Below are 72089 nucleotides of genomic sequence, written 5' to 3' on the forward strand. Positions count from 1 at the left end.
AGCACGGGCCATTTATCTACAATCATACATAAACAAGCAAGATACTATCAGGTACTAAGTTCATGATAAATTTAGGTTCAATTAATCATATTACTTAAAGAGCTCCCACTTAGATAGACATCCCTCTAATCCTCTAAGTGATTATGTGATCCAAATCAACTAAACCATGTCCGATCATCACGTGAGATGGAGTAGTTTCATTGGTGAATATCACTATGTTGATCATATCTACTATATGATTCACGCTCGACCTTTCGGTCTCCGTGTTCCGAGGCCATATCTGTATATGCTTGGCTCGTCAAGTATAACCTGAGTATTCCGCGTGTGCAACTGTTTTGCACCCGTTGTATTTGAACGTAGAGCCTAGCACACCCGATCATCACGTGGTGTCTCAGCACGAAGAACTTTCGCAACGGTGCATACTCAGGGAGAACACTCCTTGATAATTTAGTGAGAGATCATCTTATAATGCTACCGTCAATCAAAGCAAGATAAGATGCATAAAAGATAAACATCACATGTAATCAATATAAGTGATGTGATATGGCCATCATCATCTTGTGCCTGTGATCTCCATCTCCGAAGCACCGTCATGATCACCATCGTCACCGGCGCGACACCTTGATCTCCATCGTAGCATCGTTGTCGTCTCGCCAATCTTATGCTTCCACGACTATCGCTACCGCTTAGTGATAAAGTAAAGCATTACATCGCGATTGCATTGCATACAATAAAGCGACAACCATATGGCTCCTGCCAGTTGCCAATAACTCGGTTACAAAACATGATCATCTCATACAATAAAATTTAGCATCATGCCTTGACCATATCACATCACAACATGCCCTGCAAAAACAAGTTAGACGTCCTCTGCTTTGTTGTTGCAAGTTTTACGTGGCTGCTACGGGCTTAAGCAAGAACCAATCTTACCTACGCATCAAAACCACAACGATAGTTTGTCAAGTTGGTGCTGCTTTAACCTTCGCAAGGACCGGGCGTAGCCACACTCGGTTCAACTAAAGTTGGAGAAACTGTCACCCGCAAGCCACCTATGTGCAAAGCACGTCGGGAGAACCGGTCTCGCGTAAGCGTACGCGTAATGTCGGTCCGGGCCGCGTCGTCCAACAATACCGCCGGACCAAAGTATGACATGCTGGTAAGCAGTATGACTTATATCGCCCACAACTCACTTGTGTTCTACTCGTGCATATAACATCAACATATAAAACCTAGGCTTGGATGCCACTGTTGGGGAACGTAGTAATTTCGAAAAAATTTCCTACGCGCACGCAAGATCATGGTAATGCATAGCAACGAGGGGGGAGAGTGTGATCTACGTACCCTTGTAGATCGACAACGGAAGCGTTAACTTGGGTTGATGTAGTCGTACGTCTCCACGGCCCGACCGATCAAGCACCGAAACTACGGCACCTCCGAGTTCTAGCACACGTTCAGCTCGATGACGATCCCCGGACTCTGATCCAGCAAAGTGTCGGGGAAGAGTTCCGTCAGCACGACGGCGTGGTGACGATCTTGATGTACTACTGTCGCGGGGCTTCGCCCAAGCACCGCTACAATATTATCGAGGACTATGGTGGAAGGGGGCACCGCACACGGCTAAGAATATGATCACGTGGATCAACTTGTGTCTCTAGGGGGTGCCCCTGCCTCCGTATATAAAGGCTCAAGGGAGGGGGGCCGGCCGGCCAGGATAGGCGCGCCAGGAGGAGTCCTACTCCTTCTGGGAGTAGGACTCCCCCCTTTCCTAATTGGAAAAGGATTCGCGGAGGGGGGAAAAGAGGAGAGAGAGGAGGAAGGGGGGCCGGCCCCCTCTCCTTGTCCTATTCGGACCAAGGGGGGAGGGGCGTGCGGCCCATCTATGGCCACCTCTCCTCTCTTCCACTAAGGCCCACTAAGGCCCATATACCTCCCGGGGGGTTCCGGTAACCTCCCGGTACTCTGGTAAAATCCCGATTTCACTCGGAACACTTCTGATATCCAAACATAGGCTTCCAATATATCAATCTTTATGTCTCGATCATTTCGAGACTCCTTGTCATGTCCGTGATCACATCCGGGACTCCGAACAACCTTCGGTACATCAAAATGCATAAACTCATAATATAACTGTCATCATAACCTTAAGCGTGCGGACCCTACGGGTTCGAGAACAATGTAGACATGACCGAGACACGTCTCTGGTCAATAACCAATAGCGGAACCTGGATGCTCATATTGGCTCCTACATATTCTACGAAGATCTTTTATCGGTCAGACCGCATAACAACATACGTTGTTCCCTTTGTCATCGGTATGTTACTTGCCCGAGATTCGATCGTCGGTATCCTATACCTAGTTCAATCTCGTTACCGGCAAGTCTCTTTACTCGTTCTGTAATACATCATCCCGCAACTAACTCATTAGTTGCAATGCTTGCAAGGCTTAAGTGATGTGCATTACCGAGAGGGCCCAGAGATACCTCTCCGACAATCGGAGTGACAAATCCTAATCTCGAAATACGCCAACCCAACATGTACCTTTGGAGACACCTCTAGTACTCCTTTATAATCACCCAGTTACGTTGTGACGTTTGGTAGCACACAAAGTGTTCCTCTGGCAAACGGGAGTTGCATAATCTCATAGTCATAGGAACATGTATAAGTCATGAAGAAAGCAATAGCAACATACTAAACGATCGGGTGCTAAGCTAATGGAATGGGTCATGTCAATCAGATCATTCAACTAATGATGTGATCCCGTTAATCAAATAACAACTCTTTGTCCATGGTTAGGAAACATAACCATCTTTGATTAACGAGCTAGTTAAGTAGAGGCATACTAGTGACACTCTGTTTGTCTATGTATTCACACATGTATTATGTTTCCGGTTACAATTCTAGCATGAATAATAAACTTTTATCATGATATAAGGAAATAAATAATAACTTTATTATTGCCTCTAGGGCATATTTCCTTCAGCTATCGCACGATGGTTTCCGGTTCTTGGAGGGCCTCTTTGAAGGACTCGAGGGCTACGCTGTAGGCCGGATGACTAAGAGTCATCGCGGCAAGCTCTACATCGACGACGCAGGCTGGGGCCCCGAGGCCGGCTCAATTGAGTACGGGTACCGGATCCCCTTTGGTAGCATTCACGTTTTCATTGGCAAGATCGGTGAACCGGGCCCTGAGCCGGACATCTGCACCGACCTCGTCGAGACGGCTCAGCGTGCGCGATCCGCCCGGGTTAAACCGGCCATGAAGCGTGCCTTCGTGGGAGTCATCCATGGAGGAAGTTATGAGGATGGATCGGAATCTCGCGGCGATGCCGTCGTTTGTTCCGACGACGAGTCATCGACCGGAGAAACCGAATCTCTTTATCAGCTACAAGACGGCCGGATTGGGGGCTGTTCCGATGGCGATAGTATTCCGGACCCCTCTGATCTGCCCAACCGGGTTGGAATATTCATGACTGGCACACAAGCAGCGCTTCATTCTTCGACCGCTGCGGCAACGGCTACCGGGGCAGGAGGCCCTGTGCGCCCGCCGCCTCAGGTTCTATCAGAACTATTTGATGCGTTGGTTGTGCTTATGGCGGAGGTCAATCCGCCGGATCAGGACGCTCACAACGCGGAGATTGCAAAGGTAAAGGAACAGATCACCCAGGCCAAGGCGGATCTGGCAGCTGAGGACACCAGGATGGCCGCAGAGCGGGCCGCTTTAGACGCACAGGCCTACAAGCTTATGTTGGACCAGAGCGCGTCGCATGAAGTCATGAGGAGGAAGCACCGATCCCGCTTACCTCCGGTTTTCAAGGCCAGAGACCTTTTCAACACTCCAGGACCAAGAGCTGGCAATCCGCTGGAGGGGAACCGGGCAGAAGCCCCTGGGACCGGTGCACCGGTTCAGCCTCGTCAGATGGACCCGCCTCGTCAAAACATCGTTATGCCTCAGGATGCTTTAACACCTCCGGGTCACTACTCCAACCCAATGGACAATCTTGTTGCCGCTACTGCACGGCTGAAGGCCATTCCAATTGAAGGTGACTCGCCGCAGGCAGTAGAGACGCGACGGGTCAAGGAACTTCTGAGGACAGCTTTGGCCCAACAGGAAGCGTACTCGTACAGCCGTGACCGGATCCACTCGACCCCCCGTCCAAGCCGGAGCTATAGCAGACATATGGATGAACCAGCAGTGTCGATTAATGAACGACGTGGAGCACCCCGTGGCAACAACCCGACGGGTGGTGCTGATGACGCTTAGGAAGTGGTGAACCGGGCCCGAGCGCGCAGGGAGGCCGAGTTAGCCGCACAGCATCAGGCTCGGCAGCTCACACCAGTTCGTCCAACCATCTCGATCGAACCTGGTGTTACTTCTAGTTCTTTGGGGGTGCCTTGCCTTATCCCCGCTTTACGCAACGTGCGCCTGCCCAAGGATTTCAAAGGCCCGCGCAAGGTACCAAATTACACGGCGGACCAACCTCCAGAGACATGGGTGGAGAGCTATGAGATGCCATGGAGATGCTTGATGTGGATGACGCGGCGTGTGCGAAATACTTCACCATGATGCTTGAAGGAACGGCCCGTACTTGGTTAAAAAGCTTGTCGGCTAATTCTATCAGTTCATGGGCCCAATTACGAGCCCGGTTTATCAGCAATTTCAAGGATACATGTAAACAGCCTATGTCGATAGTGGACTTAGCTGCATGCGTCCAGGAGGAAGGAGAATCAACGACGCATTGGGTGCGCCGGGTTTCACAAGTGTTGCACTCCTCAGACCGCATCAACGCTGACACCGCAGTATTAACCCTAGAAGGCAACTGCCGGTTTGGGCCCCTGAAGCTGAAGTTGGGACGGATGAAGCGTCATTGCACTAACATGGGGACCCTCATGGCCTCTTTGGTAAAATATGTTGATTCTGATAGTACCAAGGATCCCGAATCTGATGATGACAAGACAGGGAAAGGGAAGAAGAACAGCAGCTCCAAAGGTCAGCATCATCACTGGGCAGGCAATGGTGGTGGAGGCAAGCGTAAAGCGGATGGTAACATGGACTTTGTGGCTAATACCAACGCACAGGATGATGGCCAGTGACACAAGGGTAGACCGAAAAATCGTAATGGAGCACCCAACCCTAACCCAAACCGCCTGAACTATCTGCTAAGCCAGCCCTGTCCAAGACATGGGACGAAGGTGGCGCCAGCAAACCACCTTTGGAAGGATTGCTTTATAATGCAGGAGTTCAAGAATTCTAATAATTTCCGGTATGATCACGAATCTGGCGGTGGCTCAGGATCCGGGCCGGGTTACGGTGGAGGAAGTTCCGGTTCAGGATTCAATGGTAATCCGGGCAGACATAATGGTCAAAATAGTCAGAACAACCAGGGTGGTTACAACCAACAGCAGCAACAGTCGGGTTACCAGAGCAACCCAAAGCAGTTGAGTAGTGGGCAGTACCATGTCTTCACCACTAGCTTGGACAAGCGAGACCGGAAGGTTCAGAGGCGGGCAGTCAACTCTGTTGAACCGGCCATACCTGAAGGAAATATGCCCTAGAGGCAATAATAAAGATATTATTTATTTCCTTATATCATGATAAATGTTTATTATTCATGCTAGAATTGTATTAACTGGAAACATAATACATGTGTGAATACATAGACAAACAGAGTGTCACTAGTATGCCTCTACTTGACTAGCTCATTAATCAAAGATGGTTATGTTTCCTAACCATAGACAAAATAGTTGTTATTTGATTAATGGGATCAAATCATTAGTTGAATGATCTGATTGACATGACCCATTCCATTAGCTTAGCACCCGATCGTTTAGTATGTTGCTATTGCTTTCTTCATGACTTATACATGTTCCTATGACTATGAGATTATGCAACTCCCGTTTACCGGAGGAACACTTTGGGTGCTACCAAACGTCACAACGTAACTGGGTGATTATAAAGGAGTACTAGAGGTGTCTCCAAAGGTAGATGTTGGGTTGGCGTATTTCGAGATTAGGATTTGTCACTCCGATTGTCAGAGAGGTATCTCTGGGCCCTCTCGGTAATGCACATCACATAAGCCTTGCAAGCATTACAACTAATATGTTAGTTGTGAGATGATGTATTACGGAACGAGTAAAGAGACTTGCCGGTAACGAGATTGAACTAGGTATTGGATACCGACGATCGAATCTCGGGCAAGTAACATACCGATGACAAAGGGAACAACGTATGTTGTTATGCGGTCTGACCGATAAAGATCTTCGTAGAATATGTAGGAGCCAATATGGGCATCCAGGTCCCGCTATTGCTTATTGACCGGAGATGTGTCTCGATCATGTCTACATTGTTCTCGAACCGTAGGGTCCGCACGCTTAAAGTTACGATGACAGTTATTATGAGTTTATGCATTTTTGATGTACCGAAGTCTGTTCAGAGTCCCGGATGTGATCACGGACATGACGAGGAGTCTCGAAATGGTCGAGACGTAAAGATTGATATATTGGAAGCCTATATTTGGACATCGGAATCGTTCCGGGTGAAATCGGCATTTTTCCGGAGTACCGGGGGGTTACCGGAACCCCCCGGGGGTTTATTGGGCCTACATGGGCCTTGAGGGAGAAGAGAGAAGGAGGCAAGAGGTGGCCGCGCCCCCCTCCCCTTCCTAGTACGAATAGGACAAGGGAAGGGGGGCGGCGCCCCCCCTTTCCTTCCTCTCTTCCACCTCTTTCCCCTCTCTCCTTGTTCAACTAGGAGTCCTACTCCCGGTGGGAGTAGGACTCCCCCTTGGCGCGCCCACCTTGGCCGGCCGCCCCCTCTCCCTGGCTCCTTTATATACTGAGGCAAGGGGCACCCTAGAACACACAAGTTGATCCTCGTGATCGTTCCTTAGCCGTGTGCGGTGCCCCCTGCCACCATATTCCACCTCGGTCATATTGTTGTAGTGCTTAGGCAAAGCCCTGCGTCGGTAGAACATCATCATCGTCACCACGCCGTTGTGCTGACGGAACTCATCCCCGAAGCTTTGCTGGATCGGAGCCCGGGGAGCGTCATCGAGCTGTACGTGTGCTAAGAACTCGGAGGTGCCGGAGTAACGGTGCTTGGATCGGTCGGATAGGGAAGAAGACGTACGACTACTTCCTCTACGTTGTGTCAACGCTTCCGTTGCGATCTACAAGGGTACGTAGATCATACTCTCCCCTCTCGTTGCTATGCATCACCATGATCTTGCGTGTGCGTAGGAAAATTTTGAAATTACTACGTTCCCCAACAGTGGCATCAGAGCCTAGGTTTTATGGTTTGATGTTATATGCACGAGTAGAACACAAGTGAGTTGTGGGCGATATAAGTCATACTGCTTACCAGCATGTCATACTTTGGTCCGGCGGTATTGTTGGACGACGCGGCCCGGACCGACATTACGCGTACGCTTACGCGAGACCGGTTCTCCCGACGTGCTTTGCACATAGGTGGCTTGCGGGTGACAGTTTCTCCAACTTTAGTTGAACCGAGTGTGGCTACGCCCGGTCCTTGCGAAGGTTAAAGCAGCACCAACTTGACAAACTATCGTTGTGGTTTTGATGCGTAGGTAAGATTGGTTCTTGCTTAAGCCCGTAGCAGCCACGTAAAACTTGCAACAACAAAGTAGAGGACGTCTAACTTGTTTTTGCAGGGCATGTTGTGATGTGATATGGTCAAGGCATGATGCTAAATTTTATTGTATGAGATGATCATGTTTTGTAACCGAGTTATCGGCAACTGGCAGGAGCCATATGGTTGTCGCTTTATTGTATGCAATGCAATCGCGATGTAATGCTTTACTTTATCACTAAGCGGTAGCGATAGTCGTGGAAGCATAAGATTGGCGAGACGACAACGATGCTACGATGGAGATCAAGGTGTCGTGCCGGTGATGATGGTGATCATGACGGTGCTTCGGAGATGGAGATCACAGGCACAAGATGATGATGGCCATATCATATCACTTATATTGATTGCATGTGATGTTTATCTTTTATGCATCTTATCTTGCTTTGATTGACGGTAGCATTATAAGATGATCTCTCATTAAATTATCAAGAAGTGTTCTCCCTGAGTATGCACCGTTGCCAAAGTTCGTCGTGCCCAGACACCACATGATGATCGGGTGTGATAAGCTCTACGTCCATCTACAACGGGTGCAAGCCAGTTTTGCACACGCAGAATACTCGGGTTATACTTGACAAGCCTAGCATATGCAGATATGGCCTCGGAACACGGAGACCGAAAGGTCGAGCGTGAATCATATAGTAGATATGATCAACATAGCGATGTTCACCAATGAAACTACTCCATCTCACGTGATGATCGGACATGGTTTAGTTGATTTGGATCACGTGATCACTTAGAGGATTAGAGGGATGTCTATCTAAGTGTAAGTTCTTAAGTAATATGATTAATTGAACTTAAATTTATCATGAACTTAGTCCCTGATAGTATCTTGCTTGTTTATGTTGATTGTAGATAGATGGCTCATGCTGTTGTTCCGTTGAATTTTAATGCGTTCCTTGAGAAAGCAAAGTTGAAAGATGATGGTAGCAATTACACGGACTGGGTCCGTAACTTGAGGATTATCCTCATTGCTGCACAGAAGAATTACGTCCTGGAAGCACCGCTGGGTGCCAGGCCTGCTGCTGGAGCAACACCAGATGTTATGAACGTCTGGCAGAGCAAAGCTGATGACTACTCGATAGTTCTGTGTGCCATGCTTTACGGCTTAGAATCGGGACTTCAATGACGTTTTGAACGTCATGGAGCATATGAGATGTTCTAGGAGTTGAAGTTAATATTTCAAGCAAATGCCCGGATTGAGAGATATGAAGTCTCCAATAAGTTCTACAGCTGCAAGATGGAGGAGAACAGTTCTGTTAGTGAGCATATACTCAAAATGTCTGGGTATAATAATCACTTGATTCAATTGGGAGTTAATCTTCCAGATGATTGCGTCATTGACAGAATTCTCCAATCACTACCACCAAGCTACAAGAGCTTTGTGATGAACTATAATATGCAAGGGATGAATAAGACTATTCTCGAGCTCTTCGCAATGCTGAAAGCTGCGGAGGTAGAAATCAAAAAGGAGCATCAAGTGTTGATGGTCAACAAGACCACTAGTTTCAAGAAAAAGGGAAAAGGGAAGAAGAAGGGGAACTTAAAGAAGAACGGCAAACAAGTTGCTGCTGAAGAGAAGAAACCCAAGTGTGGACCTAAGCCTGAAACTTAGTGCTTCTACTGCAAGCAGACTGGTCACTGGAAGCGGAACTGCCCCAAGTATTTGGCGGATAAGAAGGATGGCAAGGTGAACAAAGGTATATGTGATATACATGTTATTGATGTGTACCTTACTCGAGCTCGCAGTAGTACCTGGGTATTTGATACTGGTTCTGTTGCTAATATTTGCAACTCAAAACAGAGACTGGTTCTGTTGCTAATATTAAGCGAACACTGGCAAAGGACGAGGTGACTATGCGCGTGGGAAATGGTTCCAAAGTCGATGTGATCGCAGTCGGCACGCTACCTCTACATCTACCTTCGGGATTAGTATTAGACCTAAATAATTGTTATTTGGTGCCTGCGTTGAGCATGAACATTATATCTGGATCTTGTTTGATGCGAGACGGTTATTCATTTAAATCAGAGAATAATGGTTGTTCTATTTATATGAGTAATATCTTTTATGGTCATGCACCTTTGAAGAATGGTCTATTTTTGATGAATCTCGATAGTAGTGATACACATATTCATAATGTTGAAGCCAAAAGATGCAGAGTTGATAATGATAGTGCAACTTATTTGTGGCACTGCCGTTTAGGTCATATCGGTGTAAAACGCATGAAGAAACTCCATACTGATGGGCTTTTGGAACCACTTGATTATGAATCACTTGGTACTTGCGAACCGTGCCTCATGGGCAAGATGACTAAAACACCGTTCTCCGGTACTATGGAGAGAGCAACGAATTTGTTGGAAATCATACATACAGATGTATGTGGTCCGATGAATATTGAGGCTCATGGCGGATATCATTATTTTCTCACCTTCACAGATGATTTAAGCAGATATGGGTATATCTACTTAATGAAACATAAGTCTGAAACATTTGAAAAGTTCAAAGAATTTCAGAGTGAAGTTGAAAATCATCGTAACAAGAAAATAAAGTTTCTACGATCTGATCGTGGAGGAGAATATTTGAGTTACGAGTTTGGTGTACATTTGAAAAATTGTGGAATAGTTTCGCAACTCACGCCACCCGGAACACCACAGCGTAATGGTGTGTCCGAACGTCGTAATCGTACTTTATTAGATATGGTCCGATCTATGATGTCTCTTACAGATTTACCGCTATCGTTTTGGGGTTATGCTCTAGAGACGGCCACATTCACGTTAAATAGGGCACCATCAAAATCCATTGAGACGACGCCTTATGAACTATGGTTTGGCAAGAAACCAAAGTTGTCGTTTCTTAAAGTTTGGGGCTGCGATGCTTATGTGAAAAAGCTTCAACCTGATAAGCTCAAACCCAAATCGGAGAAATGTGTCTTCATAGGATACCCAAAGGAGACTGTTGGGTACACCTTCTATCACAGATCTGAAGGCAAGACATTCGTTGCTAAGAATGGATCCTTTCTAGAGAAGGAGTTTCTCTCAAAAGAAGTGAGTGGGAGGAAAGTAGAACTTGACGAGGTAACTGTACCTGCTCCCTTGTTGGAAAGTAGTACATCACAGAAAACTGTTTCAGTGACACCTACACCAGTTAGTGAGGAAGCTAATGATGATGATCATGAAACTTTAGATCAAGATACTACTGAACCTCGTAGATCAACCAGAGTGAGATCCGCACCAGAGTGGTACGGTAATCCTATTCTGGAAGCCATGCTACTAGATCATGATGAACCTACGAACTATGAAGAAGCGATGGTGAGCCCAGATTCCACAAAATGGCTTGAAGCCATGAAATCTGAGATGGGATCCATGTATGAGAACAAAGTATGGACTTTGGTTGACTTGCCCGATGATCGGCAAGCAATTGAGACTAAATGGATCGTCAAGAAGAAGACTGACGCTGACGGTAATATTACTGTCTATAAAGCTCGACTTATCGCAAAAGGTTTTCGACAAGTTCAAGGGATTGACTACAATGAGACCTTCTCACCCGTAGCGATGCTTAAGTCTGTCCGAATCATGTTAGCAATTGCCGCATTTTATAATTATGAAATTTGGCAGATGGATGTCAAAACTGCATTCCTGAATGGAATTCTGGAAGAAGAGTTGTATATGATGCAACCAGAAGGTTTTGTCGATCCAAAGGGAGCTAACAAAGTATGCAAGCTCCAGCGATCCATTTATGGACTGGTGCAAGCCTCTCGGAGTTGGAATAAACACTTTGATAGTGTGATCAAAGCATTTGGTTTTATACAGACTTTTGGAGAAGCCTGTATTTACAAGAAAGTGAGTGGGAGCTCTGTAGCATTTCTGATATTATATGTAGATGACATATTACTGATTGGAAATGATATAGAATTTCTGGATAGCATAAAAGGATACTTGAATAAGAGTTTTTCAATGAAAGACCTCGGTGAAGCTGCTTATATATTAGGCATTAAGATCTATAGAGATAGATCAAGATGCCTAATTGGACTTTCACAAAGCACATACCTTGACAAAGTTTTGAAAAAGTTCAAAATGGATCAAGCAAAGAAAGGGTTCTTGCCTGTGTTACAAGGTGTGAAATTGAGTAAGACTCAAAGCCCGACCACTGCAGAAGATAGAGAGAAAATGAAAGATGTTCCCTATGCTTCAGCCATAGGTTCTATCATGTATGCAATGCTGTGTACCAGACCTGATGTGTGCCTTGCTATAAGTTTAGCAGGGAGGTACCAAAGTAATCCAGGAATGGATCACTGGACATCGGTCAAGAACATCCTGAAATACCTGAAAAGGACTAAGGATATGTTTCTCATATATGGAGGTGACAAAGAGCTCATCGTAAAAGGTTACGTTGATGCAAGCTTTGACACTGATCCGGACGATTCTAAATCGCAAACCGGATACGTGTTTACATTAAACGGTGGAGCTGTCAGTTGGTGCAGTTCTAAACAAAGCGTCGTAGCGGAATCTACATGTGAAGCGGAATACATAGCTGCTTCGGAAGCAGCAAATGAAGGAGTCTGGATGAAGGAGTTCATATCCGATCTAGGTGTCATACCTAGTGCATCGGGTCCAATGAAAATCTTTTGTGACAATACTGGTGCAATTGCCTTGGCAAAGGAATCCAGATTTCACAAGAGAACCAAGCACATCAAGAGACGCTTCAATTCCATCCGGGATCTAGTCCAGGTGGGAGACATAGAGATTTGCAAGATACATACGGATCTGAATGTTGCAGACCCGTTGACTAAGCCTCTTCCACGAGCAAAACATGATCAGCACCAAGGCTCCATGGGTGTTAGAATCATTACTGTGTAATCTAGATTATTGACTCTAGTGCAAGTGGGAGACTGAAGGAAATATTCCCTAGAGGCAATAATAAAGTTATTATTTATTTCCTTATATCATGATAAATGTTTATTATTCATGCTAGAATTGTATTAACCGGAAACATAATACATGTGTGAATACATAGACAAACAGAGTGTCACTAGTATGCCTTTACTTGACTAGCTCATTAATCAAAGATGGTTATGTTTCCTAACCATAGACAAAATAGTTGTTATTTGATTAATGGGATCACATCATTAGTTGAATGATCTGATTGACATGACCCATTCCATTAGCTTAGCACCCGATCGTTTAGTATGTTGCTATTGCTTTCTTCATGACTTATACATGTTCCTATGACTATGAGATTATGCAACTCCCATTTACCGGAGGAACACTTTGGGTGCTACCAAACGTCACAACGTAACTGGGTGATTATAAAGGAGTACTAGAGGTGTCTCCAAAGGTAGATGTTGGGTTGGCGTATTTCGAGATTAGGATTTGTCACTCCGATTGTCGGAGAGGTATCTCTGGGCCCTCTCGGTAATGCACATCACATAAGCCTTGCAAGCATTACAACTAATATGTTAGTTGTGAGATGATGTATTACGGAATGAGTAAAGAGACTTGCCGGTAACGAGATTGAACTAGGTATTGGATACCGACGATCGAATCTCGGGCAAGTAACATACCGATGACAAAGGGAACAACGTATGTTGTTATGCGGTCTGACCGATAAAGATCTTCGTAGAATATGTAGGAGCCAATATGGGCATCCAGGTCCCACTATTGGTTATTGACCGGAGATGTGTCTCGGTCATGTCTACATTGTTCTCGAACCATAGGGTCCGCACGCTTAAAGTTACGATGACAGTTATTATGAGTTTATGCATTTTTGATGTACCGAAGTCTGTTCGGAGTCCTGGATGTGATCACGGACATGACGAGGAGTCTCGAAATGGTTGAGATGTAAAGATTGATATATTGGAAGCCTATATTTGGACATCGGAATCATTCCGGGTGAAATCGGCATTTTTTCGGAGTACCGGGGGGTTACCGGAACCCCCCCCCCCCCGGGGGGGGGGTTTATTGGGCCTACATGGGCCTTGAGGGAGAAGAGAGAAGGAGGCAAGAGGTGGCCGCGCGCCCCTCCCCTTCCTAGTCCGAATAGGACAAGGGAAGGGGGCGGTGCCCCCCCTTTCCTTCCTCTCTTCCACCTCTTTCCCCTCTCTCCTTGTCCAATTAGGAGTCCTACTCCCGGTGGGAGTAGGACTCCCCCTTGGCGCGCCCACCTTGGCCGGCCGCCCCCTCTCCCTGGCTCCTTTATATACTGAGGCAAGGGGCACCCTAGAACACACAAGTTGATCCTCGTGATCGTTCCTTAGCCGTGTGCGGTGCCCCCTGCCACCATATTCCACCTCGGTCATATCGTTGTAGTGCGTAGGCGAAGCCCTGCGTCGGTAGAACATCATCATCATCACCACGCCGTTGTGCTGACGGAACTCATCCCCGAAGCTTTGATGGATCGGAGCCCGGGGAGCGTCATCGAGCTGTACGTGTGCTAAGAACTCGGAGGTGCCGGAGTAACGGTGCTTGGATCGGTCGGATCGGGAAGAAGACGTACGACTACTTCCTCTACGTTGTGTCAACGCTTCCGTTGTGATCTACAAGGGTACGTAGATCATACTCTCCCCTCTCGTTGCTATGCATCACCATGATCTTGCGTGTGCGTAGGAAAATTTTGAAATTACTACGTTCCCCAACAATACCCCGTTATCTTGGTCTGAACAGCCAATCATATGGAGCAGAGAGGATCACCCGCCCCAGGTCGATAATCCGGATCAGTTGGCTCTGGTGGTGGCGCCTCAGGTGGGAGGTTATAAGTTCACCAAGGTGCTCATGGATGGAGGGAGCAGCATTAACATCCTGTACTATGAGACCTTCCGTCGTATGGGACTAACAGATAAGAATCTCAAACCGTCTAATACAGTATTCCATGGTGTAGTGCCTGGCAGATCAGCATATCCCGTTGGTAAGATAGCTCTGGAAGTGGCCTTTGGGGATGATCATGATTCCAGATCGGAGACGTTGACGTTTGAAGTGGTGAAAATCCAAAGTCCATATCATGCCCTGTTTGGGCGACCGGCCTACGCCAAGTTTATGGCTCGGCCCTGTTATGTGTATTTGCAGCTTAAGATGCCAGGTCACAAGGGGACAATAACGGTTCACGGAAGCCGCAAAATTGCTTTGGAATGCGAGGAAGGAGATGCGGCTTATGCAGAGTCAGTTTGTGCCACCGAGGAGTTGAAGTATTATAAAGACAATGTTGATCCGGGGGACATGACTCCGTTGAAGAAGCCAACTACGGAGCATGATCCAGCCCTGAAGTTCAAATCGGCAGCAGAAACTAAGCTTGTTGACTTCGTACCTGGTGATTCGTCCAAGCAGTTCAGCATCAGTGCCATCTTGGATCCGAAATAGGAAAGCGCGCTCATCGAGTTCATCCGTGAGAATCGGGACATTTTTGCATGGAAACCCTCTGACATGCCAGGTGTACCGAGGCAACTCGCTGAGCACACACTTAATGTGGATCCTAAATATAAACCGGTGAAACAGTTCCTCCGCCGATTTAATGAAGAAAGACGCAAGGCAATTGGAGAAGAGGTAGCCAGGCTCTTAGCAGCTGGCTTTATTGTTGAAGTTTTTCACCTGAGTGGCTTGCCAATCCGGTGCTGGTCCTCAAGAAAAACGGCACCTGGCGCATGTGTGTGGATTACACAGATCTTAATAAGGCTTGTCCAGCAGATCCTTTTGCCCTCCCCGTATTGATCAAATTATTGATGCTACGGCGGGCTGTGAGCGTTTAAGTTTTTTGGATGCGCATTCTGGCTATCATCAGATCAAAATGGCGGTTAAGGACCAGGAGAAGACGACATTTATAACTCCCTTTGGAGCCTTCTGCTATGTGTCTATGCCCTTCGGGCTCAAGAGTGCCCAAGCAACTTACCAACGGTGTGTACAAAATTGTCTTCATAAGCAGATTGGCCGTAATGTACATGCTTACGTGGATGATATCGTGGTTAAGTCCAGGGAGAAGGAGACTCTGATTGATGATTTGAAGGAAACCTTTGATAACCTGAGAACATACAACATGATGCTTAATCCGGACAAGTGTGTCTTTGGTGTACCGGCGGGCAAGTTATTAGGCTTCTTGGTGTCCAATAGGGGAATTGAGGCTAATCCGGAGAAGATCACAGCCATCACCTCCCTCGCCAAACCAAAGTGTATCAATGATGTTCAGCGCCTGGTAGGCCGGATTGCTGCATTAAGCCGGTTTATCAGTCGCCTCGGTGAGAAGGCAATCCCTTTGTATCAGATGTTGAAGAAGACGGATCAGTTTGTCTGGAGTTCTGCTGCTGATGAAGCATTTGAGGACTTAAAACGGCAATTGGCCAATCCGCCTGTGCTCGCCGCTCCCATTGATAAGGAGCCGTTGCTGCTATATGTTGCTGCTAATGCTCGGGCGGTCAGCGTGGCTATTGTGGTAGAGCGAAAGGAGGCAGGTAAGGAGTATCCGGTTCAACGTCCGGTCTATTATATCAGCGAGGTGCTCATTGAGTCCAAGCAAAGGTATCCGCATTGGCAGAAGCTGGTGTATGGAGTTTTTATGGCAAGCCGGAAGCTTAAACAATACTTCCAAGGGCATCCAATTACAGTGGTCAGTTCTGCTCCTTTGGGAGATATCATCCAGAACCGGGAAGCAACTGGCCGAATTGCAAAGTGGGCTATAGAGCTGGGGCCGTACGGTTTGAAGTATGTGCCTCGGACAGCAGTTAAGTCTCAAGCACTTGTTGATTTCATCAATGATTGGACGGAAATGCAAGCACCTGAAGAAAAGCCGGATCATACGTATTGGACCATCCATTTTGACGGATCCAGGCAATTGGAAGGCTCGGGGGCTGGAGTCATATTAACTTCCCCACGAGGTGATAAGTTTTGTTATGTTCTCCGCTTAATGTTCCCTTGTACTAACAATGCAGCTGAGTATGAAGCCTTGCTCCATGGTCTCCGGATGGCTAAGGAGATGAATCTAAGTCGAGTTAAGTGCTTCGGTGACTCGGACCTTGTGGCTCAGCAGGTGTCTGGCACTTGGGACTCCAAGGACTCACTCATGGTAGCATATCGTCGTGAGGTGGATATTGTTGCAGGTTATTTCGGAGGCTATCAAGTGGACCATGTGGACCGGCGGAAAAATGAAGCGGCGGACGCTTTAAGCCGGCTGGGCTCTCAGCGCAAACCGGTCCCGCCCAATGTTTTTCTGGATGTGCTGCACAACCCGTCGGTCAAGATCCCTGGTGAAGAGGATTTGGCTATTCCTGATCCGGAGGCTCAATTGGTGGCAACTCTTCATGTTATTCCGGATTGGACGCTTCCTTACCTGGCGTACAAGAACCGGGGCGAGTTGCCAGAGGATGAGATTCTGGCCCGGCAGATAATCCGGCGATCCAAGTCCATGGCTATCATCAACGGCGAGTTGCATCATTGCAGTGTATCAGGAGCTTTTCAACGCTGCGTGTCTCCTGAAGAAGGCCGTGAAATTTTGCGTGAGATCCACGAAGGAGATTTTGGTCACCATGTCGGTTCAAAGTCTCTGGTGGCTAAAGCGTTTCGCCATGGCTTCTATTGGTTAACTGCTCATGCTGATGCGGAGGATCTGGTGAGACGATGTGATGGTTGCCAAAGGTTTTCAAGACGTGCTCATGTACCGGCTCAAGAATTGAGAATGATTCCAATTACTTGGCCGTTTGCGACTTGGGGGCTGGATATGGTTGGGCCTTTCAAAAGGTCCAAAGATAAGAAGACCCACCTCTTGGTGGCGGTTGACAAGTTTACAAAGTGGGTGGAGGCAGAACCTGTTAGCAAGTGTGATGCGGCCACGACGGTTCAGTTCATCAAAAGGTGATTTTCCGGTTTGGCTTTCCACACAGTATTATCACAGATAATGGTAGCAATTTGTCCAAAGGTGCTATGAAGGAGTTCTGCGAACGGGAGCACATCTGGCTCGACGTTTCATCAGTGGCACATCCACAGTCCAATGGTCAAGCAGAAAGAGCTAATCAAGAGATCTTGAGAGGCATCAAGCCCCGGCTCATGGTTCCTTTGCAGAGAACGCCGGGTTGTTGGGTAGAAGAATTACCATCTGTGTTATGGAGCATCAATACAACACCCAACAGATCAACATGATACACACCGTTCTTCATGGTTTATGGAGCGGAGGCGGTTCTCCCCAGTGATATCCGTCATGATTCACCTCGTGTAACGACTTATATTGAAGCGGACAACGAGACATCACGGCAAGATGCTTTGGACCGGTTGGATGAAGAGCGTGACATCGCAGCTGCCCGATCGGCGATTTACCAGCAGGATCTTCATCGTTATCACAGTCGCCGGATCAGAACCAGAACCTTTCAGGAGGGAGATTTGGTGCTTCGGCTAATCCAAGATCAGACTGATATGCATAAATTATCCCCACCTTGGGAGGGGCCTTTCGTGGTCAGCAAGAATCTGCACAACGGGTCATACTATCTGATCGATATTCGAGAACATAAGGACTCACGTACATCAGAGGAGGAGACCAACAGGCCGTGGAACATAGCTCATCTTCGGCCTTATTATACCTGAGCCATTGGTTCTACTTATGTACATATTACAACAATGTATATATTAACTATAATAAACCGGAACCTCAGCTAAAGCGGGGTATCTGTTCTTTTACATCCTGTGTGGTTACACGGAGTTGTTCTAAAGCGGCTTCCGGTTTACCCCTTGAGTTCGCTTTGCTAAAAGCATCGTGTTATATCACTTGGAGGATTGGTCGTGTCCGAACCAATACCATGCCTCTTGATAGGCGAGAGCCACCAGATCACTTGGGGACTTGGTCATGTCTGAAGCAGTCATGCCTCTTGATCGGCCTAAGGCCACAGAATCACTTGGGGGCTTGGTCAAACCCGAACCATGACCATGCCATTTGGTCGGCATAAATGCCATGGTTTCATTTGGGGACCTGGCTGACTAGAACCATAGTTACACCTAACGGGAGCTTGGTCGTGTTTGGCCATGGTAACGCCATTTGATCAGCTTAAATAAACCTTTTTTGGCAAATGGTTTCATCATTGCTTTTGCTTCACACTTTTCTTTGAAGGGTTTTTTTTGCTTTTTATTGCGTTTTTTAAACTGACAAAGTTTTTTAACCAATCAATTGATGGAACACAGTTCACGTCAATCCGGAGACTATTTGCCCGGTTTGATCCTTGTTGTTCACATCCTCCTATGGAGTAACACGGTGTTTATTATAACCCGGCACGGTTTACATGGTAAACCAGCGTCATATATATATACAGGAGCTGGTATCTCCTCCAACAGTGTGGGTTTGCAAAACTCCGCTTCAAGATTGGCCAAGCCAACTTCACACTCAATGATGGCAGGTATTATGTATCTCAAAAATTTGATCATATACTTAAAATTTTGTTTTGGATGTTTTGATTTCATATATACAAACATCATATTCCGCCTGACGGTACAACCGCGATGGCACTTGACGAATTTCTCATTTCAGAAAGTGTTTTGGAAAGTTCATTACCACAGGAAGAACAAATTATGCACGAAGGCATATCAACATCAAAGGTATCAGCTAGCCTATTACAAGGCAACATGGTGCCCATAATAATATAATTGTTTTTCGCAAAGGAGAGGCAGTTTTAAAACCGGCTTCTGGTTCAAGCTTGGTCACCAGCCTGGCCTGATGGTTGTGGGTCATCCTGCGCCGCTTCAGCCTCCGTTTCTCTACCCAGTGGCTGGAAATCCACATTTGTCCAGTCGATTCCCATTAATGCTTGAAAAACAGCTTCATCATGGATCAGCAATGACGGGTCAATATCGGGAGCGTAAGTATGCTTACGGATTGGAGGGATCAGATTTTCCGATTCATGGATTGATGCAGCTATTCGCTTGTTCTGACTGTCATATTGGGCTTGATAATGAGACAAGTCTGCTTCCTCAGCCAGTTGACAAGCTAGCGGACGTACCTCCCGGTTTATTGCTCGCAGATCCGCTTCACCAAATTCTGACCCGTCTTCCTTCAAGCTGGGATAGCCCTGAGCCGCTTCAATAGGATCAAAATCCGGCACCCAGGCTTTTGCCCGGATTAAGGCATTGATTGCACTGGTTCGAGCAGCAGATTTCTTCAGCTCTTCAACCCGGGCAGGAAGCACCGACAGTTTCATCAGAGTATCTTGAATCAAAGTGGGCACCGGTTTGTTATGAGATGCGGTACAGATGATCCGCTGGGCACCAGTATACAATTGTTCAACCAATGTATAGGCGGCTTTTAGTTTCTTCCGCACATCTGACCCCAAGTGACCAATGCGTGTCCCTGAAATACCATGAAGGGTTAATAAACCGGGGACTCTGTCAGAAGGCAGAGCCAATTCAGAAGGCAAACTGGCTTACCAAAGATAGCAGTAGTCATGGCATGCACGTGCCGCTTTATGCTGGTCAGTTCATCCGCCACTGGTTTTAGTGCAGCCTCGTCATCCTCTGCTCGTTTGATCAAAGCGGACTTTTCAGTGGCCCAATCCGCCCGCTTCTTCTTGAAGCTCTCCTTAAGTTGTTCCATGGCGCTTAAAGCACTGGCCAATTCCTCTTTTGCTTTGTAGGTTTCAGCCTGTTGGGTTTTCAGGTTTTCTTGGAGATCGGTGACTTGGTTTTCTTTCGTCTTCAGCTCCGCCTGCATGCATACAGATATATGCTTCAACAAATCGGTATAAGGATTCAAGTACCAATCACATAACAAGTTATGCACTTAGTACTTGGGGGCTAATGCATATTCGATCTTCATCTTTCAATTGCTTACAAAGTCCCAAGATCAATACAAGTATTCAACTTGGCACTTGGGGGCTAATGGCTATTTGCTCGTATATATTCTGATGCGGAAATTTCAATTACTTAAAGTACCGGTTTAACTACATTAAGTTGAACCGGCCCTTGGGGGCTACATCAGCGAATTTCAAAGCATCAAGATTTATATTGGTAAGTCCCGGTTTGGAAGAATATTACAAACCGGCCCTTGGGGGCTAGGAGAGTCAGCAAGAATGGAAGCATACAAGCAGGAAGGAGCATGTGGAAGTTACCTCATATTTCTCTTTCATCATATTAACCAGACCGGCTTCATAGTCGCGACTGGTATACAACCGGTTCAGATAGCCGGAATGGATATCTTGGGCGTTCAGAGCAGCATAAGTCGTCAGATCAGCGTTCCACTTGCCTTTACCAAAGGCAGCAAATTCTTCCTTGGCAGAATGTTTGGATAAAGCGACAGGATGGCTTGGCTCAGTATGGCCAGTGCCAGTAATGACAACCTCATCATCCTGGGTACCGCCGGTTTGCACTGGGGCTGTTGGCTTGTTAGTAGGTTTTGCTGGACCGGTGGAGCTTTCAATCCGGATGGAACCTGTGGGCTGATTGACAGGACCTGAGGCGTCAGTAGGTCTCTCTTCAGCAATAAGATCATCGTCCTGCTGCGGTGGATCGTTGGGTATATCCTCAGGAATAGCTGCTTCAAGATTGGGTGTCTTGCCTGGTTCAAGAATGACATCTTCTTCGGCCGCTTTGTCCAGGCGGGCCTTCTTGCTAGGCCTAGGTTTGGCCCTGAGGAGAATAACAAAATCAAATACAGCATAGGTTTTAAGGCGATGTACTGCAAACATCACAATAAGTATAGCTTACCCAAGCACCGTTTTGAGCGGTGGGAGCTGAGTAGCCGATGACTCGCCAGAAGATGAGTGGGAGGTAACCTGGTAATCGGAGTCAGACGGATTAAGAGGTTGACGAAAGCAGCCCGCTTTAGGACAAGCACTGACAAGCAAATTAGAGACCTCTGAATGGCGTTTCCGAACCGGACTGTTTGGTAAACCGGCGGAGGTAACTACCTGGCCGCTGTGCCGGGTGGTGCGACGAGCTTCGTGTTGTTGGGTCTTCATAAGAAGTTTAGGATCCAAATAAGCAAGAGGATGAGAAAATTTAACTTTCCGGTTTGCCTGACGGATTTTTTGTGAAGGCAAAGTTTCTGAATTGGAAGAGAGAATAATTACCTCTGCAACATCCGTGTGGCTGGCTTCGGCATCATCCTGACAAATATCATCGTCAATAAGACGCATGAAAAATAAACCAAGTGAGTCAAGCTCTACCTCAAAGTCCGGATTATCCACCTCATCGTCAGGGGTCGGATTAGAAGATGCAGTGGTTCTTTTCCTGTGGGCAGTCTTCTTCACAGCTTTAGTCTTTTGCCGTGTTGCTCTTTCCGGTTTGCTGGTTTTTTTGGTTTCTCCTGCGGCAGTTTCTTGCTCCAAAACAAATCATTTCCCTGATTACACAGACACTGATATTAAAACAAAGACCAGATATATCGTTAACAGATTCAGCAAAAAGAAAAATCAAAGTCTTACAGCTGGCGGTTTGTTGGTGGCACAGAAGGGAAGCAGGCCATTTCTAGCACAGGCGTGTTCCGGTTCATTCAGCATCTTATTCACAGCCTCTGTGATTTCTTCATCGGTGAGATGGATTTTGGAATGTCGCAGTGGGTCATCAACACTGCCAGTATACTCACACATCAAACCGGAGCACTGACTAAGGGGCAGTATGCTCCATGATATCCAACAGCGAGCGAGATCAACCGATGTTAAACCGTTGGCCATAAAGGCTCTGAGCTTTGACAGTTGAGGAGCATATTTACTTCTCTCCTGTGCAGTCAATCTTTGTGGAAAAGGGTGTGTATTGCTGAGCCGCTCCGGTCGAAAGCCAGGCAAGGGATTCTCACCAGCAGGGGAGGTGTCTTTGCAGTAGAACCATGTCTGATTCCATTCTTTGGGGTGGCTATGCAGTTTGGCGTGAGGGTATGTGACCTCTTTCCTCTTCTGAATCGCCACACCACCCAACTTCGTATTGGAGCCGTCAGTAAACTCAGTACGGCGGTTTAGATGGAAAAGGTCCCTGAACAATTCCACTGTGGGCTCCTCTTGAAAGAACGCTTCACAGAGCACTTGGAAGTGACACATATTTGTAACAGAGTTGGGGCCAGTATCTTGTGGATGGAGCTGGAAATCGGCTAAAACATCCCGGTAAAATTTAGAACCGGGCGGCTTAAAGCCCCGGGCTAAGTGATCTACGAAAACAACAACCTCTCCTTCTCGAGGTGTGGGAGGGCATTCTTTGCCAGGAGCCCTCCAATGGATGGTATCTTTGCTGCCTAAAGCGCCAATCAGGACTAAATCGTCCAGTTCAGCCTCTATGACGCGAGAGGGAACCCAATTGCACTCATACACTTGCTTGGCCATGATGGAATCTACAAGGTAGAAGATCCCGGTTCAAAAATGCATTTGATCAAGATACATTGGTATGGGCACTGATAAACCGGAGACAGAACTATCTGAACCAGAGTTTTTTTGAAGCAACAAGCATCTGGCGGTTCAATAAGGGGACTAATGGCATATACCAGTTTGGAAAAAATTTCTATAAGGTTAAACCACCTGATCTAAGCATTGCGGATGGACAAGTACGCAGAAACAAGTTTCACAAGATTTCCTTATGGCATTGGATCTGAAGCAAGTTCAGAAAAGAGATAAATACTTAGAGGTTCAAAGGAGCGGTACCGAACCAATGAGCAAAACGTTCATATAGATCTATGGTTTTGAGATGCATAAGCGAAGGCGAAGGTCAAACAACTATCATTGCACAGAGTAAAGATTTGCGGATTCAGCTAAAGATCTATTGTATGAACAAGAGATAGACGATGAACACTGAAGAACTGCGAAACCCTAGGTCAGATCTGCGGGGGAAAGGATAGAAGATTTACCGGAGCTGAGGAAGATGCGGAAGGTTGCAGCGATGCTCTGGTGCGTTTAGGTTGATGCAGCGACCAAGGATGAGGCAGAGGTCGACGGCGGCGGCGGAGCTCCGAGGCGGGCGACGCGAGGAAGACGAAGAAGGAACGGAAGGAGGAAAGAAATGACCCTTCGGTCCTATTTATAAGGCGAAAGAACATGAGTCAGGCGCGACAATCAAGGGGCCATGAAACGGAGTTGTCGCCTCGATTTCCGCCGATCTGTTAAACACAGAAGCATAATGGATAGCTTCATTATGACAGGTGACGTCACTCCGGTTTGCAGTAATCAGAGAAGATGACATCATGGCGGTTTACCAATTTAAGAGAAGATGTTGAAGATGAAGTTTTTGTTAAAGGATTGACATGAACCCGTTCAAATCAATCTGGGGCCTAATGTTGGGGATATTACTGCTGGGCGTAAACCAGCCTATCTGGGCCGGGTCAGCTTCATCAGTAGTTCCAGAAGTGATAAAGCCCAAGAAGGCAGATGAGGGCCTAAGGCCCGTAGACGGTTCAAGACTGGTAGCTGTAAACCGGAATTTGTACATAAACTTGTATTGTAAGTTAGGAATAAGGAGAGACCAACCCGGATACGAATATCGACCGGTGTTGGGACTCTGTGAACCGACGGGAGTTATATAATAAATAGTAGTTTTGAGTTCAGGGCTTTGCTTTCTTTCTTTGATCTTGAGAAAAAAGGAACATAAAAAGTAAAAAGATTATATAATGATCTTATGGAGAGTGATGACTTCACATATAAGAAACATGTCACATGAAATTTGTTGGGAGTTGACAAACATAGTTTTGGTCATTGTTGGAATTAATAGGAAGTAATAAAGAAAGAGAGGTTTCACATATAAATATACTATCTTGGACATCTTTTATGATTGTGAGCACTCATTAGAATATTATATGCTAATAAGTTGATGTTGGACAAGGAAGACAACATAATGGGTTACGTTTTCTTATATCCGAATAGAAGTTATATTGTCATGGATCCTCCAACATGTTGATCTTGCTTCCCCTCCTATGCTAGCCAAATCTTTTGCACCAAGTAGAAATACTACTTGTGCATCCAAACATCCCTTAAACCAGTCTTGCCATGAGAGTCCACCATATCTACCTATGGATTGAGTAAGATCCTTCAAGTAAGTTGCCATCGGTGCAAGCAATAAAAATTTCTCTCTAAATATGTATGATCTTTTAGTGTGAGGAAAACAAGCTTTATATGAACTTGTGATATGGAAGAAATAAAAGCGACGGACTGCATAATAAAGTTCTTTATCACAAGTGGCAATATAAAGTGATGTTCTTTTGCATTAAGATTTTGTGCATCCAGCCATAAAAGCGCATGATAACCTCTATTTCCCTTTGCGAAGGGCCTATATTTTACTTTTACCTTCTACCTTTATACAAGAGTCATGGCGATCTTCGCCTTTCCTTTTTACACCTTTTATTTTTTGGCAAGCACTATATGTTGGGGAAAGATCCAGATTTATATATATCCACTCGGATGTAGGTTATAATAAAGTATTATTGTTGACATTACCCTTGAGGTAAAAGGTTGGGAGGCAAAACTATAAGCCCCTATCTTTCTCTGTGTCCGATTGAGGCTTTGATCTCATAAGTATCACGTGAGTGTTAGCAATTATGAAAGACTAAAAGATGATTGAGCACGTGGACTTACCATACAAAAGCTCTTACATTGACTCTTTTCAATATTATGATAAATTGCAATTGCTTCAATGACTGAGATCAAAGTTTGTTAGTTTTCAATGAAGGTTTTGATTCATACATTACCTTGTGAATGAATTGTCACTTTAGCATAAGAAATTATATGACAATATATGTTGTTGTTCTAAAGATGATCATGATGCCCTCATGTCCGTATTTTATTTTATCGACACCTCTATCTCTAAACATGTGGACATGATTATCGATTTCGGCGTTCGCATGAGGACAAGCGAGGTCTAAGCTTGGGGGAGTTGATACGTCCATTTTGCATCATGCTTTTAGATTGATATTTATTGCATTATGGGCTGTCATTACACATTATGTTACAATACTTATGCCTTTTCTCTCTTATTTTACAAGATTTACATGAAGAGTGAGAATGCCGGCAGCTGGAATTCTGGACCGGAAAGGAGAAAATCTGAGAAACCTATTCTACACAACTCCAAAAGTCCTGAAAATTTACGGAGAATTATTTTGGAATATATAAAAAATATTGGGCGAAGAAAATACCAGAGGGGATCCACCAGGTGGCCACAAACCCTAGGGGCGCGCCCGCTTGTGGGGCCCTGGCAGGTCTCCGGTGCCCATCTTCTGCTAAATGGAGGCTTTTCACCTGGAAAAAAACATAAGGAAGCTTTCGGGACGAAGCGCCGCTGTCTCGAGGCGGAACCTGGGCAGAAGCAATCTAGGGCTCCGGCGGAGCTGTTCTGTCGGGGAAACTTCCCTCCGGGAGGGGGAAATCAAAGCCATCGTCATCACCAACGATCCTCTCATCGAGGGGGGGGGTCAATCTCCATCAACATCTTCACTAGCACCATCTCTTCTCAAACCCTAGTTCATCTCTTGTACTCGATCTTTGTCTCAAAACCTCAGATTGGTACCTGTGGGTTGCTAGTAGTGTTGATTACTCCTTGTAGTTGATGCTAGTTGGTTTATTTGGTGGAAGATCATATGTTCAGATCCATAATGATATTCAATACCCCTCTGATCTTGAACATGAATATGCTTTGTGAGTAGTTACGTTTGTTCCTGAGGACATGGGAGAAGTCTTGTTACAAGTAATCATGTGAATTTGGTATTCGTTCGATATTTTGATGAGATGTATGTTCTCTTCCCTCTAGTGATGTTATGTGAACGTCGACTACATGACACTTCACCATGATTTAGGCCCAGGGGAATGTATTGGGAAGTAACAAGTATATGATGGGTTGCTAGAGTGACATAATATTAAATCCTAGTTTATGCGTTGATTCGTAAGGGGCTGATCGGATCCACATGTTTCATGCTATGGTTAGATTTATCTTAATTCTTCTTTCGTAGTTGCGGATGATTGTGAGAGGGGTTAATCATAAGTGGGAGGCTTGTCCAAGTAAGGGCAGCACCCAAGCACCGGTCCACCGACATATCAAATTATCAAACTAACGAACGTGAATCATATGAGCATGATGAAAACTAACTTGATAATAATTCCCATGTGTCCTCGGGAGTGCTTTGCTTTATATAAGAGTTCATTCAGGCTTGTGCTTTTCTACAAAAAGGATTGGGCCACTTGTCGCACTTTTGTTACACTTGTTACTTGTTACCCGTTACAAATTATCTTATCACAAAACTATCTGTTACCGATAATTTCAGTGCTTGCAGAAAATACCTTGCTAAAAACCGCTTTTCATTTCTTTTGTTCCTTGTTGGGTTCAACATTCTTACTTATCAAAAGGACTATGGTAGGTCCCCTATACTTGTGGTTCATCAGCGCTACACGTGTTCAAATGAGAGGAGCCCACACTGGAGAAAATCGACCACATTTTCGTCTCCAACTCGTGGGAAGACATTTATCCACGCAATATTTTGAAGGCATTGGGCTCGGCAATATCGGACGACTGTCCCTTCATGGATCTATATGTGGATTTTCAATTGGGCCGACGTTTCAAATTTGAGAGCTTTTGGCCCAAAGCTGAGGGCTTCTTCAATACAGTGCAGGAGGCCTGGCAGTCGGTGGCATCAGAGGGGAACCCATTTGTGGTCTTGGACAACAAGTTACATGCAACGGCAAAAGCCTTACAGAAACAGAGCGATTGTTGGATTGGGAACATTCGACTACAACTTTCCACAGCGCTGGAGGTGATCGGGCGACTGGACAAGGCAATGGACTCTAGGCAACTATCGGACCAGGAACATGGGTTGCGAAAACTGTTAGAGAAGAAGCTATTGGGATTGTGCTTGCTGGAGCGGTCAATTGCGCGACAGAGGTCAAGAATCCTGCAGCTTAAGGAAGGGGATGCGAACATGTCCTTCTTCCAGAGACATGCCAGGCATAGGCAGTGGAAGAATGCGATTACATCACTACAACATGATGGCGCAATGTACACGGGACAGGAGAGCATCGCGGAGGTGGTGGATTAGTATTATGCAGGCTTGTTTGGGTCGGCGGCGCCCCGGGTGGCCTCGGTTAACTTGGACATGCTGGATCTTCCGTCCCAGGAACTTACGCACCTAGAGGAACCATTCACCGCAGAAGAGGTGGAGAAGACTATCAAATCAATGCAAGGCACCGAGCCCTAACAGATTCACTGGAAGATTCTATGTGGCTGCTAACAGATCATCAAAGTGGACTTCATGCAGGCACTCGAGCAGTTTCACAGAGGCGACATGAGGGGACTAGCGGCGATCAACAAGGCATTGGTGTCCCTTCTCCCTAAAATGCAGGGGGCGGTGGATATCAAAGACTATAGGCCGGTTAGCCTAATAAGTGCACCGATGAATTTTTTTTGACAAGATCCTGGCCACCAGACTTGCAGTAGGTCTACCACGGTTGGTGGGGCATCATCAAAGTGCGTTCGTGTGTGGTCATTCGCTCCATGACAATTTCATGATGGTGCAATGCACGGCAAGGCGGTTGCAGGCTATGAGGAGTCCGATGGTATTGCTTAAACTCGACATCACTAAAGCTTTTGACACCATCCAATGGCCTTTCCTGCTTCAGGTGTTGTGGAGAATAGGTTTCGGAGCCAAGTGGATTGCTTGGATATGTGGACTGTTGGCCACATCCTCCACGAGAATTATGGTAAACGGTCTGTCGGGAAGACCAATTTTGGCGTGTCAGGGGTTCAGGCAAGGGGACCCGCTGTCCCCAATGCTCTTCATACTATGCATGGAGCCACTCCAAGCCCTCTTCTAGTATGCCACGGAGAAAGGATTATTAGCACCGCTGGCTAGATCGGGGCGACGACGACGGATCTCTATGTTTGCTGATGATGTGGTGGTATTCTTCAAACCAAATACCTGGAGGTGCACGCCTGTGATGCAATCCTGCAGATCTTTGGTCAGGCGTCAGGTTTGGTCATGAACATGAACAAGAGCGTGGCGCTGCCAATCCGGTGCTCACAAGATGAAATGCGGATGGTTACAGATACTTTGGGGTGCCCCACAACCCCGTTTCCGTGCAAGTACCTCGAGTTACCATTGACACTGAGGAAGCAAATGACAGCACAACTTCAGAGTCTGATGGATAGAGTGGGCGACGCTTTACCACTTTGGAAGACAACAATGCTATCGAAAAGTGGTCGGTTACTTCTCATTCAATCGGTATTATGTGCAATCCCAGTGCACTCCATGCTAGCTTTGGACTTGCCGGCGAAGACTATCTCAGCATTGGCCAAGATTTGTCATGGTTTTCTCTCATGTGGGAAAAAGGAGGCCATAGGAGGAAATTGCTCCGTAGCCTGGGAGGTGGTGTGCAGACCAAAGTGGGCCGATGGACTTGGGATCCCCAACTTGCAGTGGCTTAACAAAATGTTACAAGCCCGATGGCCATGGCTGCAGAGATATGAAAAAGAAAGGCCATGGACGGAGTTCCAGATTAGGGTACCAGCGGAGGCTATTGCTTTGCTTCAGGCGGCTGCGAGCATGGCGATGGGCGATGGGAAGTTCACTTTATTGTGGGGGGGGGAGCGGTTCAACGGATATCAGATATGTGAGTTGGTCCCTCTGCTATATGAAAGGATCCTGCCTAGGATCAGAAAATCGAAGTTGGTTTTCGAGGCACTCGACAACAACAGTTGGGCAGGCAATATTGGTCGGGGCCTCACAACCGATGCACTGCTTCAGTTCCTTCAATTATGGTCGCGGGTTACAGCGGTGCACAGGTCACAGAGAACATGGAGGACGTGGTAAAGTGGAGCTGCGAGAAGAACGGTCAGTTCTCAGCTCGTTCGATATACGCGGATAGATTCATGGGCCTCAAGGTGTCGCCAACGGCGGCATTCACATGGGGCTCGCGGGCACCCCTTCAGTGCCGCTTTTTCGCCTGGCTTGCCTTCAAGGACCGATGCTGGACCTCGGATCGTCTAGCCCGCCGAGGACTACCTCATCAGGATACATGCCCGCTTTGCAACCAAAGGGAGGAGACCATCCAGCACCTGCTACTCGACTACGTGTTCCCAAAACAAATCTGGCATTGGTTGGGGAGGATCACGGGTAGGTCGGCTTTCGAGCCGCTCGCAGACGAGTAGTTAAGTGTGTGGTGCACCCGGCAGGACTCGACCGCTACGAGCCGGAAGTCAACAAGAGCTAAATGCCTCATGACTATGTGGTTACTTTGAAACACAAAAATGATGTCGTGTTTAACGGCACGACACCGTCCCTCTCCCAAGTAATGCAACGGATTACGGGCGAAGACAACTGTGGGCAAAGGCCGGGCTGTTAAAGCGGGATAAGGCCGGACTGGAGGTAGAAGAAGGCATGTGGGACGAGACATAGTCGGTCACAGTCAGTAGGATGATAGTGTCGGAAAATCCGACATGTAATTAAATTCTATACATATGACCTTGGGGAGTCTTCCCTCTTCTTTAATGAATAATACACACTCTCGTGCGTATTCGAGAAAAAAAACAGACCTTGTTTTTTCTTTCTTTCCTTTTGTTCCACAGTAAGTTTCAGTTCGTGATCCCCTCAAAAAATCAGTTCGTGATGTGGATTTTCCAAAGAACATCGTGCATCTGAATTATCATATTACTTGCCGCAGATCAATCACATCACGGATATATCATACGGAGTATATGGCCTCGAACGACGGGAAAAGGAAAATTAGAAAGCACGAGCGTGGAGCGCCCGTGGCCGATGCACCGCGTCTCCATGCGATCCACCGCTTTCGCAGAATCAGGAATGGCTGGCGCCTCACGTGTGAAACAGGTAGCGCGGTGGTGCATGTACCCAACAGGTTTGCCATGCACTCCGATAAAAGAAGGCCACGTGGCTGCTGCAAGTGCAACTTTGCCATAAAGATAAGCCTTCCTTTCCCCTCCTCATAAAAGAGGTTTTGTTCCATTCTCCTAAAAGAGGTTTGTTCCATTCTCCTAAAATAGGTTATCTCCCAATCAGCTAGTTGAGTCACATCGCAGAGTATGGGAACAGTACAAAGGAACCTGTGGTGGAGTGGGCGTAACCAAGTGTCCAAGTTACCCACGAACCCTTGTCCGGCTTTAGCTCGATATAGTTACAGGTACAGAGTGCTAGCTAGCTCATCATGGGATAACCTGCCTAACCATTTCTCGAACATCTAAACCAAGCCAGGATCACTGCTTATTGCCATATGTCATACGGAGCAATGATTAAGATCTGAACCTGGAGAGTTACGCGGTCAAAACTCCGCACAAACTTTCTGCCCCTGGTGATCAGAGGCCCCATAATTCATGCAAGAAAAGAACCTTTGTGCTCGCTTCCAAGTTTGGAGAAGCGGCAAAGTACACCTCGAGCTCTGAGAGGTTTCATAGAGATAGGGCCCTCCTTTCCTTCTACAGGGTAAAGAGAGGGGGGAAATTAGGCTCCCACCAGGAGATGTCCGGCAGCTGCGCTTGGCATGCGCCAATATTTTGAACTCATGCAGTTAAAGCACCCTGCAGCTTGTTAGATTACTGTAAAGGAAAAGATAACCACTGGCCTACCCTAAGCTAATCGTTTAGGGTTTATACTGTCGCCTCTCACTCGCGCGTCATGAATTCTCCGGTATAATTATGTCACGGGATGTCACTATGGCGGTAAAGTTTCAGAAAAACTATTGTCGGTAAGAGTGTGGATTTTCTTGTAGCGGTGGTGCATCGTTTCTATAATGTTTCCAGGTTCCTAAGAATGTGTAGTGGGCAGCATGAACCTTTTTCAAGTTCCAACCACCAGCAACCACGTAACACTGCTACAGGAATATCAATTGTCTTTAGACCTGCAATTCAGGGGGTTAACTGTTGCAGTTGTTAACTTTGTACGGCGATATTTTTTCATATAGATGTTCAATGTATGGTGTTAGTAGGGGTGTTAGGCACTTGATACGACACCTAACCTAGTTGGCATCCCTATCTAATCAGCTCTCTCACCTGCAAAAGAATACAGGAATAGAGATTATCATATGGTGTTAGGTTACATTAAATAATGCCAATGAGTTAGTATTGGGGGCAGATGTCATTCCCATGATACCTTTAAGCAATTTGTGGAACCTTGCTTAGTGCTCTAGCTGGTGCCAGGAGTACTAGCAGATATAAAGAAGGGTCCAGAAACATATCATAAAATACTTCTAACATGTAGCAAATGGCAACTTGACTATAATTTGTGCACAGAAATGTTTACTTTTTACCAGGCAATAATACCTCTTTGTTTGACAAAAAATTGAGGAACGTTCTTTTGCCTCAGGGTTTCTTCAGAGGCAATCTATCACCACTGATGCTAAAGATCTGCGTATAAAGAACTATAATTTGTGCACAGAAATATTTACTTTTTACCAGGCACCACTACCTCTTTGTTTGACGAAATTCGAGGTCTGTCCAGGTTCTTTTGCCTCAGGGTTTCTTCAGAGGCAAGTTATCACCACTAATGTCAAAGATCTGCATATAAGAAGTGAAAAGGTAGTGAGTAACTTTCAAATAAAGAGGTGTTTTTAGCCTAGGTCAGAAGAATGAACATGCTGATCAAGCCAGACACCTAAAACAAGATCACCTTAGAACAAGAGAACCCTAGAACCAGATAAGACAGATATTATTAATGCACCACAAAGGCCTCGATGAGCGCTAATGCACGCTCAGGGCTGCACGCCCACTAATCAATAATTACACCGGAGAGGCAAAGTTGACACTGGGGTCAAAGGAAAGGAGCTGATGCAAAGCGCAGGAGAGACGAAGACAAAGGACACATACAACATCTAGCCGCGCACGCGCAGCTTGGACAGGAAACTTAAACAAGGGGCCTGATCTCTTGCCACTGATGTCACCCTCACACTTTCATAGGTTGACATGGAGATGAAATAAACAAAGAGCGGGTTGCTCCATGTTTTCAGGGCATGCGCCCTTCCCCCTCCGAATTTAAAAACCGCAAGCTTTGGACGTGAATTGGTCAAGCATCAACAATATATTTCCGGTAGCTTGGAAGCAAATCCACGCCACAGAAACTTTGCATACTTCAACGTGTCTTGTTGAAATCATATTGTTTCACGCGGTAATTTACCTCAAGATAGAATTGTGGCCTTTGAATCTGAACACATTCCTACACTCCCTTGCTCGAAAGAATACGAAACTCCACAATAAAACCATCCCAGTTCGCATGCTAACCAAGTGGTTTGGGGCCCCTGCATATCAGCAGGCGCGATGCAGTTTGCGAGTCACTTATTGGTAAAGGTGCCACCTTGTTGGCCTAGCACTTAATGGCTACCTGGTAATCCTACACATCAAACAAACAAATAGGTTAAGTCATGGAAAGAGGAGAAACATGCAAAGGAACAGGTGAAATAACCTAATCACCTAATGCACTGCAGGGACAAATAGAGCAATAATAGAGAATGACAGTAACTAGTGCACTACAGTACTGCATTACGTGTAGCCGTGACAGGGGGGACTAGGATGCAAACAAGAGGCAGATCATAGGGGGAAAGGTGGGTCCCTCAAAAGGAGTATAAGCCAATTTACAAACCTCTTCAGCTACAGGCATTCGGCTTTAAAGCTTGATCAAGCTCCTTGCACTTCCTTCCTAAACCACAACCACCATCTCTGCCAAAACCAAACCAAACCCAGAGACCAACTCACCAGAAACACAAGGCCAGGCACCAACAATGGCAAGACATGGCCCCCAAATCCATGACCAACCACTCCAAGAAGAGGACTACATAGACATGGAGCTGAGCTCACCTGCAGCTGCAAAGGTGGTCAGCAATACAGCAAGCTTGCTTTGCTACACCACAGCCATGGCAGCCTCCCCCCAGCAGTCGAGGGAGTTTGAGTTCCACATGTCAGCTCCCGTTGACCACTGGGAGCCCATGGCATCACCAGCAGATGAGCTCTTCTACAAGGGCAAGCTGCTACCGCTCCACCTTCCACCACGCATCCAAATGGTTGAAAGGCTCCTCGAGATCGCAGCTGACAAGGGCCTCCTCTCCGCGAGCACTGCCCCGGCGACACCATACCAGTCGTGCCACGTTTCACCAGCAAATTCATGTTATGCAAGTGGTGAGCTCAATGCAGAGCAGTACTTCAGCGAGTGCGCATCCGCCAGTGTTGCTGCTGCTGAGGTGGAAGCAGCATGCGAAAAGAAGCCATGGTCCAAGAAGCTCAAGTTCATCAAGAATCTCAACCTTGGTCTCAAGCTCAAGGCATCAAAGGCTTACCTCAAGACAATATTTGCAGCTAAAGCAGGGGATCCAGATGACAAGGGTGGTGCACCAAGAGCAAATGAGTTCTCCACCGCCCAGGTCAAGAGCTGGAGGAAGAACCCATTTGGCCAGATCAGAAGCAACAGGTACACAACCTCGCCCATCAGCAACAGTGCCACACTGGGAGGGAAGCTTAAAGAAGATGAGTACGGCCATAGGAGGTCATTCTCTAGTGTTATTATCCGATATTCGTCATCAAACAAGACATCATCTGCCTCATCATCGTCATGCTCTTCGTCAAATTCATCATCCTACATCCCGAGCTCAAATGACTCTGGTTTGGGGCCAGTGCTCAGGAGGAGCAGCAGTGCCAGCTCAGAGATGGATAATCCAATCCAGGGTGCAATAGCATACTGCAAGAAGTCGCAGCAACTGGCCTCAGTGAGGAAGAGTGCAAGCGATGCAGGTTTCCGGTTCATGTCATCATCAGTGTCAAAGATAGCTGCAGAATCTGAAGATGCAGAAGACATTTTTCAGATTTGCAGACAACGGTAGTATAGATGGTATAAAATTTCAACACCCTGATGATTTTGTACACATTTGTATTCTGATCATATGTTTCCTAAAGACATGCTATCCCCTTAAAAACTTGGCTATGTAACTTCTGTCTATGAATGAACAGTTTCACTATGTTCCGAGTACTAGTATTTTAGCACTTGACATGGTTGTGGAAGTACCAAAGTGCAGATAGAATCCCACCAAAAAACTAAATCTAGGCAAACCTTTCTCTGATCAGTATCCACATTACAGCTGCACATGTAGCAAGTCCATACCTGAAAAGAGATGCAACAGAAACAAGCATCTTAAGTCACATGCAATGAGCCATAGTTAACAGAAGACAGCCAATTATTTTTGGGTAAAGCTGACACTTTTGTCCCATGCTTGGTTCTCTATCTATCTCCAAATGCACAAATCAGTTCCTGATTAAATCCTACCTGCTTTCTGTTTGTTGAACACAACACGGAAACATACTCTCAAAAGCTTGTGTGTCAAATGTGTGTCTATGATGTAACATAGGTAAGGAACTAAGCAATTTTTTTACAAGTTATTAAAGAGATTATCAGAGAAGGCAAGACGATGAACCTTTTATCATGCAACCTGACTGCAACTTGAATACTAGTACATGGCACCACACTAATGCGAGTGGCAATGGCATAAATAAAGTAACCCAAAAGACTCCAAAATTGTGTGTTAAAATGAAATCTTTTCTGGCAAGTTGCACCTTGGTATTATCAGTTAATATGATTTTGGGATTCACTCTTCTAAATGCTGATCCTTGTGCATTTAGGGGTCTGAATGCATTCTCATGGCTCTACGTCAACCTAGGAACATTTTCCATATACTACTATGTCAGGGACCTTGTTTAAGAAATACAAGTCACTGGTGACAGGCACTTAAAACATGAAAGGCAAAAGAGGAAAGGTGAAATACCTTTCTTGCTGTGACAAACAAAAAGCAGTAGTGCAATAAAATGAATGAAAAAAGAGAAGAAATGCAAAGTAAGAATTACCTACGATTACACACCGTTAAAGCTATAAATCATTAGACAAAAATAAAATAAATGGAAAAGGAGAAGAAATGCAAAGTGTGAATGATAGGAGGCAACAACTTCTTAACAGCCCTTTTGTCCTAAAAAGCTTTACTGAAGACCTGGGGGGGAGTTTATACTGGATTGGGTTTCTTCATTTGAGAAGACAATTGTGGTAAAAACTACAATAACATATCAGATATAATATCTCACAATATGCATTTAATGATTGTTGGAAAAAGAACACCGATCATCGGAATGACAGAATCTATCCCAAATCAATATAAAAGAAACACACCCAAGGGCCCGTTGTGTCGCTTAGCTTCAAAAATGAACATTGATGATGACTAAGAAATGGTCATGTGAAGACAAATAAAATTTAAACTAAGAAGGCATGTCAAGAAAAGGCAAGACAAGATTAAAGCCAAAGGTAAGCATACATACCCACCACACTGATGATGTTGAGCAGTGTTAGAACTAACAGGCATGTACCAGGGTCCATAGTTAGCCAAATGTTTGCATTGTTTATCAGGTGTACATAGTACGCACGGCATATGAAGAATATTTACGCTTTACTGCCATGCAAGGATTTAAAGTATTCTTGGATTGCCGCACTAGCATGTGCTACCAGTTTTCTAATCAGTGAGTAAAGTGATGGTAGGTTATTGTGATGAACCTTCCTCTAAAAGTAAGTACAACAAACAAAAACGAAAAAAAGTGATGAACCTGGTCTTCTATCCAACGACATGCCAAGCGTCAAACTCCACAATAATGATATATTGGGGGTTCATGTATTTGGATTCTTTTAAATGATTCGTAGTGGTCATGCCAATGTAATGCAGGGGGCAGCCAGGGTAGCACAGCGTGTCCAACTGTTCCTAACAATTACAGAAGATATATTTGTTTCCTCACATAAACAATACACTTCTGGATTAAGTAAACAAATAAACATCACTGCAGGTCGTCTTATTGGCAAGGTGAGTACACTTAACTGTTATACTACTAGATATATTACATGTTCAACGGAAGAATAGAACAACGAGGGAATAAACTAGATACTTCTGCTTGAAACTATCCATGTTCAATGAAAGACTGAAAAAGAACCACGAATCAAGAATGGCAAGTTACAGTAACTCACTTTAGATCCAAAGTGAAATAATAATTCTTAAGATCAAGGTTTCAGGACAAGATCAACAAATTACCGCTCAGCTGAGGAAGGTTTAAATTGTTACTAAACAATTTGTAGTATACGAGCAATATAAAACAAAATTATATGCGTTTAAGTCCAAAAGAATCAGCATCCTCAAAACATGAGCCGTAAAGGAACTAAAACCAACGGAGCCTGCACTCCTGCAGTCACATTGAGAAAGGTTTAATAGTTACTTAATAATTTGTTCTATAATAAAATATAAAAACAATAAAGCATCATCATAAGAAGTCCATACAAAATCAGCATCCTCAAAACATGATGCTTGATTGTGTAAAGGAACAAAAAGTATCAGAGCCTGCAGTCGCATTGCCACATGAAAGTATAAGAATGTTAACTGAGGAACAGTTCAGAATTAAGAATGAGGGGCCAGGAGCTTACTTAAGTCATGAAATGGATGTGTGCGGTTGATGACAGGTTACAAGTAGATGCATACATACCAAATAACCAAAACAGTATGTCTCGTGAGTTATGATGGCTGGAAAAATGGAACGGAAAAAAAGTGCAACTCACGTGTACAACAGATTGTGCACAGTTATGATGGCTGGAAAATGGAACAGAAAGAAGAAGTGCAACTGACTTGTACAACAGATTGTGCACAGTGGATTCTTCAACTGCATGAGCCTTAGACAATGGGCCTCCCTTTTAGGTATGCATTGTTTGTCATTACAGAAAGGAATTGTACAATCAAGGAATAATGTGAGTAATCTATTTGTTAATGCGCGCATCTGGAATTTTCATGTACATTCTCGATTCCAGATATGAGGCTGAGTTCAAACACCCTGTGTCTTACAAAGCATACACTTGATTAAGCATGTACATTCTCAATTGCAGAGGCAAGGCTGAGTTCAAACACCCTATCTCTTTACAAGGCATACACTTGATTAAGCTCAGTCTCTGAGATTTCAGTATTATCAACCCAGGAGCTTGAGCCGCTTCTTCTCGACATCTTCTCTTTTTTTCTAATCTTCCTCATGCGCTTTGATTTCACCACAAAGTACGTCATTGTTCCAAGAACACCAGTCATTGTAACACCACCTATCAAACTAACCAGTATTGCTGCCCATTGGAAATGGCGGCCTAGCACAATATAGCATGAGGCAATGAAAGAAATGGTTGTGCAAACTGATGCCAGCCACATAAGCTTGTTGATCACCTCAACAACCTTTCGCTCGGACTTTGTTTCACCCCTGACAACTGTTATTTGAACCACGACCACCGCCAATGATGTGAACAGAGCTATGGCATTAAAGATGAAGAATATCCTAAAGGAGGCAGTCTGGACAACAATCGCAACTCCATTGTTGTCATTTCCACCAGGTACAGTGAATATAGCTGCGAAAGCAACGGTAGCAAAAAGCACAGCAACAACAGTTACAGAGTTCGTTGCATTATTGATGCCTTCTCTGTGCAACTTTCTGAGTTCCTTAGCAATGCCATGCACATTTTTGTTAGTTTTTCTTGTCTGTTCGAGCTGTGTGTGGACATCTTTCTTGATCTCTGTCACTGTCTTCCGGAGCTCATCTCGAGGCTGATTTAGCTCTCTAGATCTGAGAGCGCCATGTTGAGATAAAATATCCTTAATTTCAGACGACTCCTCACAATGTGGCAACCCTTCAGCTATATCAAAAGCAGTCTTGTGATCTCTGTTCAGTGCATTGACATGGGTATCTGGTAGCCGCAAAAGAACAATAACTATCTGCAGAAAATAGGAAACAGTGAGGCCATATTAAGAACGGTAAGTCCACAATAAGTTTTGATATTTATCATGAAATATAACAGTCAGGATAAAAACATGTAATAGACGAGTGAAAATTTATGATATAAAACTGCCTTATGTAAATTAAGAAGTTACGATACAAATTATTTTGAAATATTTTCACCATACAATTAGAAAGTTAGTCATGCTCTAACCTGGTGCGCAAAGCAGCACGGCTTTTGCTAACTGCAGCCTAAGTATTTACATTTCATACTAGACACATTAGCAGCCTAAGAAATTATTTACATCGCATACGACACAATCTTATCAGCTTAGAGAATGATTTGTTTCTAATGCATTTGCTTGGATGATGTCCCTAATCAAAAGGTGTAAGTATAACAATGTAACTTATCAGAATATTTCTGCAAGATCAAATGGAAGTACATCGCTGATTTGATTCAACTTCTACTGAATGCTAATGTATCCAAGAGATAAACAATACTCCCTCCGATCCAAATTAATTGTCACAGCTCTAGTACAAAGGCGACAAATAATTTGGATCGGAGGGAGTAGTTGATTGATCATTCTAGTAAAACAAGGTGTAATCAGCAGGTAGAGTTAAAAGTTTATTTTAGACTAGTACATGTATTCTAGGTATACGGTAATCATATAGGCTATGGTATATAAATAACACAATATAAATACCTCTGCTCGCTTTTTCCTTGTTGCTACATGCAAGGCAGTGTTTCCATTTTTGTCGGGCAGCATTACAATTGCTGGATCAGCATCAACAAGTGCTCTAAGAACATCACAGTTAGTTCCTTTCACAGCCATATGCAGTGCCGTTTGACCTTTCTTATCATTTCGTCTTGCTAGCTGTGGATCTTTCTCAAGTAATGCTTTAACAATTTCCATATGTCCCTGTCGAGCAGCAAAATGTAAAGCATTTTTGCCATTATCTTTGGCCATTTCTCCCAATCCAAAATCATCTTGTTCAAGTAACAATTTGACAACTTCAGCATGTCCCCTTGTAGCTGCTGATATAAGCGGGGTAGTATTTGCAGGGCCAAATGTTTTGGCAAACATCCTATCGTGACATAACATTTCCTGCACAACAGCTGACCAAAAAAGTACCTAGTTAGGAAAACAAAATTGCTTCCTACATAACTAATGGGCAATATAAACATACAATGAATAATACAGGAGTCAGAATATGTTAATAAGCTATCCTAACTTATCCTAGATCAAATGAAGTACTGATTACCCCAGTTTCACCATTACCATTATATTGTTTGCCAAAAAACAACATTACCATAATAAAATTAGAAAGTGATGGCTGATTGTTCAATTGGAAGCAAGCTATCCAGGATATGCAGAACACATCAAAGGCACAGAAATTTGATGTGAATCTACAATTATAGGTGTTTGCAGGCATCACGCAATGCATGCGAAATATCCAGATCAAGCACCAATCATCTTCAAGTAATCATATCTTAAAAGGTTTTTCCTATTTTGCACACCAGTTTACCCAATTAGCGCAGTCTTTGAAGTGTAACAGCACAATCTCTTATAAACAAACTTGCACTGAGGTCAGAAGCAAGAGAACAGATTTGAACACCTAATAGGCTAATATTCCTTTGAAGAAAATGAAGAAACCAATCAGCAAAGACCTCTACAGGCTCAAACACTGAGTGGCCGCATATTTTCTGTAATTTGTATCCTAATTAATTGCAACCTACTCACTTGAGTGTAGTATGGGGCAATGCAAAATATCTGACTCACTACAAGTTAGTGCTATGCTATGTGTGTAATCATGTTAAAATGTTTTTCCCCAAACAGCAGGTAATCGCAAAAGAAGCTATACCAAGCTTCGTATTGCACTTCACAACTATACTGGTACATACACTTTTGCACACACATTTCTAGATACTGGAGCAAACATAGCGCTAGTACCAAGTACGCAGTCGCTACAAACCCAGCAAACAAAAAATCGCAGCTCAAGGCTCCGCAATTTACCAGAGGGATACACAATCTGCAGCAAAGAGGTGAAGATGGAACCTCACCATGATGCCCTTCTCTGGCCGCGACGTGCAGCGCGTCATACCCCGACCTGTTTTTCGCGGCGACGCCCTGGGAGTCCAGATGCCGGAGCAGCTCCACCACCACCTCCAGGTGCCCCTTCTCCGCGGCGGCCAGGAGCGGCGTCTCCCCGGCCTCGTTGGCCTCCGCGGCCACGGCGCGGCGCACGGCCTCCAGCTGCTCCCCTCCCTCCCCGACCGCCACGACCACCGCGGCCTCGTCCAGCGCGCGGCGCAGCACCGCGGCGTCCCCGGCCCGCGCCGCCACGTGCAGGTCGGTGTCGTTGTGGCGGCCCGTCACCTGCCGCACGTACCGGCCCCGCTTCCCGCTCAGCGACACCGACATCGCCTTTCCACCGCTCGTGCCCGCGCCGCTGCCGCCCTCTGCGCCCAAACACCAAACGGCCAAATCAAATCAGTACAGTACAGCGAAGCCTCATGGCCCTAGGAACCCCAATTCCGCTCCTGCGGTGCCAAACAAACAAAAAATGCATCCGAATTCCGAGCACGACCGCCAGTGCAGAGCCCTGCTGCTCACCTTCGCGGATCTCGGGCAACATCGCGGGAGTGCGGTCGCGCGCTAGGGTTCGCGAGGCGGGGCTCGGGCGGAGAGCGCCTTAAAAGGAGCACGTGAGACCTCGGCGGCGCGGAGGAAGGGGTGAGGAAGGAGGGGTGGGGGAGGACGAGGAGGAGACGGCAACGACTCCCTTGTTGGGGAGCTTTTTGGCGGAGAGAGAGGGAGGTTTTTGTTGGGGTTCGGCCGAGCGGGGCGGGACCGCGGGAGCGGACTGGAAAAGCCGTGGTGGGGCCCGCGGACCAGTGACCAGGAAGCGGTGCAGTGGTACAGGGCGAAGCTGCCGGGCAGCTTCCCTCTGCGTGGGGCGTCCATGTCGCGCGCATGAGTCCAAGAGGAAGGGGAGAATGGGAGTGGGGAAGACTCGTGCGTCATCCACGAAGACCGACTAGCATTGGGCACGTTTCGTTTTTGTATTCTGTCAGAACTTCTGATTGGGGATGGTGTGGGCTGATGGGCGAGGATTAGTGGGCGACGGAGTCACTGACAGGTGGGCTGTGCTGCTCTGTCAGTGGCTTTTAGCATGTGCGTCCACTGAACCGGACTGTGGCACTTGCGGGAGGATGCGCACGCTTTTGATGCCCTTTTGGCTCTCCGTGGGATGTTCGTTGTCCGGATGTGTGCTGGTGACATGGAAGGAGATAGGGAAGGTGGACGAGAAGAACGACCCGCAAACCAGCAGCAGGAATAGAGTGGCAGGTCCCGTCATTTTTATTTTCCACATGACAACGAAACAAAGTGCCCGTAATAAAAGGGACCCAGTGGTCTTGAATCTTGATGCTACGGCTTGTGAACGAGCGTCGGATCACCTTATTTTTTCTCGGGGAAAAAAGATGATCCATGTTATTTTCAGTGTAGATGATTTTCTGCTCAGATGAGAAAGGCCGGCGGCCGGGCAAAACCTTAGCCGCTGCCCGTCTCTCCATTTTCCACCCACCTTGTCGTTGTTGCACAAAGCCGCTCGTCTGGCAGATGATGCTAAGGAAATAGGCAATTTTTTTATTAATTTAACCCACAAGTAAATCACTAGCATGGCATGATAAAAATAATCGCATACTGATATTCAATCATGCAAGCACATACTACGTTAATTACAGACAGATCTACGTATAACGTTAGCATGGCTAAAACAAAAAACAGAAGGAGCGGGATAAACAAGTTATACCCTCTAGTAGGCCATGCAGAGGCCGCCACGGCGGTGGCGGTAGCAGCGGTATCCTCGGCGGCCTTCTTGTCGGCCTCAAGCTTCTCGGTGGCGGCACGTTCGGCGTCGGTGGACATAGTGATGATGAGGACGACGCAGACGTAGAGGAAGTAGACGAACATCGAGCAGTCGCGTAGTCGCTTCCCAAAAATCTATTTGTCCCTCTCCCGTACAGGAACCGGAGGGACGGGGTTTCAGAGACCTGCTATCCCGTCGACCGTGTACGCAGCCGACGGGATGGAGTCACCAGCGGCAGCAGCAGCAAAGGGACGACGGTGGGCAGTGCGCGTGAGCAGATGTGATCTGTTCGTGGCGGCTAGGGTTGGGAGACACCGCACACTTATATAGGCGCAGCCGCATGGAGAGACGTAGGCTCGACCCACGTCCGAGTCCATGACAGTCCACGATCCGACGTCTCAGATCGTGGCCCAGCTGTCAGAAACTCTCCGTTAGTGACTGGCAAAAATATGCGCGTAGGTGTGAGCTCGGCTCGGCTTAAACCCGCAGCGCGGCGCGTCGTGATGAGGCGTGGCGAGGCGGGCGGCGGAGAAGGAGCACGCGAGGGCCTCTTCTATTCTCAAACTCCAATAGCATGTGGAAGACAATCTTTATAAAGAGGTCCAACTCCTTCTCCACTAGCGGTATGGGACTAAACTTCCCACCACACCTAGTGCCAATAAACCCACATGTGCCCTTAGAGAATTTTCAGAAATTGCTATATGAGCCTAAAGCCCATCCCAAATTTCAGCAATCCCCCACCAAATCTCGAGGGCCCTTGCGTCCTTTGTTCCAATTGTTGTTTCAATATACCAGTGTTTCAGTGAAGACCTGTTAAGGTTGAGATTCACCTAGGGCAAATAGCTACACTCGTTCACAACTGAACAATGGACTATGTCTTGAATTGTCAGTTTGGCGTAAAGAAGCTTCACCACATGTCTTACTAGTACTGGGATGCCGAAGGCTGACCCCTCGGGTGGAGCATATGAGTCACACTCCTGGCCTATTCATGAGCTTACTAGAGATCACCCCAATTTCATAGACCGTGACCAGCAGTCGGGCTCACATAGGTGTGTTCCTCCAAAGATCGCTATGTAAGGTAGCATCTTGCTTGCATAAGCTTCGGAACACATTAAGACGATAGTCATCCTACCATACAGTATTGAGAGTATTGCATCTCCAACAGAGTGGGTTAGTATAGTTACTCTCCTCAGTTCACCACTGGCTTTTTTCCCAGGTCCTACTTCACGGGATCTCCGATCACATAGATTGGGTTACCACCATGGCAACTCATGTGGGTCTCATACCAATCTCCCTCGATGCATTATCTATCACAACACGTGATAGCCCTTTCGTAAAGGGATTTGCCAGATTCTTAGCCGTATGGACATAGTCCAACGCTATCACTCCAGAGTTTCTTAATTTTCTGACGGCTTTTAATCTCATTCTTATGTGTTTGTTGGACTTCATGTTGTCCTTTGAACTCTTCACCTTGGTGATGACAGTCTGATTGTCGCAGTTCATAACAATAGCCGGAGCCGGTTTATCAACCAATGGCAAGTCCATCAAAAGATCTCGAAGCCATCCCGCTTCCACACTAGATGTGTTTAATGCTGTTAATTCTACTTCCATTGTCGATCTCCTTAAGATCATTTGCTTGCAAGACTTCCAGGAAACAGCGCCACCTCCAAGAGTAAACATATACACAGTTGTGGCCTTCATCTCATCAGCATCAGAGATCCAATTTGCATCACTATACCCTTCAAGTACCGACGGGTCTCCGGTATAGTGAAGACCATAGTTCATAGTACCTTTCAGATAGCGCATAACTCTTTCAACAGCATGCCAATGTACATCACCCGGTTTGGAAACAAACCAGCTCAGTTTGCTCATAGCAAACACGATGCCAGGCCTCGTTGCGCTCGCTAGGTACATCAGTGAACCAATGATTTGAGAGTATCTCAATTGATCTTTAGCCATGCCTTTGGACTTTCGAATCAACACACTAGGATCATATGGTGTTTGAGATGGTGTACAGTCTGAATATCCAAAACGACTCAACACCTTCTCAACATAGTGGGATTGCAGAAGTGTGATCCCACCCTCATTATCTCTCAGTAGCTTGATGTTCAAGATAACATCAGCCACACCAAGGTCTTTCATCTCAAAGTTCTGAGATAGAAATGATTTGACCTCCTCAATGACTTTGAGTTTTGTTCCGAATATCAGTATGTCATCAACATACAAGCACGGTATAACTCCTTCACCCCCACCATGGCGATAATATACACATTTGTCAGCCTCATTAACAACGAAACCAACAGATGTCAGAGTTGTATTGAACTTATCATGCCATTGCTTAGGTGCTTGCTTTAGGCCATATAAAGATTTCATCAACCTACACACCTTTCTTTCCTGACCATCTATCACAAAGCCATCTGGCTGTTGCATGTAGATTTCCTCATGTAGCTCTCCATTCAGAAAAGTCGTCTTAACATCCATCTGGTGGACGAGAAGACCATGCGAGGCCGCCAACGAGAGTAATACTCGAATGGTGTTCAGTCTAGCCATAGGTGAATAAGTATCAAAGAAATCTTCCTCTTCTTTCTGGTCATAGCCCTTGGCCACAAGCCTAGCCTTGTACTTTTCAATCGTACCATCGGGCCTAAGCTTCTTTTTGAACACCCACTTACATCCCAGTGGTTTGCAACCATAGTGACGGTTAGTGATCTCCCATGTCCCGTTAGCCATGATGGAATCCATCTCGCTACGGACCGCATCCTTCCAGTAGTCAGCTTCGGGAGAAGCATATGCATACGCTTCTGAAATAGAAGTGGGAGTATCATCCACGAGGTACACTAAGAAATCATCACCAAAGGTCTTTCCAGTCCTTTGTCTCTTGCCCCTACCAAGGGTTTCCTCGTCATCCTCCTCAGGATTTTCATCATGTGTTCGTTCATAATATTCTATAGGAATGGCAGGCTCAGGAGTCTCATCAGATTCCTGCCTAGACGTGCTTTGCATATCTCTCATAGCTAGGAAAAACATCCTCAAAGAATGTAGCATCCTTAGACTCCATAATTGTACCGACCTTCTGGTCAGGTACCTCAGATTTCACTACTAGAAATCTATAGCCAACACTGTTCTTAGCATATCTCAAATTAACGCAGTCCACAGTCTTGGGTCCAAGCTTACACTTTTTGGGGATCGGCACATTGACTTTCGCCAAACAGCCCCAAGTCCGCAAGTACGAGAGTGTTGTCCTTCTCTTCGCCCATTTCTCATAGGGAGTGATCTCATTATCCTTTGTCGGAACTTTATTCGGGACATGACATGCCGTCAATATAGCCTCCCCCCCACCATGCCTTGGATAAACCCGCTGTATCTAACATGGCTTTAACCAAATCAGTTAGAGTACGGTTTTTCTGCTCGACAACCCCATTTGACTGGGGTGAATAGGGAGGCATCCTCTCATGAATAATTTCGTGTTCCACACAAAAAGAATCAAACTCACTCGAGAAGTACTCTCCACCACGATCTGATCGGACTCGTTTAATTTTCTTTTCAAGTTGATTCTCAACTTCTGCCTTATAGATTTTAAAGTAGTGTAGAGCCTCATCTTTAGTATTTAACAGATACACATAGCAATATCTAGTGGAATCATCTATCAATGTCATGAAGTATTTCTTTCCACCTTTAGTCAACACACCATTCATCTCACAAAGATCAGAATGTATGAGTTCTAATGGTGCTAAGTGTCTCTCCTCTGCGGCCTTGTGAGGCCTGCGAGGTTTCTTAGCTTGCACACATGAAAGGCACTTAGAACCTTTGGCTAAAGTGAAACTCGGGATTAAATCCATCTTAGCTAGCCGCGTCATAACACCGAAACTAATATGACAAAGACGTGAATGCCAAACTTCGGATTCATTAACATTCAAATGAATATGGTTCACGACTTTATTACAAAAATCTGCGAGGGAAAGGCGGAACATCCCTCCGTTCTCATAACCTTTTCCAACAAATAGTCCATATTTAGTAACAACTAATTTATTAGACTCGAAGACCAAGTTAAACCCTTCTCTACATAGAAGGGAGCCACTAACGAGGTTCTTCTTGATGGCGGGGACATCCTGCACGTTCTTCAGTTGCACGATCCTTCCCGAAGTAAACTTTAGATCGACCATGTCAACACCATGAACAGAAGCACTCGCGCCATTCCCCGTCAATACGGACCCGTGGCATGTGACCTGGTAAGAAGAAAACAATGAAATGTCAGCACACACATGAACACCTGCACCTGTGTCAACCCACCAATCGGTGGGCTGAAACACTGAAAAAACAGTAAATATATTACCATACCCAGATGCACCATTCTCATTTTTGCCCACAATCATGTTGACATACTTGGAGTCCTGTCCTGGCTTCTTGTACTTGTTTGGGCACTTGTTGACCCAATGTTCAACCGAACCACAAGTAAAGCAGCCCTCATCCTTCTTGTTCTTCTTGAAGGTCTTCTTTCCTTTCTTCTTAAAGTCGGTATTCTGTTGGACACCATTCTTTCCCTTGGGCTTGTGGGAGTTGAAGTTCCTCTAGTTCACCATGTTGGCGACAGAAGTCCCTTCGGCCCCTTTTCCGTGCAAGTCCTTTGCCCTCGAATTCTGCTCAACACTCAGATGGCCAATGACATCCTCCACAGAGAATTCACACCTTTGATGTTTCAGAGTGGTGGCAAAGTTCCTCCAGAAATTAAGGAGCTTAGCGATTATGCAGCCCGCGACAAACTTGCCTGGTAACTCGCACTTAAGAAGCTCAAGCTCCTTGATGATGCATATTATCTCATGAGCCTGCTCTAGTACAGGACGGTTTTCAACAATCTTGTAATCGTGGAACTACTCTATAATATACATTTCGCTCCCAGCATCGGTGGCCCCGAACTTAGATTCGAGCGCCTCCCACAAGTCCTTGGCAACACGCATATGTAAATATGCATCGACCAACTTATCTCCGATCACACTAAGAACTGGTCCTAGGAACACAATGGTGGCTTCCTTGAATGCCTTCTCCTGTTCAGGAGCAATCGTTCCTGAAGGAACACCGGTGACCCAAAACACGTTCATAGCCGTGAGCCATAAGGTGGTCTTTGTCTGCCAACGCTTAAAATATGTACCGGTAAACTTATCCAGTTTTAGTGCTGCGGCAAAGCCACTCGCCAAAAAATTCCTACACATAATAGGTTTTTGGATTGCTGAGTAAATAGGCAATTTTTTGATTAATTTAACCCACGAGTAAATCACTAGCATGGCATTGACAAAAATAATCGCATACTGATATTCAATCATGCAGGCACATACTACGCTAATTGCAGACAGATCTACGTATAATGCTAGCATGGCTAAAACAGAAAATAGAAGGAGCGGGATAAACGAGTTATACCCTCCAGTAGGCCATGCAGAGGCCGCCGCGGCGGTGGCGGCAGCAGCGGTGTCCTCGGCGGCCTTCTTGTCGTCCTCGAGCTTCTCGGCGGTGGCACGTTCGGCATCGGTGGACATGGTGATGATGAGGGCGACGCAGACGTAGAGGAAGTAGATGAACAACGAGCAGTCGCATAGTCGCTTCCCAAAAACCTATTCGTCCATCTCCCGTAAAGGAACCGGAGGGGCGGGGTTTCGGAGACCTGTTCCCCCGTCGATCGTGTACACGGCGGACGTGATGGAGTCACCGCCGGCAGCAGCAGTAAAGGAACGACGGTGGGCAGTGCGCGTGAGCAGATGTGATCTATTCCTGGTGGCTAGGGTTGGGAAACACCGCACACTTATATAGGCGCAGCCGCGTGGAGAGACGTGGGCTCGACCCATGTTCGATTTCGTGACAGCCCACGATCCTGTTGGGGAATGCAGTATTTCAAAAATTTCCTATGATCACGCAAGATCTATCTAGGAGATGCATAGCAACGAGAGGGGAGAGTGTGTCTACGTACCCTCGTAGACCGAAAGCGGAAGCGTTTAGTAATGCGGTTGATGTAGTCGAACGTCTTCGCGATCCAACCGATCAAGTACCAAATGCACGACACCTCCGCGATCTGCACACGTTCATCTCGATGACGACCCAGCTGAGGCCGAGGGTGAGTTTTGTCAGCACGACGACGTGTTGACGGTGATGATGAAGTTACCGACGCAGGGCTTCGCCTAAGCACCACGACAATATGACCGAGGTGTAAAACTGTGGAGGGGGCACCGCACACGGCTAAAGATCAACTTGTGTGTCTATGGGGTGCCCCCTCCCCCGTATATAAAGGAGGGGAGGAGGAGGCCGGCCGGCCACAAGGGGCACATCCCAGGGGGGATCCTACTCCAAGTAGGAATCGCCCCCCTTCCTAGTCCAAGTATGAGAAGAAGGAAGGAGAGGGAGAGGGAAAGAGGGGCCGCGCCCCCTCCCCTAGTCCTATTCGGACTCCCCTTGGGGGGCCGCCACCTCCTCGCTGCTGCCCTCCCTCTCCCCTAAGGCCCACGAAGGCCCATTACTTCCCCGAGGGGTTCCGGTAACCCTTCCAGCACTCCGGTTTTATCTGAAACCATCCGAAACACTTCCGGTGTCCGAATAACATGGTCCAATATATCAATCTTTATGTCTCGACCATTTAGAGACTCCTCGTCATGTTCGTGATCTCATCCGGGATTCCGAACAACCTTTGGTACATCAAATCACATAACTCATAATACAAATCGTCATCAAACATTAAGCGTGCGGACCCTACGGGTTCGAGAACTATGTAGACATGACCGAGACACATCCCCGGTCAATAACCAATAGCGGAAACTGGATGCTCATATTGGTTCCTACATATTCTACGAAGATCTTTATCGGTCAAACTGCATAACAACATACGTTGTTCCCTTTGTCATCGGTATGTTACTTGCCCGAGATTCGATCATCGGTATCATCATACCTAATTCAATCTTGTCACCGGCAAGTCTCTTTACTCGTTCCGTAATGCATCATCCCGCAACTAACTCACTAGTCACATTGCTTGCAAGGCTTATAGTGATGTGCATTACCGAGAGGCCCAGAGATACCTCTCCGACAATCGGAGTGACAAATCCTAATCTCGATCTATGCCAACTCAACAAACACCATCGAAGACACCTGTAGAGCATCTTTATAAACACCCAGTTACGTTGTGATGTTTGATAGCACACTAAGTGTTCCTCCGGTATTCGGGAGTTGCATAATCTCATAGTCATAGGAACATGTATAAGTCATGAAGAAAGCAATAGCAATAAACTAAATGATCATAGTGCTAAGCTAACGGATGGGTCTAGTCCATCACATCATTCTCTAATGATGTGATCCCCGATACGTCCATTTTGCATCATGCTTTCATATCAATATTTATTGCATTATGGGCTGTTATTACACATTATATCACAATACTTATGCCTATTCTATCTCATTTTACAAGGTTTACATGAAGAGGGGGAATGTCGGCAGCTGGAATTCTGGGCTGGAAAAGGAGCAAATATTTGAGACCTATTCTGCACAACTCCAAAAGTCCTGAAACTTCACGGGAGAATGTTTCAGAATATATAAAAAATATTGGGCGAAAGAAGTACCAGAGGGGGGGGGGGCACCCACCGTCCACGAGGGTGGGGGCGCGCCCTACCCCCCTGGGCGCGCCCCCTACCTCGTGGGCCCCCTCTTGGCCCTCTGATGCCCATATTTGGCTATATGGAGTCTTTCATCGAGAAAAAAATCATAAGCTAGCTCACGAGACAAAACTCCGTCGACACGAGGCGGAACCTTGGCGGAACCAATCTAGGGCTCCGGTGGAGCTGTTCTGTCGGGGAAAATTCCCTCCGGGAGGGGGAAATCATCATCATCGTCATCACCAACGATCCTCTCATCGGGAGGGGGTCAATCTCCATCAACATCTTCACCAGCACCATCTCATATCAAACCCTAGTTCATCTCTTGTATCCAATCTTTGTATCAAAACCTCAGATTGGTACCTGTGGGTTGCTAGTAGTGTTGATTACTCCTTGTAGTTTGATGCTAGTTGGTTTACTTGGTGGAAGATCATATGTTCAGATCCATTATGCATATTAATACCCCTCTGATTATGAACATGAATATGCTTTGTGAGTAGTTACGTTTTTTCCTAAGGACATGGGAGATGTCTTGCTATAAGTAGTCATGTGAATTTGGTATTCGTTCGATATTTTGATGAGATATATGTTGTCATCCCTCTAGTGGTGTCATGTGAACGTCGACTACATGACACTTAACCATTGTTTGGGCCTAGAGAGAGGCATTGAGAAGTAATACGTAGATGATGGGTTGCTAGAGTGACAGAAGCTTAAACCCTAGTTTACAAGTTGCTTCGTAAGGGGCTGATTCGGATCCATATGTTTCATGCTATGGTTAGGTTTACCTTAATAATTCTGTTGTAGTTGTGGATGCTTGTAATAGGGGTTAATCATAAGTGGGATGCTTGTCCAAGTAAGGACAGTACTCAAGCACCGGTCCACCCACATATCAGATTATCAAAGTACCGAACGCGAATCATATGAACATGATGAAAACTAGCTTGACGATAATTCCCATGTGTCCTCGGAAGCTCTTTCCTTTATATAAGAGTTTGTCCAGGCTTGTCCTTCGCTACAAAAAGGATTGGGCCATCTTGTTGCACCTTATTTACTTTTATTACTTGTTACTCGTTACAGATTACCTTATCACAAAACTATCTGTTACCGATAATTCCAGTGCTTGCAGAGAATACCTTGCTGAAAACCGCTTATCATTTCCTTCTGCTCCTCATTGGGTTCGACACTCTTACTTATCGAAAAGGCTATGATAGATCCCCTACACTTGTAGGTCATCAAGACTCTTTTCTGGCGTCGTTGCCGGGGAGTGAAGCGCCTTTGGTAGGTGGAATTTGGTAAGGAAAAATTTATATAGTGTGCTGAAATTTACTGTCACTTGTTACTATGGAACATAATACTTTGAGGGGCTTGTTCGGGGTATCTTCACCCCGACCAGTAGAGCAAAGAGTTGCTCCTCAACCTACTGAACCTACTGAAAATGTTTACTTTGAAATTCCTTCGGGTATGATAGAGAAACTGCTAGCTAATCCTTTTACAGGAGATGGAACATTACATCCCAATTTGCACTTAATCTATGTGGATGAAGTTTGTGGATTATTTAAGCTTGCAGGTATGCCCAAGGATGTTATCAAGAAGAAGGTCTTCCCTTTATCTTTTAAGGGAGAGGCATTGTCATGGTTTAGGCTATGTGATGATATTGGATCATGGAACTACCAACGATTGAAATTGGAATTTCATCAGAAGTTTTATCCTATGCATCTGGTTCATCGTGATCGTAATTATATATATAATTTTTGGCCTCGCGAAGGAGAAAGCATCGCTCAAGCTTGTCAATGTTATATTCATGCCCCAATCATGAGCTCTCAAGAGAAATGATTATTCAAAAAATTTATGCTCAGCTTTCTCTCAGTAATCGCTCCATGCTCGGTACTTCTTGTATTGGTTCTTTTATGATGAAGACTATTGAATTCAAATGAGATTTATTGGAGAGAATTAAACACAACTTTGAAGATTGGGATCTTGAAGAAGGTAAGGAGTCAGGTATAACACCTAAGTTTGATTGTGTTAAATCTTTTATGGATACCGACGCTTTCCGTGAATTTAGCACTAAATATGGACTTGACTCTGAGATAGTAGCTTCTTTTTGTGAATCCTTAGCTACTCATGTTGATCTCCCTAAGGAGAAGTGGTTTAAATATAATCCTCCCATTGAAGTAAAAGTAGTTGAACCTATTAAAGTTGAAGAAAAGACTATCACTTACAATGATCCTGTTGTTCCTACTGCTTATATTGAGAAACCACCTTTCCCTGTTAGAATAAAGGATCATGCTAAAGCTTCAACTGTGGTTCATAAGAGTAATACTAGAACACCTACTCCCTCTGAGCAAATTAAAGTTGAACCTAGTGTTACTATGGTTAAAGATATCTTGGCCAATAATATTGATGGGCATGTTATTTATTTCTGTGATGATGCTGCTAGAATTGCTAGACCTGATACTAAAAATAAACACATACCTGTTGTAGGCATGCCTATTATTTCTGTTAAAATAGGAGATCATTGCTATCATGGCTTATGTGATATGGGTGCTAGTGCAAATGCAATACCTCATTCCATATATAAAGAAATTATGCATGACATTGCACTTGCTGAGATAGAGGAAATTGATGTTACAATTAAGCTTGCCAATAAAGACACTATTTCACCGGTTGGGATTGTTAGAGATGTTGAAGTCTTGTGTGGGAAGGTTAAATATCCTGCTGATTTTCTTGTTCTCGGTTCCCCACAAGATAACTTTTGTCCCATTATATTTGGTAGACCCTTCTTGAATACTGTTAATGCTAAGATAGACTACAATAAGGATATTGTTTCTGTTGGTTTAGGGGGTATGTCTCATGAATTTAATTTTGCTAAATTTCATAGACAACCCCATGATAAAGAATTGCCTAGTAAAGATGAAATTACTGGTCTTGCTTCTATTGCCGTGCCTCCCGGTGATCCTTTAGAACAATATTTTCTAGACCATGAAAATGATATGTTTATGAATGAAAGAAGGGAAATAGATGAAGTATTCTTTAAACAGGGACCTATTTTGAAACACAACTTGCCTGTTGAAATCCTAGGGGATCCTCCTCCACCTAAGGGTGATCCCGTGTTTGAGCTCAAACCTTTACCTGATACTCTTAAATATGCTTATCTTGATGAGAAAGAGATATATCCTGTTATTATTAGTGCTAACCTTTCAGAGCATGAAGAAAAGAAATTATTGAAAACTCTGAAGAAGCACCATGCTGCTATTGGATATACTCTTGATGATCTTAAGGGCATTAGTCCCACTCTCTACCAGCACAAAATAAAATTGGAGAAAGACACGAAATCGGTTGTTGATGACCAACGACGGTTAAATCCTAAGATGAAAGAAGTGGTAAGAAAAGAAATACTAAAGCTTCTGGAGGCAGGTATAATTTATCCCGTTGCTGATAGCCAGTGGGTAAGTCATGTTCATTGTGTCCCTAAGAAGGGAGGTATTACTGTTGTTCCTAATGATAAAGATGAATTGATCCCACAAAGAATTGTTATAGGTTATAGAATGGTAATTGATTTCCGCAAATTAAATAAAGCTACTAAAAAGGATCATTACCCCTTACCTTTTATTGATCAAATGCTAGAAAGATTATCCAAACATACACATTTTTTCTTTCTAGATGGTTATTCTGGTTTCTTTCAAATACCTGTGTCAAAAGAGGATCAAGAAAAGACAACTTTTACTTGCCCTTTCGATACCTTTGCTTATAGACGTATGCCTTTTGGTTTGTGCAATGCACCTGCTAATTTTCAAAGATGTATGACTGCTATATTCTCTGACTTCTGTGAAAAGATTGTTGAGGTTTTCATGGATGATTTCTCCGTTTACGGAACTTCTTTTGATGATTGCTTAAGCAACCTTGATCGAGTTTTGCAGAGATGTGAAGAAACTAATCTTGTCTTGAATTGGGAGAAGTGCCACTTTATGGTTAATGAAGGTATTGTCTTGGGGCATAAAATTTCTGAAAGAGGTATTGAAGTTGATAAAGCTAAGGTTGATGCTATTGAAAAGATGTCGCGCCCTAAGGACATTAAAGGTATAAGAAGTTTCCTTGGTCATGCTGGTTTTTGTAGGAGGTTCATTAAGGACTTCTCTAAAATTTCTAGGCCTCTGACTAATCTCTTACAAAAAGATGTTCCTTTTGTTTTTGATGATGACTGTGCAGAAGCATTTGAAATACTTAAGAAAGCTTTGATTTCTGCACCTATTGTTCAGCCTTTTGATTGGAATTTACCATTTGAAATCATGTGTGATGCTAGTGGTTATGTTGTAGGGGCTGTTCTAGGACAAAGAGTTGATAAGAAATTAAGTGTTATTCAATATGCTAGTAAAACTATAGACAGTGCTCAAAGAAATTATGCTACTACTGAAAAAGAATTTTTAGCAGTTGTGTTTGCTTGTGATAAGTTCAGACCTTATATTGTTGATTCTAAAGTAACTGTTCACACTGATCATGCTGCCATTAAATATCTTATGGAAAAGAAAGATGCTAAACCTAGACTTATTAGATGGGTTCTTTTGCTACAAGAATCTGATTTGCATATTATTGATAGAAAGGGAGCTGAGAACCCCGTTGCAGACAACTTGTCTAGGTTAGAGAATGTTCTTGATGACCCACTACCTATTGATGATAGCTTTCCCGATGAACAATTGGCTTTCATAAATGCTTCTTGTACTTCTCCATGGTATGCTGATTATGCTAATTATATTGTTGCTAAATTTACACCACCTAGTTTCACATACCAGCAAAAGAAAAAGTTCTTCTATGATTTAAGGCGTTTGCCGGGGTTTCTGATCCACGGGCACCTATGGGACCGGCGGTCCGGGTCCCTTTTGGTTCGGCGCGGGGCGGAGGTTGCGCAAAGAGCAGATCGAGGCAAAGCACGCGGGCGGTTTACCCAGGTTCGGGCCGCACGGATGTGTAAAACCCTACTCCTGCTTTGTGGATTGGTATTGATTTCTAGCTCGGGAGCGAGACCGAGCGTGAGTGTGTGGGATTGCTGAACCTCGCGAGAGCTCTCGAGATGGCCGACCCCCATCTACGTTGCCCCGGGCCTCCTTTTATATGCTCAAGGGGTTACCGACATAGGGCAACGGAGGGCAAAAGTGGAAAAGGTGCCGTGGATAGGCACAGCTAGGTGCTGTAGTAGGCACAGCTAGCTGCTACAGTGTTATCATACCTAACCCTGACGGCAGGGGACAAGGGCATTAAATGCCCGTCTGTGTCGCCTAGACAGCACCGAAAGGGACCGCTAGGGACGCCACCGTCTTGCCACGATGGTTGTCTTATCAGCGCCTGCGTGCCACCGCACGTCCCTAGCTGCACAGCCTCCTGCCACGTGCGCTCGGGAGGGGCCCCGGAGCGACACGTGGGTGGATGTGCTGGAGCGCGGGCGTGGAGTGGGGGCTTGCCGCAGCAAGCGCCTTGCCGCGGCCGTCGTCTTGTCGCTTCCGGGAGCTTGTCGCTCACCGGGCCTTGTCGGGGCGCGTAGCACGCCGCGGCAAGTTCCTTGGAATGCCTCGGACGGCCTTCCCGGCAAGCGCCTCTTGCCGGGGCCTTGGGACGCTTCTGATGGCCTTCCCGGCAAGCTCCTCTTGCCGGGGTCTTGCCTTCTTCCCGGCAAGCTCCTCTTGCCGGGGTCTTGTCTTGAGTACTTTGTTCTTGAATGGTCTTCAAAGGGACCACGGAGGTTCTTGGCGGTGACCTGGCAGGCCTTGCCGCGGGACGCTGCGACTGCCCGTGCACAAGTTCGGGGTACTAAGGGTACCCCTACTTTAGTACACCGACAAGAGCCCCCGGGCCTGGGCCAGACACGGTGCCGAGCGCTGTTGGGCCAGGCCCAAAACGGGGCACGGGCATGCGCGGCCTAGGTCACGCCGCATATCTCTCCGCTTCTATCGCGCACGCTCGGAACGGCGCGCGTCAAACGCGGCGTCGTGGGTGACGCGAGTGGTGCGCGCGCGTGGGGCCGAGCCCCGCAAGCATGCGTCAAGCCATGATGAAGGGGAATGGACCACGCCCTCTTCTCCAAACGGAGGTAGGCGTGGGGGCGTGGCGCATTTACTGGATGGGGCCGGTGCGCGGTTTCCGAAGCGCCCACTCCCCGAGATCATGGGGTAGGGCGAGGCCGCCCCATCCGTCGCCTCAGTTCTGCATCTCCGCCACGCGGCTCCCATGCACTTGGGATCGCGGACGGCGGGAGCGGGAACCTGGGCCGTTGCGAGCAGAGGGGGCGGGTCGGCCCGCCTCCCTGCTCTTCCTATGCCTTGATTCGCTGAGCGGGGCGGCTGGGCTCCCACTTCGCTCCTTTATAAGGAGCGGGAAGGGAGCACCGAAGCCTGCACTCTCCCGTCTCCTCCTTTCTTCAGCTTCTGCTCCCCTTTCTCTCATTCGCCATGGAGAAAGGGAATCCTGGGCCTTCATCGGTGGCGGCGAGGGTCGCCGCCAAACAGCGCACCCTCCCCTTTTCCTCGCTCGTGGTGGCAGAGCCAGCCATAAGGGGAAGAGGGAGGGGGCGAGGTCGTGGACGAGGTCGAGGACGAGGTCGAGGCGCTCGGGGAAGAGGCGGACGGGGCGACGCGCCAGCTTCGCCCCCGCCGGCGGCTCCTCCCCCCGCGGCGGTCCATATAGGGGACAACCCTTGCGAGTTCTTCGTCAAGCTGCGCCGGGCGCCTCGTCATCGCCTCCGGCTTCCAGCTCCGTTCGCGAGCGCGATGGAGTCGGACCCGCCCGAAACTCTGAGATTACACATGAGGGGCTGTGGGATCAGCGGCACGCGAGTTCGCGTGGTGTTCCCAGCCCCTAGTGTGATGTATCTCGATCGAGGGTGGAAGACGTTCGCCCGCATCCACAGCTTGACGGGGGGACTCACCCTCCATTTTAAGCTGCTGGAGGGCGATCTCCTCTCCGTCAAGGTCTTCGGGTGCTTCGGCACCCGGGCAAAGTGCTGCGTGGACAGCTCCTCCGATAGCGAAGGCTCCTCCTCGAGCGAGAGTGATGAGGAGGAGAGCAGCAGTGATGGTGAGGGTGGCGGGCGGCAGGACGGCGGCTCCGACTAGGTGTCGGGCGCCGTCTCGTGCGGCACCGGCGACCCTATCATCCGCGGCGCCGGCTTCTTGAACTCCCCGGGGGCGTCTCCTTGGGCGGCTGGCGTAGGGAGGTCGCGGAAGGGGAAGAGGGCTGGCGACAAGGCCGTCAGGTCGGAGTACGAGGGCGTGGTGCCCTCGACAGCGTGCTGACGTCCTGCCGCCCCTCCTTCGCACCCTTCTCTCGGCGTCGCCATCACCGTCCGGCCCCCGGGATGTTCTCTTGGTGTCTTCTGGCACCTGTAGCTCACCTTGGCGCCCCTTTCCCCTTTTCGCCTGCTTGTTCAACCTCCTGAAGAGAGGGACAGGAAAGGGATTACGGGCACCTTATCTTTTTAATTGTAAGCCTTCGGGCCTTAGCTGTATCTAAAACTTGTAATCCTCTCTTTCATGTTTTTCATCCTCTATGGACTGTACCTGTATGGGATGTTTTTTAATGAAAAGGGGAAGTTTGCCGGGTTATTTGCCTCGCGGGTTGAACCCACGCCAAGGAACAGATCCTTGGTGTCTCTCGGACAGACGTTCCCGGCAACAGGCCCTGCCGCCTTCCCACGTCGCTCGACCTTTCTCGCGCCTTTGACGGAGGCGGGAACGAGGTGGGTGCGGCCTCCCCGTTTCATCCCTTCGCTGCCGCGGCTACGACCAAACTTGGCCCCGGGAACGCGCTCCAGGGCCTAGAGTCGGGGGAGCACGGCAGTTTTTGGGAAGAAACGCGGTTTCACATTCCCCAGTCCATAGGAGGATGCATGAAGAGGGATGAAAGACTTATCTGATATTGCAGCCCCCGGCAACTCTGGCTTGCCGGGGGTGACATTTTGGCATCCGCAGCCCCCGGCGTTCTTGCCGGGGCCCAGGTGCCGGCGCGCCCTTCTTCTCCTTTTCGTCTCCAGGTGGCCTGGCCAGGACGTGCGAGCCCTGCGAATGAAGGAAAAGCAAAGGGACGGACACTCGACCTCTAAGCTAGGGGTTAGCCGCTGTTAGGGACTATCGACCCTAACCAAGGACGAGACTCAGACTCAACCTAGCATGCATGCTATAGCCCCCGGGGTATGCGGCGCTTCATTTTCTGGTGCTCAGGGTCTGCGCCTGGCTCTGTACAGAGGTTTACATGCAACAGCGGCAAGACTCGTACAGAAAGGTGGTTGCCGGACGGGGTCCGACAACCGCGCCTTACGGGTAAAACTTACAAAGATGCTCGATGTTCCAGGAGTTGCTCACTGGAAAGCCATCTTCGGTCTCAAGGCGGACAGCGCCAGGCCTCGTGACTCGTTTCACCCGGTAAGGGCCTTCCCACTTCGGCGTCAACTTGTTGGAATTCTTGGCCGACTGAACGCGCCGAAGAACAAGGTCGCCTTCCTCGAGACTCCTGGCATTGACTCTGCGGCTGTGGTAGCGACGCAGAGCTTGCTGGTAGCGAGCAGCTCGCACAGCAGCCTGGAGACGATCTTCCTCAAGGAGCAGCGCGTCATCTTGCCGCAGCCGCTCTTGCTCAAGCTCATCGTAAGCGAGCACTCGAGGTGACCCGTATACGAGTTCCGTGGGGGTAACCGCCTCTGCTCCATAGACTAGAGCAAAGGGTGTCTGTCCAGTGGCTCGATTTGGCGTCGTTCTGATCGACCAAAGAACCACTGGTAGCTCCTCGATCCAGTTTCTTCCGCACTTGCGCAGCCTGTCGAAAGTTCTGGTCTTGAGCCCGCGCAGCACCTCAGCATTTGCCCTCTCCGCTTGACTGTTGCTCCTTGGGTGAGCAACAGAAGCGAAGCAGACTTTGGCGCCGAGATCTTGGACGTACTGCATGAAGGTGTGGCTCGTGAACTGTGTGCCGTTGTCGGTGATTATCCGGTTAGGGATCCCGAAGCGGCAAACAATCGACCTGAAGAACTTGACGGCTGACTGTGCGGTCACCTTCCTCACTGGTTCCACTTCCGGCCACTTTGTGAACTTGTCGATTGCGACGTACAAGTACTCAAAGCCCCCGACAGCTCGGGGAAGGGGCCGAGGATGTCGAGCCCCCAGACCGAAAAGGGCCAGGATAAAGGGATCGTCTGGAGAGCTTGAGCTGGCTGGTGTATCTGCTTGGAATGGAACTAGCACGCTTCACACTTGGTTACTTGTGCAGTTGCATCCTGGAGGGCTGTTGGCCAGAAGAAACCTTGCCAGAACGCTTTGCCGACGAGTGCTCTTGCGCCAATGTGGTGACCACATATGCCTCCGTGTATCTCTGCCAACAGCTTCTATCCGTCTTCCCGGGGAATGCACCTCAATTTCACACCGTTGAGTCTTCTTCTGTACAGCGTCTTGTCGATGAACTGGTACATACTTGACTGCCGGGCTACTCTTTCGGCTTCTTCTTGCTCTTCGGGAAGTTCTCCTGTCTGAAGGAAACGGACAATCTGCTGCGCCCATGTTGGAGCCTGTGGCTCAACAACAAGGACTAAAGGCAACTCTGCTGCTGCGGGAACGTCCGCTTCTACGGCGAGAAGCTGTGTCTCTGCCGGAGCTTGACGTTCCGCGACAAGCTTTCCGGGAGCTTCAGCTTCAACGGAACAAACCCTAGGGCCTGCCGGAGCATCTGGCTCACCGGCGCTCTTGGCGTTGATCTTGGAGGTAGCTGCGGGAATATCTGCTTCTACGGCGAGAAGCTGTGTCTTTGCCGGAGCGTGACATTCCACGACAAGCTTGCCGGGAGCTTTTGTTTCAACGGAACAAGCCCTAGGGCTTGCCGGAGCAGACTGCTCCTCAGCGCCTTCGGTGTTGATCTTGGGGACCTTCTTGGCGGCGGCTTCGGGAAGCTCTGCCGACAGGTAGTCACCAGGAATCAACTTCCTCTTCTTGCTTTGTCCAGTTGATGGTGTCACGGACGGTTGAGTTAGCTTGAGCACAAAGGTCCCTGGTTCCACAGGTAACTTAAGTGCGGCGCACTTTGACAGGCCATCTGCAATGGCGTTCTGAGTTCTCGGAACGTGCTCCATTTGTAGGCCGTCAAAGCGCTCTTCTAGCTTTCTCACTTCGTCGACGTAAGCTTCCATCAACGGACTCTGATAATTCTTGTTTACTTGGCGGACGACAAGCTGTGAGTCACCCCTGACAATGAGCTTCTTAATCCCAAGGTCTGCCGCGATCCTGAGACCGGCAAGCAATCCCTCATACTCTGCAGTATTGTTTGTTGCTTGCTCCTTGGGAAAGTGCATCTGGACTATGTACTTGAGGTGCTCTCCGGTGGGCGCGATAAGCAGCACACCAGCGCCGGCGCCTTGCAGCGAGAAGGCACCATCAAAGTACATCAGCCACTCTTTGCTCGCTTCTTTGTCGGGGATGCTCGTCTCCGGAATTTCTTCGTCCGGAGTTGGCGTCCATTCCGCTATGAATTCTGCCAATGCTCTGCTCTGGATAGTTGAAGTGCTTTCAAACTTGAGACCAAAGCTTGACAGTTCCAGTGCCCACTCAACAATCCTGCCTGTCGCTTCAGGATTCTGCAGTATCCTCTTCAGCGGAAAGCGAGTGACCACTGTGATCTCATGTGCTTGGAAGTAATGGCGCAGCTTTCTCAAGGCCATGAGAAGGCCGAAAAGCAATTTCTGCACACCAGAGTACCTTGACCTAGCCCCCTGCAAGAGGGAACTGACAAAGTAAACTGGGCGCTGCACCGTTTTCTTCCGTATCTCCTCGTGTATCAGCGCGGGTTCATCTTTGTCGGGACCAGAGCTTGTCGGGGAAGCCCCCTGCTTGTCGCTGGATGCGCTTGCTGCGGTTGCTGGCTCATCATCCGCCTCCCTCTCTGCCACTAACGCAGCACTAACCACTTGGTTGGTTGCCGCTATGTACAGCAGCAACTTCTCTTGTGGTTTAGGCGCGACAAGTATTGGAGGGGAGGACAGGTATCTCTTCAGGTCTTGCAGCGCAGCCTCCGCTTCCGGAGTCCATTTCATTGGACCTGCTTTTTTCAATAGTTTGAAAAATGGCAGGGCGCGCTCAGCAGACCGAGAGATGAACCTGTTGAGAGCAGCCACGCAACCGGCAAGTTTCTGTACATCCTTGACGCGCTTCGGTGCTTCAATCTGCTCAATGGCCTTGATCTTGTCGGGATTGGCTTCAATCCCTCGCTGAGACACGAAGAACCCGAGAAGCTTGCCGGAGGGAACTCCAAACACACACTTCTCTGGGTTGAGCTTGAGGCTGATCTTGCGCAGATTTGCAAAAGTCTCGTCCAAGTCTTGGATCAGGGTTGCTCCGTCCTTGCTCTTAACCACTATATCATCCATGTAGGCTTCCACATTTCTGTGTATTTGTGGCTCAAGAGCAATATGGACTACTCTTGCAAATGTTGAACCAGCATTGTTTAATCCAAAAGGCATCCGTACGAAACAGTACGTGCCACATGGAGTAATAAATGCGGTCTTCTCTTCATCCTCCTCTGCCATGAAGATCTGATGATACGCGGAGTATGCATCAAGAAATGAAAGCAAATCACAGCCAGCTATGGAGTCAACAATCTGGTCAATGCGCGGCAAAGGAAATGGGTCTTTGGGACAAGCTTTGTTAACATCGGTGAAATCGATGCAAAGCCTCCATTTCCCGTTTGCCTTGCGCACGACTACAGGATTGGCCAACCACGTGGGATGGAGCACTCCTCTGACGAGGCCTGCTGCTTCCAGTTTCTTGATTTCCTCCGCAATGAATTCTTGGCGCTCCACCGCCTGCTTCCGGACTTTCTGCTTGACGGGCCGCGCATGAGGACAAACGGCAAGGTGGTGCTCAATCACTTTCCTGGGAACGCCGGGGATGTCAGACGGTTGCCATGCAAACACGTCGACATTCGCCCGCAGGAAAGCAACGAGCACGCCTTCCTATTTAGGATCAAGCGCGGCACTGATGGTGAAGGTACCACCAGTGCCATCCTCCTTGGCGGACACCTTCTTCGTCTCTGGCGGAGCTGCCATCGTCTTCTTGTGTTTGCCGGTGAAGCTCGATGGTGCGTCCTCGACGGTAGCGCAGCACTCCGAAGAGGCGCGCTTGCCGGAGTGGGCATCAGAGCTTCTGTCGGACTGGGTCTTCTTGCCGGTGGAGCTCGATGGTGCGTCCTCGACGGTAGTGCAGCACTCCGAAGAGGTGCGCTTGCCGGAGTGGCACCAGAGCTCTTGCCGGACTTGGTCTTCTTGCCGGTGGAGCTCGATGGCGTGTCCTCGACGGCAGCGCAGCACTCCGAAGAGGCGCGCTTGCCGGAGTAGGCACCAGAACTCTTGCCGGACTTGGTCTTCTTGGTCCCGGGAGCTTCAGCGGCAAGTGGATCGCGGTCTGCCGTGGCTGCTGCTTCCCGGTAGATCTTGTCGGCACAGATAAGAGCGTCCTTCTTGTCGCCAGGGACAGAAATGACGCTTATCGGGCCTGGCATCTTCAGCATGTTATACGCGTAGTGAGAGGCCGCCATGAACTTGGCGAGTGCTGGACGGCCAAGTATCCCATTGTAAGGCAACGAGATATCGGCAACGTCGAACGTGACCCTCTCAGTCCTGAAGTTTAACTCGCTGCCGAATGTTACCGGCAGCGTGACCTTCCCCTTCGGCTTGCTCCTTCCCGGATTGATTCCTTGGAATGTGCCGGTTTCTTCGAGCTCGCCGTCAGGGATCTGGAGTTTTCGGAGCACAGCGGAGGAGATCAGGTTTAAGCCGGCCCCGCCGTCAACTAGCATCTTGGTGACCTTGAGGTTGCGGATAGTTGGTGAAACCAACATCGGCAGACACCCGACCGCGGTTGTGCGATCGGGGTGGTCCTCAATGTCAAAGATGATAGGCGTGCTGGACCACTTCAGAAGCTTGCGCGATTCGATGGGTGGTTCCGCTGCATTGACTTCCCGCACCCACTGTTTGAGTTGGCGGTGCGAGGTATGCAGGGAAGCACCCCCGTCAACGCACAAGACCTCTGTGGCTTTCTGAAACTCCTGCTCACTGGTCTCAACGTCATCCATGTCTTCATCCTCCCCGTCGCCTTCGTCGTTGTCGCGGCCGCAGGGAGGTCTGTCTCCTTGCCGCTGCTTGGCCTTGCCGCGGCGTCCTTCCTGGCCGGTGCGCTTCTGGCCAGGCTTCTCGGCACCCCCTTGGGCTCTCTCCCTGTCGCGCCGCTCGTACTCAGCTCTCTGTTGCTGGACGAGCTGCTCGACCTTCTTGCAGCTCTGGAGGTCATGGCCCTTGGTGCGGTGAATCTTACAGTATTGCTTGCCGGAGCCGTCCCGCTTGTCGGCGGCCGCCACAGCCTGACAGTTGGTGCATGCGGCAACTTCCTTGCCGGAGCTACCAACTGTAGCCTTCGTGGAGTCACCTACATTGCCGGACTGCTCAATGACCAGCACCTCGTTGTTCTGCTTCTTCCTGTTGTTGCGCCGCCGGCTTCTCTTTGCCAGGGCGGCATCCTCACTGTCAGATCCTCCTGCTCCGGTGCTTTCTCCGGGGAATTTCCTCCCCTCCTCAGCGCGTGCACATCTGTCGGCCAGGGCATAAAGCTCGCTGACGTCCCGAATCTTGCACATCGCCAACTCCTCCCGCATCCTGCGGTTACGCACGTTCTGATGGAACGCGCTGATTACCGCGGCGGGGTGGATATTTGGGATGCTGTGGTGTACATGGCTGAACCTCTGGATGTACTGGCGCAGGGGCTCTCCTTCCTTCTGGACGAGCAGATGAAGATCGCTCTCTTGGCCATGAGGTTTGTGGCCGCCTGTGAAGGCGCCAACAAACTGATGGCACAGCTCAGCCCAAGAGGATATGGAGTTGTCCGGCAAGTGCATGAGCCAGGACCTGACGTTGGGCTTGAGTACCAACGGGAAGTAGTTGGCAAGGATCTTGTCGTCCCGCCCCCCAGCAGCCTGCACCGCGATGGTGTAGATGCTGAGGAACTCGGACGGATGCAACTTGCCGTCGTACTTCTCTGGTACATCGGGCTTGAAGTTCTTCGTACTGGGCCACTGGACTTGCCGCAGCTCACGAGTGAACGCAGGGCAACCTACCGGGTACGGCAAGTCGCCTGGTTCCCCTGGCGCATGCATGTCGACAGAGGGCCCAGCGCGCTGGTCTGACTGACGTCGCGCTTCTCTCCGGCGCTCGATGCGTGTACGAGCGTCTTCCCGCTGCCGTTCTTGAAGAACTTGTCGTTGGTCACGACGAGCTCGCGGATCCGACGATGCGGTGGAGTCGCTGTCGTGGCGGATCCGGCGGGTCGGCGATCTTGGCCTTCGGGGTGGGGAGTGCACAGTAGTTGCACCCCCACCAGTCTTGTCTCCACCGGTTTGCGCCTGGCTGACTCGCTGCGGCTGTAACGTGCTCGGCTGCCGAGGAGTGTCGCCGTTGGCGAAGCCGATGAGACTCTGGATAGTGGCCCTCCAGTCGTCGATCTTGTCCGCCGCTGGAGGGTAGTCTAGGAGCAGCTGAGCTCGTGCCAGAGCTTCCGCTGCGGTGGCGGGCGGCGGTAGCGAACGGTGCGAGGAGCGGGATACGCTCGGACTCCTAACCACGTTAGAAGGAGCAGTATCCCGTCCAGGTGACCGCGTCTCACTCGCGCCGGCTTGTTGACGCGCATGGTGGTCCTGGGCGCTCCGGGATCCACCAGCTCGATCTTGATCCAGCGAGCACATGGTATCATGAGTACCATGACGCTGCCGGTCCCGCGCCTCCTGAGATGGGCGCAGTGCATGCACGGACGCCGAGGTCTTGGAGTGCGCCCGGTCGTTGTGGGAGCCGGCCACGCCGCCGATGGGCAGCGCAACCTTGCCCTGTGACCTGGCAGCACCAAGAGTTCCCTCGTCGATGCGTGCCCTTCCGCCGGCGCCTGCCCCACCATCCGTTTGCTCCGGCGGTAGGTGGCTCGGCGCGGACGGAGCAGCTGCCTCCGAAACCTTCTTCTTCGGTGGCATGTTGATGAAGAAGATGAAGATCTAGCTCGTAAGAACGCCGGATCTGATGTTGATGAAGATGAAGAAGATCTGGCTCGCAAGGACGCCGGATCTGATTCACACAACGTCGACGCCCCCTACCTGGCGCGCCAGAGATGCCGGGGTTTCTGATCCACGGGCACCTATGGGACCGGCGGTCCGGGTCCCTTTTGGTTCGGCGGGGGGCGGAGGTTGCGCAAAGAGCAGATCGAGGCGAAGCACGCGGGCGGTTTACCCAGGTTCGGGCCGCACGGATGCGTAAAACCCTACTCCTGCTTTGTGGATTGGTATTGATTTCTAGCTCGGGAGCGAGACCGAGCGTGAGTGTGTGGGATTGCTGAACCTCGCGAGAGCTCTCGAGATGGCCGACCCCCATCTACGTTGCCCCGGGCCTCCGTTTATATGCTCAAGGGGTTACCGACATAGGGCAACGGAGGGCAAAAGTGGAAAAGGTGCCGTGGATAGGCACAGCTAGGTGCTGTAGTAGGCACAGCTAGCTGCTACAGTGTTATCATACCTAACCCTGACGGCAGGGGACAAGGGCATTAAATGCCCGTCTGTGTCGCCTAGACAGCACCGAAAGGGACCGCTAGGGACGCCACCGTCTTGCCACGATGGTTGTCTTGTCAGCGCCTGCGTGCCACCGCACGCCCCTAGCTGCACAGCCTCCTGCCACGTGCGCTCGGGAGGGGCCCCGGAGCGACACGTGGGTGGATGTGCTGGAGCGCGGGCGTGGAGTGGGGGCTTGCCGCGGCAAGCGCCTTGCCGCGGCCGTCGTCTTGTCGCTTCCGGGAGCTTGTCGCTCACCGGGCCTTGTCGGGGCGCGTAGCGCGCCACGGCAAGTTCCTTGGAATGCCTCGGACGGCCTTCCCGGCAAGCGCCTCTTGCCGGGGCCTTGGGACGCTTCTGATGGCCTTCCCGGCAAGCTCCTCTTGCCGGGGTCTTGCCTTCTTCCCGGCAAGCTCCTCTTGCCGGGGTCTTGTCTTGAGTACTTTGTTCTTGAATGGTCTTCAAAGGGACCACGGAGGTTCTTGGCGGTGACCTGGCAGGCCTTGCCGCGGGACGCTGCGACTGCCCGTGCACAAGTTCGGGGTACTAAGGGTACCCCTACTTTAGTACACCGACAGCGTTACTTTTGGGATGACCCACACCTTTATAAAGAAATAGTAGATGGTGTTATTAGACATTGTGTACCTGAGCATGAATAGGAATAGATCCTACGCAAGTGTCACTCCGAGGCTTACGGAGGACACCATGCTGGAGACAGAACTACACATAAGGTATTTCAATCCAGTTTTTATTGGCCTACTCTCTTCAAGGATGCCCGTAAGTTTGTTTTGTCTTGTGATGAATGTCAAAGAATTGGTAATATTAGTATATGTCAAGAAATGCATATGAATTATTCACTTGTTATTAAACCATTTGATGTTTGGGGCTTTGATTATATGGGACCATTTCCTTCCTCTAATGGGTATACACATATTTTAGTTGCTGTTGATTACGTCACTAAGTGGGTAGAAGCTATTCTAACTAGTAGTGTTGATCATAACACCTCTATTAAGATGCTTAAAGAAGTTATTTTTCCGAGGTTTGGAGTCCCTAGATACTTAATGACCGATGGTGGTTCACATTTTATTCATGGTGCTTTTCGTAAAATGCTTGCTAAGTATGATTTTAATCATAGAATTGCATCTCCTTATCACCCACAATCTAGTGGTCAAGTAGAATTGAGTAATAGAGAGCTTAAATTAATTTTGCAAAAGACTGTTAATAGATCTAGAAAGAATTGGTCCAAGAAACCTGATGATGCATTATGGGCTTATAGAACTGCATATAAAAATCCTATGGGTATGTCTCCATATAAAATGGTTTATGGTAAAGCGTGTCACTTACCTCTCAAACTAGAACATAAGGCATATTGGGCCATTAAAGAGCTCAATTATGACTTCAAACTTGCCGGTGAGGATAGGCTTTTTAACATTAGCTCACTTGATGAATGGAGAACCCAGGCCTATGAGAATGCCAAACTGTTTAAAGAAAAAGTGAAAAGATGGCATGACAAAAGGATACAAAAACGTGAGTTTAATGTAGGTGATTATGTATTGTTATACAACTCTCATTTAAGATCTTTTTGCAGGCAAACTCCTCTCTAAATGGGAAGGTCCTTACGTCATCAAGGAGGTCTATCATTCCGGTGCCATAAAAATCAACAACTTCGAAGGCACAAATCCGAGGGTGGTGAACGGTCAAAGAATTAAACGTTATATCTCAGGTAATCCTATAAATGTTGAAACTAATGTTATTGAAACCGTAACCCCGGAGGAATACATAAGGGACACTTTCTAGAATGTTTTAGACTCTAAAAAGGAATAGGTACGTGGTGCGGTAAGTAAACCGACTCCAAAACAGTTCTAATGGTAATTTTTCTCTGTTTTGGAATATTTAAGAAAATAGGAAAATATGAAGTAGTCCGGAAAGGACACAAGGCTTCCACGAGGGTGGAGGGCGCGCCCCCTGCCTCGTGGGCACCTCGTGTGCTCTTTGGACTCCGTTTTCTTGCACGATACTTCTTTTGGTCGGTAAAAATTCATTATATAATATCCCGAAGGTTTTGACCACCATATCATGCAAATATCCTGTGTCTTTGTTTTGAGCTGTTTCTGCTCCAGATCAGAGCAATATGTCATCCCAAGATTCGGAGGGAGAGAGCTATGTGGCTGATTACCTTGCAAATCATAAGGTCTATGGGGACTTGGAGCGTTGTGGTTGGACCACGGAGGAAGAAGAAGACTATGAGCCTAGGGGAACGGAGGAGACGAGCTCGGATGAAGATGAAGTCCCATTACCTCAACCTAGGGACATGCATGTGGAGTTCAAAAAGTCAAGCCTCCACAATAGAGCAAAGAAACCTAAGATCGAGTTTATCCCTTTTCGTCTCTTGCAGGAGAACAAACAAGAACTATGCAAAAAGGTATTAAGCCTCGAGTGGGAGATTGAGGACCTAAGGGAACAAAAGTCTATCCTCAAGCGCAAATTAAGGAAGAAGCACACATCATCAACAACTCCATCATCACCACCTCCGAAGAAGGAGACATAAACACATGGGTATGGGCACTCCCCTTGGAAACTGCCAAGCTTGGGGGAGTGCCCCAGTATCGTATCACCATCACTTTTATCTTTACCGTTTTTCTTAGTTCGATCTATTTGGTTATATCTTGATCTAGTAGAATAAAGTTTTAGTATGATCTAGTTTTGAGTTTTGCTTTATGATCCTTCTATGTAATCGAGTCCATGAGCTATATATAATAAAGATTAGTGTTGAGTCAAGGTCTTGATTATCTTGCTATGATCTTGAAGGAATAAAATAAAAGAGAAAGAATGAAAAGAAATAAAGGGATCATGTGGATCTTATGGAGAGTAATGACTTCACATATAAAGAGTATGATGAATAAAAATTGTTGAGAGTCGACAAGCATAGTTTTGGTCATCATTGCAATTAATAGGAAGTAATAAAGAAAGAGAGGTTTTCACATATAAATATACTATCTTGGACATCTTTTATGATTGTGAGCACTCATTAAAATATGACATGCTAAAGAGTTGATGTTGGACAAGGAAGACAACGTAATGGGTTATGTTTTCTTACATCTGAGATAAATTATATTGTCATAGATCATCCAACATGTTGAGCTTGCCTTTCCCTCTCATGCTAGCCGAATTCTTTGCACCAAGTAGAGATACTACTTGTGCTTCCAAATATCCTTAAACCCAGTTTTGCCATGAGAGTTCACCATATCTACCTATGGATTGAGTAAGATCCTTCAAGTAAGTTGTCATCATTGCAAGCAATAAAAATTGCTCTCTAAATATGTATGATTTATTAGTGTGGAGAAAATAAGCTTTATCCGATCTTGTGATGTGGAAGAAATAAAAGCGATGGACTACATAATAAAGGTCCATATCACAAGTGGCAATATAAAGTGACGTTCTTTTGCATTAAGACTTCATGCATCCAACCATAAAAGCACATGACAACCTCTACTTCCCTCTGCGAAGGGCCTATCTTTTATTCTTATCTTATACTTCATGCAAAGAGTCACGGTGATCTTCACCTTTCCTTTTTACATTTTATCCTTTGGCAAGCACAATGTGTTGGAAAGATCCAGATATATATAGCTAATTGGATGTGAGTTTTCATGAACTATTATTGTTGACATTACCCTTGAGGTAAAAGGTTGGGAGGCAAAACTATAAGCCCCTATCTTTCTCTGTGTCCAATTAAAACTTCATACCCATAAATATTCCGTCAATGTTAGCAATTGTGAAAGACTAAATGATGGTTGAGCATGTGGACTTGTTGAAAAGCTCTTATATTGACTCTTTCCTATGTTATGATAAATTGCAATTGCTTCAATGACTGAGATTATAGTTTGTTGGTTCTCAATGAAGTTTCTGATTCATACTTGAAATTGTGATTGAATTGTTACTCTAGCATAAGAGATCATATGACAATATATATATGTTGTTGTTATAAGAATGATCATGATGCCCTCATGTCCGTATTTTATTTTATCGACACCTCTATCTCTAAACATGTGGACATATTTTTCGATTTCAGCTTTTGCTTGAGGACAAGCGAGGTCTAAGCTTGGGGGAGTTGATACGTCCATTTTGCATCATGCTTTCATATCAATATCTATTGCATTATGGGCCGTTATTACACATTATATCACAATACTTATGCCTATTCTCTCTCATTTTACAAGGTTTACATGAAGAGGGGGAATGCCGGCAGCTGGAATTCTGGGCTGGAAAAGGAGCAAATATTAGAGACCTATTCTGCACAACTCCAAAAGTCCTGAAACTTCATGGGAGCATGTTTCAGAATATATAAAAAATATTGGGCGAAAGAAGTACCAGAGGGGGGCCACCCACCGTCCACGAGGGGGGCGCCCCCTGCCTCGTGGGCCCCCTTGTGGCCCTCTAATGCCCATCTTTGGCTATATGGAGTCTTTCATCGAGGAAAAAATCATAAGCTAGCTCACGAGACAAAACTCCGCCGCCACGAGGCGGAACCTTGGCGGAACCAATCTAGGGCTCCGGTGGAGCTGTTCTGTCGGGGAAACTTCCCTCCGGGAGGGGGAAATCATCATCATCGTCATCACCAACGATCCTCTCATCGGGAGGGGGTCAATATCCATCAACATCTTCACCAGCACCATCTCATATCAAACACTAGTTCATCTCTTGTATCCAATATTTGTATCAAAACCTCAGATTGGTACCCGTGGGTTGCTAGTAGTGTTGATTACTCCTTGTAGTTGATGCTAGTTGGTTTACTTGGTGGAAGATCATATGTTCTGATCCATTATGCATATTAATACCCCTCTGATTATGAACATGAATATGCTTTGTGAGTAGTTACGTATGTTCATGAGGACATGGGAGAAGTCTTGCTATAAGTAGTCATGTGAATTTGGTATTCGTTCGATATTTTGATGAGATATATGTTGTCATCCCTCTAGTGGTGTCATGTGAATGTCGACTACATGACACTTCACCATTGTTTGGGCCTAGAGGGAGGCATTGGGAAGTAATAAGTAGAGGATGGGTTGCTAGTGTGACAGAAGCTTAAACCATAGTTTATGAGTTGCTTCATAAGGGGCTGATTTGGTTCCATATGTTTCATGCTATGGTTAGGTTTACCTTAATACTTCTATTGTAGTTGCAGATGCTTGCAATAGGGGTAAATCATAAGTGGGATGCTTGTCCAAGTAAGGACAGTACCCAAGCACCGGTCCACCCACATATCAGATTATCAAAGTACCAAACGCGAATCATATGAACGTGATGAGAACTAGCTTGACGATAATTCCCATGTGTCCTCGGGAGCTCTTTCCTTTATATAAGAGTTTGTCCAGGCTTGTCCTTTGCTACAAAAAGTATTGGGCCATCTTGCTGCACCTTATTTACTTTTATTACTTGTTACCCATTACAGATTACCTTATCACAAAACTATCTGTTACCGATAATTCCAGTGCTTGCAGAGAATACCTTGCTGAAAACCGCTTATCATTTTCTTCTGCTCCTCGTTGGGTTCGACACTCTTACTTATAGAAAAGGCTACTATAGATCCCCTACACTTGTGGGTCATCAATCCCGTTCATCAAATGACAACACATGTCCATGACTAGGAAACTTAACCATCTTTGATTAACTTGTTAGTCAAGTAGAGTGCTACCTCTTGAGCATGCGTTGGTTTTCCCTTGAAGAGGAAAGGGTGATGTGGCAAAGTAGCATAAGTATTTCACTCAGTTTTGAGAACCAAGGTATCAATCCAGTAGGAGACAACGCACAAGTCACCTAGTACCTGCACAAACAATCAATAACCTTGCAACTGAAGGAAATATGCCCTAGAGGCAATAATGAAGTTGTTATTTATATTTCCTTATATCATGATAATTGTTTATTATTCATGCTAGAATTGTATTAACCGGAAACTTGATACATGTGTGAATACATAGACATACAAAGTGTCCCTAGGATGCCTCTACTTGACTAGCTCGTTAATCAAAGATGGTTAAGTTTCCTAGCCATAGACATGTGTTTTCATTTGATGAATGGGATCGCATCATTATAGAATGATGTGATGGACAAGACCCATCCGTTAGCTTAGCACTATGATCGTTTAGTTTGTTGCTATTGCTTTCTTCATGACTTATACATGTTCCTATGACTATGAGATTATGCAACTCCTGAATACCGGAGGAACACTTAGTGTGCTATCAAACGTCACAAACTAACTGGGTGATTATAAAGATGCTCTAGAGGTGTCTCCGATGGTGTTTGTTGAGTTGGCATAGATCGAAATTAGGATTTGTCACTCCGTGTATCGGAGAGGTTTCTATGGGCCCTCTCGGTAATGCTCATCACTATAAGCCTTGCAAGCAATGTGACTAAAGAGTTAGTTATGGGATGATTCATTACGGAATGAGTAAGGAGACTTGCCGGTAACGAGATTGAACTAGGTATGATGATACCGACGATCGAATCTCGGGCAAGTAACATACCGATGACAAAGGGAACAACGTATGTTGTTATGCGGTTTGACCAATAAATATCTTCATAGAATATGTAGGAACCAATATGAGCATCCAGGTTCCGCTATTGGTTATTGACCGGAGATGAGTCTCGGTCATGTCTACATAGTTCTCGAACCCGTAGGGTCCGCACGCTTAACGTTCGATG

General features: G+C 47.0%; 2 protein-coding genes across 2 annotated transcripts; one reads left to right on the forward strand and one right to left on the reverse strand.

Annotated features, from left to right (window-relative positions):
• The first annotated feature begins 29897 nt into the window (after positions 1 to 29897).
• On the forward strand, positions 29898 to 34493 carry LOC125545225 (putative membrane-associated kinase regulator 4). The gene has a single exon (XM_087513431.1). It carries the CDS (start codon positions 33267 to 33269, stop codon positions 34356 to 34358), a length of 1092 nt encoding a protein of 363 aa, XP_087369557.1. The 5' UTR covers positions 29898 to 33266; the 3' UTR covers positions 34359 to 34493.
• Positions 34494 to 37190: 2697 nt separating this feature from the next.
• Positions 37191 to 41091, reverse strand: LOC125545224 (ankyrin repeat-containing protein NPR4). The gene is made up of 4 exons (XM_048709115.2): positions 40914 to 41091; positions 40361 to 40759; positions 39003 to 39415; positions 37191 to 38297 (listed from the first exon to the last, which is right to left on the reverse strand). The coding sequence occupies exons 1-4, from the start codon at positions 40933 to 40935 to the stop codon at positions 37464 to 37466; spliced, it is 1668 nt and encodes a 555-aa protein (XP_048565072.1). The 5' UTR covers positions 40936 to 41091; the 3' UTR covers positions 37191 to 37463.
• Positions 41092 to 72089: the final 30998 nt, after the last annotated feature.

Source organism: Triticum urartu, chromosome 3A (genome assembly GCF_056163025.1).
Source record: "Triticum urartu cultivar PI428250 chromosome 3A, HENAU_Tu73, whole genome shotgun sequence".
NCBI classification, from domain to species: domain Eukaryota; kingdom Viridiplantae; phylum Streptophyta; class Magnoliopsida; order Poales; family Poaceae; genus Triticum; species Triticum urartu.

Coding starts and splice junctions, on each gene's coding strand:
- LOC125545225 (XM_087513431.1), top strand. CDS start 33,267: ATGGCAAGACATGGCCCCCAAATCCATGACCAACCACTCCAAGAAGAG.
- LOC125545224 (XM_048709115.2), bottom strand. CDS start 40,935: ATGTTGCCCGAGATCCGCGAAG. Junction 40,760..40,913: donor GTTGCCCGAGATCCGCGAAG/GTGAGCAGCAGG, acceptor GTTTGGGCGCAG/AGGGCGGCAGCGGCGCGGGC. Junction 38,298..39,002: donor CAAGGAAAAAGCGAGCAGAG/GTATTTATATTG, acceptor TATTTTCTGCAG/ATAGTTATTGTTCTTTTGCG.